This window comes from Leptodactylus fuscus, chromosome 9 (genome assembly GCF_031893055.1).
Source record: "Leptodactylus fuscus isolate aLepFus1 chromosome 9, aLepFus1.hap2, whole genome shotgun sequence".
Lineage (NCBI taxonomy): Eukaryota > Metazoa > Chordata > Amphibia > Anura > Leptodactylidae > Leptodactylus > Leptodactylus fuscus.
In genome coordinates this window covers 43,541,523-43,600,229 of record NC_134273.1, presented here as the reverse complement: position 1 = coordinate 43,600,229, position 58,707 = coordinate 43,541,523, and the positions used below count along the sequence as shown (strand labels likewise).

Sequence of the window (58,707 nt, the reverse complement as noted above, 5' to 3'; positions counted from 1 at the left end):
CCATTCAAGAACAATAGAAATTTCCCTGGAGTCAGTTTCATATTCCACATGTTTTGAAACTGGTTTTGTCTACAGATAACAAAATACAGTTTATAGTAGTCTGTATTCTGAAAATGTTATATATGTACTGCTTGATCAGCCATAACCCGTGAAATTATTAAATGCCTCCATTTGCACGGTTTAATGTAAAGTGAGTGGGATAGCTGTATTGATTATTGGCAGTAAATACATAAGAGGTGACATGCAGCAGATAATCTGCATCTTTTATCTGGAATAGTCATAATCTGCAGCAAACTGGCCAATGAGTGTTTGTTCATTGGTCTGTTGATCATCAGACAGGGCAATTTTTGATTATCTCTAATTATTACCCTTAATATTGGGCAATCTAATAAAGCCTTAAGCATATAAACATGTTTTACATTTACCGCACAGTAAGTGGGCCTATGTACTCACCAACATTCACAAAATGTCAAGGAGGCTCCCGAATAAGGCGGAAACCTCCCAGACTCCAAGATCTTCAAAATGTCCTCATTTTATAAGTGATTTGGGCACTTTGTGTGCAGCATCCCATAAATTCTGCTGCTTTAAGTGTTTGTTTTCTGTGTCTCTGGGTTGTGTTTGTATGCCCTATGTTCTATGTCACTGTTATGCAGCTTTCCTGTTGTTTTCCCTGTCTTTTTCTCAAACCTTTCCTTTGGTTCAGCCCTGGCCAATCACAGGCCACTGGGCAGGGTTGTAGGAGATCTAGGTCTCGTTGAGAAGTCAGTCTGCTGTGAGTTCAGTAGTAGCAGTCATCCTGTGCAGTTCATGCTGGACTGTACAGTGAGAACACCAGCACTGGAGCTCTCATACACTCTCTAGGAGGAGAGGTTACCTACCCCAGGCTCATCTAGAGACAGCCCCGACAAGGGAGATCAGCTGTCTGGACATATGGAATCTGTGCCAGGAGGAGCAGTGGAGGACACTAACAGGAGGTGTTCACTCGGGCCTAAGTAAAGGATACAGATCACTGTCAGGATTCCTTGCATCACCATCCTCAGTATCCATAGCTGGGAGTGGCACGAGAGGAGGCGTAGATGGAGAAGTTTGCCATTGGTCCTGTATTATCCCTGTATTATCCCTGGGCTCCAAGGCTGGGAGATTGGACATTATGAGCTGCTGTTGTATCTGTTCCCAGTTGCTGTAACAAAGTTAGCACCCTGTTCAACTGCAACCATTGGATTCCTGAGCCGTGCCTGCTATAACAGCAGGGCTTTTCCGAGCACCATCACACTGGCTCAGAGAGGAGAGGTCCCCTCTCCAACTGGAAACACCCTGGGGAAAACTACTACTATTCAGATAGTGCTGCAGGACCCTGCTCAGCAGTGTCCAGCCCAGGAGCAGGGCCAGGGTGCTTGGTTGAGTGCGCTCAGCCTAACAGGTGGCACATCATCCGCCACTACTACTGCCATCCTCCGGTTCCCTCCATCTGGGTTGTGACATGTGTACCAATCATGCCTGGAAAAGGGACATGGTCAACACATTTTGTATCCGCATCATAAGTAAGGGGAACATGGCGATATACTGTATATAGGGTTGTAGTGATGTCTAGAGTTGGTGTGGCCACAACTAGAGGAGCATGACCTCGTCCACATCCTCCCTTGAAAATGTTGGCAAGTACTTGTACAACTTACTCCTATGAATCCCATGCTCCTGAATAATTCATATTGGCTCACTAGGATGTGTATGGCCTCCAACCTTCTATTCTCCAGCTGTATTGTGTGTTGTAAGGCTATTGGGATTATTGTCTGTTTCATTGTCTCATCTTTCGATATTATTATTTTTACAACTATTCAGACCAATTTCAATAAAATAGAAACTCTCCAAACCAAGGTAAACAAACACAACTCCATCTTTATTTCCAACACTGATATTTTACAAAAGAAACACAATTCAGTTCACAAATGTACCAAAAGAGCAAGCCAGAGGAAAGTTTTGCAAGAAGATTTTATGATGAGAAACTGAAAGAAGGTAAAGCAGCAGAAAAGTAAGCAACAGACAGATTTCTGCTCAAGAACCGAAGTGAAAGGGAAAACCTTTAAGGCTAAAATAATGCATATAGAATAGGTGAGAAAACAAAGGAACGAAGCTAGATGGCAGTGATATCTGATGTCACAGTGTGTCATAGTAGTGATTGCACAATATAGAACCACAGGAACTGCAAGATGAGAGCCCCCTGAACCCCATCCCTAAAGGGGTCTTTCCATGAAAAGTATTTATCGCCTGTCCACAGGGAAGGTAATAAGGTCTGAACACTGGGACTTCCAGCAATCGTGAGAATGGCATCCCCTGTGTAAATGAAGCAGTCTAGCATTCAGATCCATTTACTTCAATGGGACTGACAGAGAGCTGTGTTCACAGATGCACACTACCACTCCATACACTGTCCAGCAGTCAGGTCCCCAGTGACAACCTCTGGACAGGTGATATATGCTTTTCATGGGATCACCCTTTGATAACTTTATATATAACTTTACAGCATGCCTCCAATCAATCTCCCCTCTGCCTCATGTACCACCACTTCTATAGCCCATAGACTGGGACTGTCCTGCTTACTGAAGGAAGATCGAGAGGAATGTTAAATGTTTCAATCTCATATCAACAATCTTAAAAAATAAAAAGAACAATATTAATTCTGTTTTGTTGTAAAATACTCCAGGATACAGAAATATTCATCTATGTAATATAAATAAACCATATAGCTTTATCACAGTGACTTGTATTTTCACTTTCTATAGCTGACACTAAGGCTCAAGTAAAAGATGGCTTCACGTAAGAGAGCTAATAATAACAATCACAATGTCTACAGCAGAGGTCTCTAACCTGTGGCTCACCTGCTGTTGTAACATTACAAGTCTCAGCATGCACCAGGTTAGAGGCCACTGAGTATATGTAAAAGTTCTGTCCGTTACACCCACTGAAGGACCCTGCAGAGCCCCCATCACCTGCAATACATGATATAAAGTACAGTCATTTGTGTTCATACATACAGAAAATTATTAATACAGGAAAATATGAAATATTCCAGTTCAGTTGATAAAGCGGAGCTTTTACATACAGTATATCTATGAATGCTATTAGTAGCTTCTTGAACTAAGACAAGTTGCCCTTGGAATTGGAACGCAATTCTGAATAAGGGTTATACAGTTTGGGGCAGCTTTTGTGCTATTAGTCTCTATGAAGGGATATAAAGAATAAATGCATAGAGGAAATGGGGGAAACGGAATTTATACTCAGCCAACTTGCAGCATCAAATCAATCTCCAACATGTAGTTTTTTTCCACCCAATTCAGAAGCTCAGCTCGGAATACACTCCCTCGGCTCGGAGCTTGACAATGAGGAAATCCAAAATAGAAGTTGATTCCAGCCAGGTTTCGTGGAAAATTGAAAGATTCTTCTTTATTATTTAAAATAACATAACATGTATGACAGCACACATCTCAACAGGAGCATGGGCGTCAGACTGACGCGTTTCGGATTAGTACCTTTGTCGAAGTCTGACTTCGACAAAGGTACTAATCCGAAACGCGTCAGTCTGACGCCCATGCTCCTGTTGAGATGTGTGCTGTCATACATGTTATGTTATTTTAAATAATAAAGAAGAATCTTTCAATTTTCCACGAAACCTGGCTGGAATCAACTTCTATTTTGGATTTCCTCATATAAAGAATAAAGCTATGACCCCTGACCCCTTCATGCAGGTTTGGCTTGTCTAGGCACACATTTCTTAAATGGAGCAGAAAAAAAGCTCATCCAGGAAGAAAACCATCACAGTAGCATGAAGTAAGCAAAAGTTGTATTTGCCACCTATGCGTACTTCTACTTTGGATAGCTATCAGCCAAACATTCGGCCTAGAACCATTTCTTCTGACACCCCCATGAATATACATGCTTGAATTCTATGACCATGCATGTCTTGTGAATGGGTACAGGGGAATAAGCTAAGGCTAGATATTTCTAACAGAGGCTTATCTCCTCCGAACACAAAAGTATTGGACGAGTTGAAATCCAGCCGACCAATCCTTTCCAGGAAAGAGTCTGGGGGCGCTCATGCACAACAGGTGGTCAACTGGTCCACGTAAAGGTTTGGTCAATATTAATATGTATGAGCAGCTTTCTGTGACTTTTCATTTACAATGCAGTACCCTATCCTTAATGCTGACAGACCACTTGAATTAAGGAGTCTGTTCTATTAGAAGCTAATAAAGCCTTTGTCACATGAGTGGCCTGACATTCTTGATCTGTTACACAGATTGTGTATATGATGCTAAACAAGGGGGCCCAAAAGCAGAATATAGCAAGGGAGTAAGTTTTACAGTGTCTGCAACAGAGACATATCCAATGCTAAAGTGGTTGTCCATGTGCAGTAGTTTATTGGGCATTCAAGTGGCTGTGTCACATAGCCCTTAAAGTTTTGTTATACATGTAAGATGTAGTATGTTGTAGTATTAGTTCCCCTTTATGTGAGATGTTATAAAAGTCTACAAAATGTCAAAATTTGTTCAAATTTATTTCTTAAAATTGTAACACTTAAGTACATTTATATCACTGTTGTGCTTTACTTTTCCATATAGTACTAACTACATAACCACAGGTTTCCCTATTTTAAGTATTGACATAAAATGCGTACATTTCTGAAAATAAACTCAATTCCAAAACCTGTAAAATGACCCCAAACACAGACACAGGTTTTGTATTTATCTTGTGATGAATAACACAAGCTGGTGCTGTTTTATACACAGATTTTGGGAAGCTGTGAAATCCTGCAGTGGTGAAACTGTGGGGCAAATAAGGGAGAAGTGGATGCGGATGCTGGTAAAGGTTTCAGTGACCCAAACGCTCTTCACAGGTTTCAAATGGACTTTTTGTTGCTCCACCAAAAACATCAACCTGACGGTCATCCCACTGGATTAGGTTACCGGACAAAGGCATTGTGCAATTGGCAATTCCCTCAATTTCACTGACAGTCAGAACTCGATCCCACATATTGAACTGTGCCACCTCTCCGACAAATGCTTGTGTTGCATCAAAACGCCCACCTACAGCATCCTGCGAAAAGAGAAACCAACATTTAATGGCAGAGAAGGGAATATGTTGCTACATCTCTGGACCATTAGGTCAGGAGCTTCATAGATGAGCGAAGCACAGTGAGCTTTGCTGTTTCCTTAATGACTGGAGTTATGTAAACAGCTTAGCTCGTTGCAGTGTCAGGAGACATTAGTTGAAGGTATACATCAGAAAATCCTGGGAACGAGTGTTTTATGATATGAACTAAAAAAAAACAACCTCTAAGAAGAGTTAGTATGTGATAGATTACCAACCAAAACCTACCTGTTCTTGACCAAAGATGATGACACCATTGGGCTTGATTGGGTGCCAGGCAGATAGGTTATCCTTTGATCCTTTCTTTTTTCCATCCTGGAAGGCTGTCCACATTCCATCCCTCGTGGTCCAGGCCACACATATGTGATGCCACATCCCATCTTTAAGGCTAATTGGCAGTTGAGTAACCTGGCAAGAGAACATTCAGTTTAAGGAGTTTTCCAGGCCCACCAGTCATTTTCATACCGATGACATGTTCACAGAAAAGGTCATCAGTATTTGTTCAGTGAGGTCATGGCAACCCATACCAGAAGCTGTATAGAAGAATAGAGCCAGAAGCACCACTGTTTCTAGTCTAATAATAGGAGCAGACGTGCAGTACTCCAGTACAGCAGACATGGCTGCATATTTGTGCCTATTAATACATCTCTATAGCTTCCAGTTCTTGAATGAGCCAAATCAGCTGATCGGTGTAGGGTCTGATCAGATACTAATGACCTATTCTGTGGAGCCACCCCCAGCATATAAAAAACAGTGGTATGTTTGGAAAACCCCAGGGAGTCTATCATTAGATTTCAGCATTTTTAAATAAGCACATTTTGGAATAGCCTTTAGAGAGGTTATTCTAGTCCTACCTTCCTTGCTCTGTTCCTGTCAGGCATTTTTGTATAAAATGCTTTTTACCGATATGCAAATTCATCTCACAGTGCAACGGGGACATTACCCCTGTGCTCTGAGCACTGCATCGTCATGGCCTGCATTTCTCCTTGTCTCAGGTACGCCCCCTTCTTTGAAAATGAATCCTATTCACTGTACTTTCTTCACAAACAAGTATACTACGCAGATTCAGTATGCTGGTATAGTTCTAAGGAGCACAGAGTATCCTGAGCATGCTCCTTAGAACTACTGGAGTGTACTGCACCTGCACACTAAACTCGTTCATGAAGAAAGGGCAGCAAAGAAGATTCATTTTGAAAGAAGGGGGCGTACCTGAGATGAGGAGGAGGCGCAATGCAGGCCATGACGATGCTGTGCTCAGAGTCCCCTGGTGCTCCATGAGCTGAATTTACATATCGGTAAAAAGCATTTTACTCAAAAACAGCGGACAGGGAGGTAGGACTAGAATAGCCTTTCTAAAGGCTATTCCAACATGTGCTTATTGAAAAATACATACATCTAATGATAGACTCCCATTAAGGAAAGTACCATAGGAACCGACCAACAGTGAAGTGTAGAAAAACACTCACATGATAAAAGCGTTTGCAAAGTTATACTGTAAGTGCTACTGGCTAACAGGATGCTAAGCATAAGCGTAAGGAAAAAGGATAGAATATATGACTACAAATCCCATAAGAAATTACATACCAAATACTTTGTTCTATTACAGCCGCTAGTTTTTCTAACTTATATTCTTACTGTACAATAGTAAAACCTGAACAGTATCTGCAATTGTATCTAACAGTGACTCCAGAATATAGGTGGGCTAGCTGGTAGAAGCCAGGCTAATAAAACCTCAGCAGGGTCTCTGTGTGGTGACCAGAAAGTAGAAGCCTAAATGCAAGAGAACTATTATTAGTATAATACTATTTTTCTTTCTTTTTTTTTTTCCCTTAGAAAATAATGTTCACTAATGTGTGACAAAAATCCATGACAAAGGAATGAATCATATTTCTCATAAAACACAATCACATTTGTTCTGCATCTTGCTGCAACTCTAGGTGAACATTTCAGGTTCTCGCAGATTATCTATGACCCCACACAGGCTGTATATAAAAAGCATACAATAGTCATACAATACCTGTATAAAATTATGTTTTTTTTTGTAGAACAATGTACCATATAATCCTGTATTTACCAGCCTGAACAGTATGCCAGGGTACAGACTCCAAACCTTATAGTTATATATGAGTCCCTATTAGGAGTCCCTGCTTCTCTGCTACATATTGTCTTGTACAGGAAAGTATTTCACTAGGGTGCAGGGACTCCTCACATCACAGATAACTATACTGCTAGGAGTCTGCGCACCGGCATAGTGTTCAAGCCAGTAAATACGGCTTACACAAGTTTCATTACTTGGTCCTGTCAAAGTAGTTTTAGTCTGTGACAGTCTGTACAGACTCAGGTGTCACTCATTTGTCTATATCCTGGTTCAGCGTCAGCTGGCACCATAGGGAAAGAGGTTTTACAAACCTTACAGTAGTAGATTGAAAAGCCCACTTATTCTTTATGAATAAGAGACCTTAATAATATACATATTCCAACTTATTTCATACTTCTCTTGAGGTGTTGTGTCCCACTGACAGCTCAGGTAAAGCTGCTATCTATGCAGGAGGTCTGTGGAGGTCACTGGGCAAGGATAGCAAAGAGTTTATGATGAGTTATACTCCATACACATCTCTTCTATGTGGAGAGGCCTCAAGATTACAGGACACTAACAAGTCAGCGACCCAACTCCTTATTGACTCACTGACCTCTACTGACAACAGCTTGAAATCCTGACTAAGCTCTTCAGAAAAAATGTTCTGGAGAAAGTATAAATTATACCATAAGCGTGACTTATACATGAGATTAGAAGGCATGCCAGATGGCACAATGTGTGATCAACAGGAACTGCCCATTGGGAATCTTCTTGGTAAATTATATGGCCAGTCTGTCCCTTCTTCTACCACTGTACAGAATGAAGCAATTACTAGTAGTCTGCAGCAACCTCCTTCTCCCCCCTCCCATCTCCTTAGATGTCTATATGTAAGGCTGGATATCGATATGAGTGCTGTTAGAGATAAGAGTCTGAGTGAAGCGAAGGAGGAGGAAAACATCCTAAGGGTGAATTCACACTGAGTAAACGCTAGCTTATTCTGAACGTAAAACACGTTCAGAATAAGCGGCGTCTAAAGCAGCTCCATTCATTTCTATGGGAGCGGGGATACGAACGCTCCCCATAGAAATGAATGGGCTGCTTCTTTCACTCCGTGCAGTCCCATTGAAGTGAATGGGGAGTGCCGGCGTATACGGCAAGCTCTGCTCATGCCGGAGCGTACACGCCGGCACTCCCCATTCACTTCAATGGGACTGCACGGAGTGAAAGAAGCAGCCCATTCATTTCTATGGGGAGCGCTCGTATCCCCGCTCCCATAGAAATGAATGGAGCTGCTTTAGACGCCGCTTATTCTGAACGTGTTTTACGTTCAGAATAAGCTAGCGTTTACTCAGTGTGAATGCACCCTAATAAGTGGGGAAGGAAATATTATTCTGTAATAAGATATATTACTGAGTTTATTAAAATCACCTGTATTTATTTAATAAAAATTTGTTTTTAAAATGGGGTACGCTTTAAGTAAATTGCTTCTTGTTCCACTGACAGATAACTCAGGTGTTTGGTCAGTCTTAGATACTAGTATGATCTGTATATAGGAACCTGTTATCAGGACTGGATTACCCTGTTCTTGTTCCAGTCTGCAGTTTTGTATCTGCATATACTTTTGCCTAGCCCTTTGGATTGTTCTCCTGCCCTCATTACACCTGGATTTCATTTCTATCTCCTAAAACCTTCTTTCTCATCACCTGGCCTGATATATCCAGACCATCCTCTTGGCCTGGTGCATGTTGTTCTGCTCCTGGTTTTTACTTCTTATTATCTACTAAGACCTTCTTTCTGATCACCTGGCATGATGTATCCAGACCACCCTCTTGGCCTGGTACCTTGCCTGATGTATCCAGACCATCCTCTTGGCCTGGTACCTGGCCTGATGTATCCAGACCACCCTCTTGGCCTGGTACCTGGCCTGATGTATCCAGACCACCCTCTTGGCCTGGTACCTGGCCTGATGTATCCAGAACAACCGTCTTGGCCTGGTACATGGCCTGATGTATTCAGACCACCCTCTTGGCCTGGTACCTGGCCTGATGTATCCAGACCATCCTCTTGGCCTGGTACCTGGCCTGATGTATCCAAACCACCCTCTTGGCCTGGTACCTGGCCTGATGTATCCAGACCATCCTCTTGGCCTGGTACCTGGCCTGATGTATCCAGACCATCCTCTTGGCCTGGTACCTGGCCTGATGTATCCAGACCATCCTCTTGCTCTGGTACCTGGCCTGATGTATCCAGACCATCCTCTTGGCCTGGTACCTGGCCTGATGTATCCAAACCACCCTCTTGGCCTGGTACCTGGCCTGATGTATCCAGACCATCCTCTTGGCCTGGTGCCTGTTGTTCTGCTCCTGGTTTTTACTTCTTATTATCTACTAAGACCTTCTTTCTGATCACCTGGCATGATGTATCCAGACCACCCTCTTGGCCTGGTACCTTGCCTGATGTATCCAGACCATCCTCTTGGCCTGGTACCTGGCCTGATGTATCCAGACCACCCTCTTGGCCTGGTACCTGGCCTGATGTATCCAGAACAACCGTCTTGGCCTGGTACCTGGCCTGATGTATTCAGACCACCCTCTTGGCCTGGTACCTGGCCTGATGTATCCAGACCATCCTCTTGGCCTGGTGCCTGTTGTTCTGCTCCTGGTTTTTACTTCTTATTATCTACTAAGACCTTCTTTCTGATCACCTGGCATGATGTATCCAGACCACCCTCTTGGCCTGGTACCTGGCCTGATGTATCCAGACCATCCTATTGGCCTGGTACCTGGCCTGATGTATCCAGACCATCCTCTTGGCCTGGTACCTGGCCTGATGTATCCAGACCATCCTCTTGGCCTGGTACCTGGCCTGATGTATCCAGACCACCCTCTTGGCCTGGTACCTGGCCTGATGTATCCAGACCATCCTCTTGGCCTGGTACCTGGCCTGATGTATCCAGACCACCCTCTTGGCCTGGTACCTGGCCTGATGTATCCAGATCATCCTCTTGGCCTGGTACCTGGCCTGATGTATCCAGACCACCTTCCTGTTGAGGACCCTTGACTTAGTTCCTGACTGCATTATTTCTCCATCTGAGTTATTGTCATTGTCATACTAGATATCATTCATTTTTGATACTGCATAAACATTTTATAAACTAACTGGCTTAAAATGAGCATCTTTGGTAGTATTAGATGGAGTCCATGTAGTTATGGTCATTACACAGATGGGCATCTGGAAAGATAGGTGGCTTTGATAGATGAGCTAAAATAAGAGAATGTATATCCTTGCCCTGGTTTTTTTTTTATAAGGCTTTCTAACTTAATCCCTAGTGTCTCACCTTATCATTGATAAGAAGTTCCATTGGATTGTGACCCCACTCAAGGAGGACAATCTCATTAGGTTGTCCATGGACAGAATAAGAGAAAGGAGTCCCAGATCCTGAAGTTGTTTTTGATTTCAGCCACAAACATATGGTGAAGACATAGAGTTCTGGTAAAGTCTTCTTCATCCGTCCATACATGTAGTTGGTGCGAACTGAAAAACTAAGCTTGAAGTTCTCAGGGTGGTATCCAGGGTGTCCTGGAAAACAGAATTGTTATATAGTTAATAACAGTGAAAAAAGACACAGGTCCATCAAGTCCAATCTATAACCTTTATGTTATTGATACAGACAAAGGCAAAAACCGCTAAGAGGAAGATGCCAATTACTCTATATTAGGAAAAAAATATGATAATAAATCCCTGGATTAACCTCTCATCTGTAATAATCAAATTCCCATAATTTGTAGTTTTATGTTAGATAAACCCATCTAACCCTTTTTAAAATGCTGATATAGTCCCTGCCATAACTAGCTGGGTTACAATTTCCATAGGTTGACTACTTGAACTGTAAAGAATCCTTTTCTATATACATGCCAAACCACCTTTCCTTCACCCCTGATCCCTTATAAGACCTTTGTGGTTTTATAAGGGATTTATAATAATATTTAATATTGTGGTTTTTATCTCTTTTTATACCTAAATATTATTAGCCTTTTCAGCTTGACTTTGAGTACAGCTGCTTAGTTTACCATTACTGCGGCTTAGGTGTATTACGTTACAGTTCTCATTATTGAAATGTATTTGCCATGTTCTTGCCCATGCTGACAGCCTACCAAGGTGATTTATGTTCGTCTATGGTACACTGATGACATCTCTTTCTTAAGGATACCATTGTGTGCATTGGAAATGACCCCTTGTCTACATAGACTCTAGTGGTAACTTTATATTCTAACATATTTTTCTTGTTTTCCTTATTGACCTAATTACTTTTGATATACAAATGAAGCCGGGGAGTTGGAATTAATTAGGAATATTTAATTAACAATACACAATAATCAGTTCTAGCAAATAATTATTTTTTTTGTATAATGAAAAGTTTTTTGATATGCTTAGTGTATTAAATTCTCATAGTTAGCTCTGTTAGTTGTCTGTGTCTGGAATCTTTCATTGGTTACTTTCAGATTATGGAAATGGTGCGCGGCTCATTACAGGTTAGGGACAGTTCACATGACATTTTACTCTCTGCTAAGCATTCTACCGAGAACACATAAAAACAGTGCTCAAACATATCTCCAGATGGATCCATTAAATTAAAATTTGGATTCCATCTGATCTGCTATCCATTGGTTTATGGTTTTTTTTTTCCTGATAGACACAAAAGCCTGCTATGGTATACTGTTCTGTTGTGTATGGCAAATAAAACATGGAAATGCACAGAAAGTAGGTCAAATGGAATCCAAAGTTTAATCTTTTTTGACTCCATTTGTCTCATTAGGGTCCATACACATACACATTGAAATCAATGGGAGGCTTTGTAACTAGAGATGAGCGAACACCAAAATGTTCGAAGTTCGAAATCCGATTCGAACAGTCGCTCAATGTTCGACTGTTCGAACGGGTTTCGAACCCCATTATAGTCTATGGGGAACATATACTCGTTAAGGGGGAAACCCAAATCCGTGTCTGGAGGGTCACCAAGTCCACTATGACACCCCAGGAAATGATGCCAACACCCTGGAATGACACTGGGACAGCAGGGGAAGCATGTCTGGGGGCATATAAATCACTTTATTACATGGAAATCCCTGTCAGCTTGCGATTTTCGCAAGCTAACTTTTTCCAATAGGAATGCATTGGCCAGCGCTGATTGGCCAGTTTACAGAATTCGGCCAATCAACGCTGGCTCTGCCGGTGGAGGCGGAGTCTAAGATCGCTCTACACCAGCCTCCATTCAGTTCCGATATTAGACTCCGCCTCCTCCTCCGACAGAGCCAGCGTTGATCGGCCGAATTCTGTAAACTGGCCAATCAGCGCTGGCCAATGCTTTCTATTGGCGTGATGAAGCAGAGCTGAATGTGTGTGCTGAGCTCAACTACGCCGGTGGCGTAGCCGGGAGTTCAGTGCACGGCCAGCTCTGCTATGCCGGAGATTGAACTCTCAACTACGCTGGTGGCGTAGCCAAGAGTTCAGTGCACGGCCAGCTCTGTGCGCTCCGGAGGTGTAGCAGAGCCGAGGGTGCAGAAGGGTTCAAGTGCACCCTCGGCTCTGATGTAGCAGAGCCGAGGGTGCAGAAGGGTTCAAGTGCACCCTCGGCTCTGATGTAGCAGAGCCGAGGGTGCAGAAGGTTTAAAGCGCACACTCGGCTCTGATATAGCAGAGCCAAGTGTGCACAAGGGTTCAAGCGCACTCTCGGCTCTGCTACATCAGAGCCGAGGGTGCACTTGAACCCTTCTGCACCCTCGGCTCTGCTACACCACCGGAGCGCACAGAGCTGGCCGTGCACTGAACTCTTGGCTACGCCACCAGCGTAGTTGAGAGTTCAATCTCCGGCATAGCAGAGCTGGCCGTGCACTGAACTCTCGGCTACGCCACCAGCGTAGTTGAGCTCAGCACACACATTCAGCTCTGCTTCATTATGCCAATAGAATGCATTGGCCAGCGCTGATTGGCCAGTTTACAGAATTCGGGCAATCAACGCTGGCTCTGTCGGAGGAGGCGGAGTCTAAGGTCGGACCTGAATGGAGACTGGTGTGGAGCGATCTTAGACTCCGCCTCCTCTGGCAGAGCCAGCGCTGATTGGCCGAATTCCGTAGACTGGCCAATCAACGCTGCTCAATGCAATCCTATGGGAAAAAGTTTATCTCACAAAAATCACAATTACACACTAGATAGAGCCCCAAAAAGTTATTTTTAATAACATTCCCACACAAATAAAGGTTATCCCTAGCTATCCCTGCCTGTACAGCTATCCCTGTCTCATAGTCACAAAGTTCACATTCTCATATGACCCGGATCTGAAATCCACTATTCGTCTAAAATTGGGGTCACCTGATTTCGGCAGCCAATGACTTTTTCCGATTTTTTTCGATGCCTCCGGTGTCATAGTTCCTGTCCCACCTCCCCTGCGCTGTTATTGGTGCAAAAAAAGCGCCAGGGAAGGTGGGAGGGGTATCGAATTTTTTTGGAGTTTGCCACGTGATGTTCGATTCGAATCGAACACATTGAAAAGCCTGATATCCGATCGAACATGTTGAAACTGACTCAAATTCCTACTCCAAAAAATGCCACACCATGCAGTCTAAGGGTCCATTCACACAGAGGAAAATGGTGAAGAATTTGGTGTGGAATCCGCCTCAGATTCAGCGCTGAAAAAAAAGCCTCCCAATGACTTCAATGGGTTCCTTTTTCTGCTAGCAGAAATGTAAGAAATGCGTCAGCTTTAATACGCCAAATCTCCTTTGTGGCTTTAGTTAAAACATAAAAATGGAACTTGTTAACCTAACAGTTTTGTTAATAATCAATCCTGCCATATGAATCTTACCTTGTTCCAACTCTGCAATGCGGTTTTGCAAGATACTCAGCTCCTTTTCAATGTCCTGCTTGTCCCTCTCCCCTGAAGCTGTTGTCTGCTCTTTCTCCAGCTCCAATAGTTTGGCCAGAAGTTGGGCCTCTAGCTCAAGTAGCTTAGACTGTAAGGAGTCCCGTCCATGAAGTGGTGAAGGAGAAGTGGATGTTGGAGTGGTCATGTTGTTCACTCGCTGCTGAATTTCCAACTACAAAAACAAAACAACAGATATGTTTCTAAAAAAATATTTGCCTCAATCCAGATGCCACTGGTTAACATTAGATATTATCAGGCCGGTACCCCAAATGGTCTAGTGAATCCCATCCACACATTGCAGAAAAATACACTCAACGGAAAGGCTGCGATTTGTGTTTTTGGAAATCGCTGCATGTCAACTATACCTACAGAAATGTTGGCGGTTTCCCTATGGGTATAACGGAAGCAGAATGTCTGCAGAGGAAAACTGTGTGGAGTTTCTGTGAAAAGTGCATTGTGTTTTTGGCGTAGTTTTTCCTGCATTGCTTTTTGGATGCAGTCCGCTATTTAGGGAATAATGCTGTACAGAACCAATATCACCAATTAAAAAAGTATGTACCCCCTTAAAATGAACAACTTGTTGCACTAATCAGAAATAAATGTTTCTACAGAATAATCTCAGTCTTTCACATTGATGTTGAGTTAGTAGACCTCACAATGCACAGAACTGAGGCCTCACGTTGTGGAAACGCAGCTTTTTTTTTGCAGATTTTGCTGCAGTTTTTTTAAGCCAAAGCCAAGAATGTCTACAAAAAGAATGGGAAATATTGAGAAAGTTGTTAGGGTAAGTTCACACAGGGTTTTTTGGATATCCAAAAACCAGGTAGCCGCGTTTGAAAGCCGGTGCACTACACCGGCATCCAGCCGCGCACTCTGTTCCGGATTAGGCCCAATGAATGGGCCTAGTCCAGAGGAGGGAGTTTCTTCAGGTCGAATCGCGAGGTGACTCGGCCTAAAGAATGAGCACCTCGCTTCTTCAGGCCGAGGCACCAACTTACTAGGGATACCCTAACCTACATGGCCCCTCTGCCACAGGCAGTCTAAACCATTGCTTCTCAACCTTTTCAAGCCAAGTATCTCTTTGTGAACAAAGTTCAAGACAAGTACCCCAATGGACACTGTTGTGTCCATCAGGTGATGGATCCTGCTCTCAAGTAGGTAAGAAAGACTGGCATAGATAGTGTGACAAGCACATCTTTTTGCTTTGAGGGGGCATCTATGGCAGACACACTGCTTGGTGTATCTCCTTGGGTACACATACTACAAGTTGAGAACCACTGGTCTAAACAAGCAAAAGTCACATTGATTTGCTTCTCTGTGTACGTCTGGAAGAAATGGCCCATGTATGTAACAGAGGGGAAGCGCTTCTCACCTCAAAACGCTGACTCGGAAGGAGGAGAAAGTTCGGGTGATGTCATTCTTGCTCGGAGGGGGAACGAGGGAAGAGAAGAAATATTGGTGGTGCTCTGCCACTGAAATACATCCCCCAATGGACTCACCTACTTATCATAACTAGGAAAAGCAAACTTACAGCAAAATGAAGCAGTGATTCAGAAAAGTAACTCCAGCAGTGTGCTGTGGGCCATGAGCACTGCTAGTTTGGTAATGTTTTTCCTGCTGATAGACTCCCTTTAAGTGCACTCCTATAGCTATTAACAATGTGGCTTCTTCTGGCCTATTCTAGACATGTGCTAATGTGTTGCATGCTTGATAGAGATCTAAGTAAGTGATTTTTTTCGTAGTAACTTTCAACACTAGAAGAATATATCACAAGGAGAATTGTCTGCTTTGTTCTCCTGCCCGGCTCAGCTTGACTGACAGGTCACTTTCTGTGTGCAGATAGGCAGAAATCTATCACTCAAGCCAAGCCGGGTAGGGAGAAGCTGAAAAGGCCTTTTCCTAAAGTCCTGGTATTTATTAAGTTATCTTTCTCTGTATCAAACTAAAGCATAGATATTTGTAGTTATGCTGAAAAGTCGCTTTAAGAAATTGATTTATTTGTTGTGTTTGCCTTCCGTTTACGGGTAAATATCTCTGACTAAAGGGACAAGGCTGATGTCATTTATATAAATGTAGGATATTTCTCCACCAACACCATTAATTGATTTTCTGGTAAGCTTTTCTGATCTTATGCTTTCCTGAGAATTTGCTGCCTACACCGAGAACGTAACATCTATACCAATCTGAAAGTGAGTCAATAGCAGCATGTGTGGTAAATGACTAAGCTGTTTAGCAGGGCCTGAAGTGAATATGTCTCTGGCTAAAGCAACGAAAATATCAAACCCTTCCTGTAAAAGGCTTGTTCTGTCTGGGTTTGTGCGCACCTATCCCAGTAGACTCGAGTTATTGACTAATGGAAAAGCCTCTCTGGCATAAATGCTGACATTTAAAGTAATTATAATTCCTTAAAGGGGTATTCTGGGATTTTTTTTATATCCTGGGATAAGTCATCAGTATCAGATTGGTGGGGGGTCGAGGTGTCGAGACAGCACCTGGATGACATCCATTTGCCACCCGTGTCTCCATGGCCCAGTTCATAGAGTTCGGTGAGCATAGGCCACAAAACAGACAAAATAAAGTTCTATTGGGAGGCTTTTTTTGGAGGCTGATTTTGAGGCGGATTCAGCGTCAAAATCAGTGCCAAAAATCTCCCTGTGCACTGACCCTCACAGGATTGCGATAGGGATGTGGATTGTTAGTGCCATATATACACCAGACTTATCTCTGTCTAACAACAGTGGAGCGCGACAAGTCAAGTGCTGGAGCCTGTTCTATAACACCTTGTAGTATTAAAGACATTTATCATGCAGCATTATAGAATGCATCCAGGGGTGAACCATGGGTTTCTGCCGCCTGAGGCGGACGTCAGAAAGCCGCCCCCCCCCCCCAGAGGAGGGGGCGGGGCCGAGCGGAGGGGGCAGGGCCAAGCGGAGCGAGCGTCTTTAGCAGGCAGAGAGCAGGTAGGGAGAGGACCTGCTCTCTGCCTGAGCGTGAGGAGCGGCCGCTGGAGGAGCGCTGCTCCAGCGGCCTCCCCAATCCACCGCTCAGTGACGGTGACCCTAAGCCAGTCCAGGACAGCTTGTCCTGGACTGGCTTAGGTCAGCAAAAATGCTGCCCTGCCCGGGGTCCTGGCATAGCGCCGCCTGAAGCGGTCGCTTTAGGTCGCCTCATGGGAGGTGCGGCGCTGAATACATCACAGACATTGCTCAACCCAATGACCATATTTATATAGTTAATTTTAGAATCCTACTTCTTGTGCCTTAGCCCTGCTTTATATCGCTCACATATCTGCTGAAGACAAATATCAATTCAGTGGTGTGTTATTCCTTCCCTGCCACTTAGAAATGATGAAAGGAACAGGCGCAGTCTTCGTATTGCCATAGCAGTCACCACAAGTGTTCTTTGGAAAGCTGCAGCCATTACATTATTCATTGGCTCTTTAATAGCAAATCCCAGATTTCATGGCTACAGTGTACAAATATATCAATGGACGGTACAAAGATCTCTAGACTCTGGATCCCATATATCTAGAGAATCCTTCACTATAGACAGGAATCCTTTTCTGTAAGAGTAGTACAAGACAATAGAAGTCTCTGCCACACAATGTTATAATGGCTGATTCATTGTACAAGTTCCACAAGGGCCTGGATGCTTTTCTTGAATATAATAATAGTCACAATATATAAATGTTATATTTCAGGAGATGGGATGTTGATCCAGATTCTGATTTGCGATATTTGGTGTTGGAAAGGATTTTTCTTCCTAACATTAGGGAATAGGTACCCACGTCATGAGGATTTTTCACCTTGCTCTGGGTCACCACATTTGGATTATGGGTTGGATACAATGGACCTATTTCTTTTTTTTCAAACTTATCAACTACGCTGCTCTGTTATATAGATACATAGTATGGTGGAAAAAAGACATATGTTCATCAAGTTCAACCAGGGGATGGGGAAGGGCATGACATTATTGCTATGTTGCTCTAAGGCCTTTGCAGGCGACCATGGTGTGGTTCAGTGTTCTATACGTTTCTGGAATACACAGTCCCTTGTGCGGGCTGACAGTCCTGGACACAAAACTCAGGACAGGTCCTATTCCTGTCCTGTTTTGCAGCCGTGCTTCAAGGGCTCCTATTCATTGAATGGGGCTACAGAAGCACATTCGCTATGATCGAGTGGCATGGCTGGTCGACTAGTACATGGCCATGTGCAATCCGCCTTAAAAGGCATCTAATCCATTATTGAAGCTGGCAGCTGTGATTGCTGTGACCAGTTCCTAGGATAGCCCATTCCACAGATTCACAGTCCATATAGTAAAGATGATGTGTCAGTTCTTGAGATTAAATCTTTTTAGTCAAAACTGAGGGAGCGCCCCACGGTGATTATATATCCCTTTCATATGGGTCCATACTGCTTTTAATAGATGACAGTATCCCGCTGGCCTTAGAAACAGCTGATTGACATTGCATGCTGTAATTTAATGTTAGGTTCACCCTAATGTTTGGTTTCTGTTTTTCGGATCTGCTTGGAGACCCGAAAAAACCGAAACCCTATCCACTGAAAAAAGCAGTTACTTGCAGAAACCATAGCCTATAATGGGATCCGCTGGACTTTTTGCATATTTTTCACTTGAAATCTGCAGAGAGAAAAGTCCTTTGCATATTTTAACCAGAATGGGGAGGGAGTCCCCGAACAGTCACACAATGCTAGTGTGACCGCAGCCTAACCTATGATCTACACCCAGGTCTTTCTCCACCAGTGACTTTCACAGCTATACTCTCCCTATGACATATGTTGCTTGCAGATTATTTTTGTACCCACATGAATAACTTTACATTTATCGACATTGAATTTCATTTGCCATGTGGACGCCCAAACACTCAAGTCTGCTTGTAACCTACGTACTTAATCTATAAACTACACTATGCTACGGTACATAGCTTGATATTATCTGCAAAAATAGAGACAGTACTATTAATCCCAACCTCTGTATCATTAATAAATAGGTAAAATAATGGTGGACCCAGAACTGAACCCTGGGGTACACCATTTATAACAGAGGACTGGTCTGACCTGCAGTCATTAACCACAACTTTCTGGATACGATTCTCCTACCAGTCTTCAATCCGATTACAATTGATATTTTCCAAGCCAATGGACCTGATTTTACCCATTAAACGTCTATGAGGGACAGTGTCAAACACCGTTGGAAAGTCCAGGAAAATGTAATGTTAACCCCTTAAGGACCAGGCCATTTTTTGGTTTCGCATTTTCGTTTTTCCCTCCTCACATTTCAAGAGCCATAACTTTTTCATTTTTCAGTTCACAGAGTCACATGATGGCTTATTGTTTGCGGGACAAATTGTACTTTGTAATGGCACCATTCAATATGCTGTGCAATGTACTGGGAAGCTGGAAAAAAATTCAGAATGAGGTGCAATTGGAGAAAAAATGCATTTGCGCCATTTTCTTATGGGTTTAATTTTTACAGCGTTCACTGTTTGGTACAAATGACATGTTACCTGTGTTCTACGTGTCAGTACGAACGCGGTGATACCAAATTTATATAGTATTTGAAATGTTTTGATACTTTTAAAAAAATGATAAACTTTGCAAAATAGAAAAAAAAAATTGTGTCATCATGTTCTAACACCTGTAACTTTTCATATTTCCATGTATGGAGCTGGTTGTGGTGTCTTTTTATGCGGGACAAGATGACGTTTCTATTGATACTGTTTGGGGAAAGATCTGATGGTTTGATCACTTTTTATTCAATTTTTTATAGGAGGCAAAGTGTTGAAAAAAACGCTTTTTGGCTGTTTTTATTTTTTTTGCCGCTACGCCGTTCGCAGTACGGGATAAATGTTTTAATATTCTAATAGTTCGGGCATTTTGGAGCGCGGGGATACCTAATATGTTTATGTTTAATGTTCTTTAATTACTTTTATAGCTAATCTAGGGAAAGGGGGGTGATTTGAACTTTTAAATTTTTTTTATTTTTTTAATACTTTTAAAAACTTTTTTTTTTTTCTGTTACATTTATGATCAGACCCCTTAGGTACCTTGAAACCTAGGGGGTCTGATCGCTCATACTATTCACTGCAATACTACAGTATTGCAGTGAATAGGAAAATCGCAGCACTTCTATTAGACGCTGCCTCTGGCATCGTCTAATAGATCTAGTGCAGAGACAAGCCTGGAAGCCTTCAATAGGCTTCCGGCTGTCATAGCAACCGATCACCGCCCTCATGTGACGTTCAGGAGGGCGGCGATCGGCAAAACATGGCGGCGCCCATGCCGCCGGCGCCGTTTACACACTGCGGTCACGTTTGACCGCAGTGTGTAAAGGGTTAACAGCAGCGATCGGCTCGGGCACCGACCGCTGCTATTATTGGCAGGTCCTGGCTGTATTATACAGCCGGCATCTGCCGTGTATGGAGCGAGCTCAGCGTGTGAGCTCGCTCCATACATCCCCATGCGACCCATGACGTACAGTTACGTCAAGGGTCGCTAAGGGGTTAATGTTTTACTGGATACTCAATGAGGGGAATTTCAGAAACCTGGCACTGGCCTCTTAATTTGGCAAATTATCATCCGGCAGTTAGTTTGCCGGTACACAGCTGGTGTAGATTGGTGCTATAATTTACAGGTGCAGAATGGAAAAAGTTGCACATTTTTGGAGCAAAATCAGACTTGTGCAACAGTTTGCAACTTTTCTTTTTACCCTGCAATATACTGGCATAAACACTTTAATAAATTCCCCAATATGTTTGAGCATTAGCCGATCCCGAATACAAACAAGCTAGCTCCCAATTTGAAGGACTTTCTATATCACTGCGTCTTTGTAAAGTTTTTCTAGCCATAATAAATTAGAATAGTTGTACGAATAGAGTACCTTTGTATTAGACTAATACTGCGATTAAATGTGACAATAACAACTTGTAGTGTGTCTAAGTATTGGTGCACAGATGACGACCAATGTTATCATTATTATAGGGTGAAAGGGTGGTGAAAAGCAATGGACATGATTTATGACACATTTACATTACTTTTTTTTTTCAATGTACCGTATATACTTGAGTATAAGCCGAAATTTTCAGCACAGTTTTTGTGCTGAAAAAGCCCCCCTCGACTTATACTCGAGTCAAGCAAAAAAAAAAAATAATTTTTTTTTTTGGGAGGGGGGTCTATGACCAGCCACAACAGTAATGTATAGAATTTCCCATAAAATAGTGAAAAAAAAGAAGCTTTAAAAAAAATTTAATAAAAAAATAAAGTAAATAAAAGTTCTAAATCCCTCCTTTCCCTAGAATACATATAAAAGTAGAAAATAACTGTGAAACACATACACATTAGGGTTCCCTGTGTCTGAAAGTGCCCGGTCTGCTGAATATAGGGTATCTGCAGTGCTCCTGTTCTGTCAGGAAGGGGTTAATAAGAGCAATGCAGATACCCTATATTCAGCCAGGCTGAATTCCAATGGGGGAAAAAAAACAGTCCTCAAGCTCAGGGAATGGGCAGACAGACAACCAAAACACCCCCTCCCCTTCCCCAGCATCTACTGCACCCAAAAACTCCGACCTTTTTAATTTTTGAAATTTTCCAGTAGCTGCTGCATTTCCCCCATAGGCTTATACTCGAGTCAATACGTTTTTACAGTTTTTTGTGGTAAAATTAGGGGCCTTGGCTTATATTCGGGTCGGCTTATACTTGAGTATATACGGTACCTTTACAAATAAAAAAATTAAAAATGATTTATAGAAATATATCTAGAACAGACTTTACTGACAGTATAAATGTGGGTTATACACTATAACCATATGGATACAGAGAACAACCTGTTCAAATGTAAGAGCTGGGGTAGTGAGCACTGTATGAGTTATACTGCTGCCACAGGCTCTAATGGGATTCCTTTATCTGCACTGCTACATGTCCTGCAAAAAATGGCTACATTTCATCAACAGTTAGAAAATACGCTATGAATCAAGATGGATGGAATAGTAGTATTGCTCTAAAACCCATTCACAACTGAGCTGTTGCCTGCTTCAGCAATGACCTCAGTTTATTACTCTGAAGAAAGTGGAGCCTCCTATAACTAAGCCCACTACTCATCTGGTCTCCAGTGGAAGGAGCAGAAAAGGAGAAGGCCCCTTTATTTACAGACCTCGCAGACTGACAAACACGTGTTCTGGTTAATTTTCTATGAAAGATTTGTCTGGGTCTATTTGTAACCAGATACAGAGCCATTCCTGTGCGCTGACTGTGTCTGATATCACATTTGAGTCCTATTCACATGAGTCAGGTTGTGTAGTAATAGCAGACGCATCCCAAGGACAAAAGTAGCGCTGTTTCCGAGAATACAAAGAAGACTCCATGTTATCATGGCCAACCTCTTCAGACCATATTCACATTTCTTTTTTTAACAGATGTGTACTGTCTGTGTTGATCAGGACATGATCCTCTGGATTGCATTTTCATGTACATTCTGTGGCTGATCTTTTTTTTTTCTGGATCAACCACTTTTTCAAAGCATTTTTATCTTTATCATTGTCTTTAATAATGCTTTGTGTGCTGTCCATTATTTTCACGGATCCATAAACTTTAATGGGTATCTTTTATCCATAAAATGAACCAAAATAAAAGTTGTCTCTGACCTTTTCCACAGACAAATGGTCTGTAATAAAAATAAAATCTGTATTGGCCATTAAAAATCAATGGTTGGGATGAACATGGACAACGCGCATCCATTAAAAAGGGAAATGTGAATAAGTCATATATCACAGCACTGGGTTCCAAAAACGTAAAACGTAACTTTTACTTCCACAATTAAAAATGCAGCTAAGACCTAAATAGAATATATATATTTTAAAATAAGAATAAAATCTTAATGCACTGCCTTATGTAATATCACCAACAGTCTTTCTGTCGGGGGACCTGAATGATGGAGACCCGGGCCACTAAAATAGTGGTTTCATGCAGAGCCCCATGGACCCCATTGACTGCAATGTCCTCTGTGTAGGACATTTTTCTCAGTTGAGTTTCGTCAGTCTCTGCGACAGAACTCAGCCTTATACCACCAGGTTCATATACAGTATATACAGTATGCTGTCATGCAAGTAAGCATAATATAGGAAATTACACAGAAGGGGTCATAATTTCAACTAATTTTAGTAGGCTGCAGCAGGCAGAGCAACTTTACAGTAAGAGTGTTGAGATTATGAAGCTCACTGCCACAAGATGTAGTGATGTCTGAGAACTACAAGTTCAAGACGATAAGAATATCATAGGTTATGGAAGCTAGAAAGGTTTGGGATAGGATGTTGATCCAGGGACTTAGTTCAAGTGCCATATGTGAAGTTTTTTTCTGATGGGGCAATTGGCATGAGCCATGTGAGATATTTTTGCCTCCTCTGGATCAACTTGGTGGGTATAAAGGTTGGACTTGATGGACTTGTGTCTTTTGTGGAATACATGATAGTAAAATAGTAGATATGGTTGGATACAACTATGTTACTATTAGAGATGAGCGAACACTATTCGAAACAGCCGTTTCGAATAGCACGCTCCCATAGAAATGAATGGAAGCGGCTATGTCCATTCATTTCTATGGGAGCGTGCTATTCGAAATGGCTGTTTCGAATAGTGTTCGCTCATCTGTAGTTACTATCATGTGTTCCACAAATTAATGCGTAGATCTTACCAGACAATCAATAGATTGGTGGAACCATAAGATAGGGGTGTGATCCTCTTTCCCGAAGAAAAACTTCTATCTTTTCAAAGTCAGTGCCTAATGCTGAAGTCCCACATTGCAGAAACACAGCTTTTTTTTGTTGCAGATTTTGCGCTGGTTTTTGAGCCAAAGCCAGGAGTGGTCTGAGCAAAAGTGACAATAAGTAATTCCTATATAATTCCCATTCCTTTTGTAGCCATTTTTGGCTTTGGCTCAAAAAAACCCCAACAAAATCTGCAACAAAAAAGCTGTGTTTATGCGATGTGGGGCCTCAGCCTAAAGCAGCTTTCTATAAACTTTATTAGGAGTTCTTATACATTTTGTCACTCTCTGAAATCACTTCTTAGGAGACCTAGACTCATGGGGTGAAAAAACAATATGGGCACTGTACAGAACGTAAACCTAAACTATGGGACTCAATCCACAGTAATGGGGAGTCACATTCACATGGCATACCCCTAACCCTGTGTGTGGTGAGTGTATAGAGTTGCACCTTGAAATATGAATAAGGCTTTAATCTCATTGTGTAATTTAAGAGAACCTTTTACCACCACCAACTACAGATCTTTGCATCCTTTAAAAGATCCTGCTACACTGATTCCAGCGTAGTTTGAGTTTTGTCTTTCTGTAGCTCCCACCATTCCTGAGCAATCAGTACTGTTAGCTTAAACACTCAATATGCTAATTAGGCTTTTTACCGTCAGATGGGCGGTTCCAAAGTATCTGCTCCAGCTCATGACCGCCCACCTGACAGTAGAAATCCTCATTAGCATATTGGGGGCTGAAACTAACATTCACAAATGGTGCTGGTTAGAGAAAAAAGTCCAACTGCATCCAAATCAGTAAAGAAACACTATTTAAGGATGCAAAGAGTTGGAGTAGGTGGTGAAAGGTCCTCTTTAACCTTTAAGTACTATCATGGTGTCTATCATAATGATATGTGTATGATAGCGGTGTATGATAGACACCATGATAGTACTTAAGGGTTAAGCACAGTATACTGTGACAGTATATGTGTCTGAACTCATGTTATTGTGCTCTTCTCCTACAGGTCAGGGATAAGTGAACTTCTCAGATGATGCTATAGTATGGAGAGGCTTTATGAGAACTGTTGCAGCAATGTAGTCTTATCTCTCTTTTGTTCCATTGTTTTCCATTGTTTCCATTATATATCATGCTTCCCCAGATGGTAAAGTGCCATAGAATATCTTCTCTCTATACCTATTGAAGGGATAGGTAGAATAATGACTAAATATATAAATTAAAGAGCCCATGCATCAACGTGATCTTGCATACAACCCCTCCCGAATAAATCTGTGCTGATAAATCTATGTGAATAAATCCATCTGTCTGCACATAATGTCTGTCAAATACATGAGAAAACTAGAACAGTAGAATACACAATATAATTGTTAAGAAGGAAAACATTTTTCTATGGTATTTTCCATTTTAATGTATCAGATGGTCAGGAAACATTGGCTCAACCCTTGCTTTTATAGCAAAGAAAATGGTTTTCTATGAATTCCTTCAATAAATGATTCAACATCACAGAGGCTCCCAAATCTCCTAGCTGGTTTCCTCTATAGTTAGTATTTGGTTCTCTGCGCTCTTAAACCATGATATGGACATATAAGGTCTATTCACACATACACCAACTCATGCTAATGAGACAGGGCTGGCAGCTCAGCCGAGCGTTACACGCCAGTAATAAACCGCACACAAGAAAGATGGGACTTGTGACTCCAGCGATGCTTAATTATTCATCGGAGGCAGAGGGGAGAGCCAAGTGGTGCGAGATGTACAACGTATGGCTGGAAAATGTTCTGAATCATAGAATACTCACTTATATATATTTATATTGTCACATAGATGAATCAGGTGCTTCCAGAGATTTTAAGCCAAGGTATAAGCTCTCTAAGACCTAATATTCTCAATATCTTCACAAAATATAATACCACTGGCTTCCACATCAAGAAATGGTCAGACTTTCTATATTAATATTAGGTCATCAATATCAGATTGATGAAGGTCTGACAATTAGCACACTCCTTGATCCACTAACAGAGAATAGAGTTGGGTGCTGGAGGCTCTGTTCTCTATGTTAGTGGCCAGGCCAGGTTAATGCAGATCATCTTCTAGTCATGCAGCTGTGTGAACAGCTGATCTGTGGAAGTGCTGGGTGTTGGACCTCTTTTGATCTGATATTGACGACCTATCCTAAGAACAGAAATAAGGGGCTAGCCCATTATGGATACTCATCCCCTATCCACAGGATGGGGTATAAGTGTCCGATCACTGGGAGCCCAATTGCTGGTTCCCCAGTTATCAGAAGGATGGGAGACTTACAGTTCCCCTAAGGCATCCTTGTGAGCTTGTGAGACGAGTGCTCCATTCACTTCTATGGGGTTGCCAGAACTGTAATCTCTGAAGTGAATGGAGTACCAGTCACACAAGCACTCCATTATCAAGGTGGCCTTAGTGGGACCTTCATTACCTTGTCCGCCTGATAATTTAGGGACCTAGCAATCGGGCTCCTGTAGATAGGGGATAAGTGCCCATAACAGGAGATCTCCTTTAAGGATAGTATATAGTTGCATACTTAAGTTTATTCAGTTACTCTATAAAGGGTTGATGTGGATACTGTACATTCAGGTCATGACTGGAGGCCTGAAACCCAAAAGTCTTCGTTGATTTAGGTTGGTGAAGGGTTTAATGGTATTACCTACAGTTGTAAATGGCCATAGAGGGTGAAAGAGTAGATATTTGATTTATTCTAGTTACATACAAAATTATATAATTTCATGTTTCTTTTCACACAGGCTTAAAGGAACACCTAACTTAGAAAATACACAAAAAATAAAAAAAAATTTCAGATGTTCCTCACTTCAGCTCCATTAAATATTATGATATTACAATATTCATGGCATATAGGGTTAAGTCTATCCTGCTGACGACAGTCTCCTATCTTATGGTGCATGGGGGTTAGGGTAAACTATTTACATAATGTCCAAATATAGAAGCAAAGAAACTTTAGGATGATGGGGAATACCCTCTCTCATGAACATAAATGAGTGACAGACACACATGTCAGGGGGATCCATGGGGGGTTCTGTCTGCTGTCTTTTCTCTCTGTCTCCTGAAGATGTTGTGACCATCCCACGAGAGTCTAAGAACCAAGCTGGAACTACAACCAGATTGAAGAAACCTAACTATGAGCTTCTCTGATGATGTAAGCTAATAAGACATTGACTGATATGTCTGTCATTGTGGAAGTTTTCCCAGTAACTATTTTTTCCTTGAAGACTTTAATAAATCCCCATGTTTTTATAAGAAGCCTAGTCCTCTAATCATGTTACCTTATCAGGGGTTAACACGTGAGTAAGGATTTCACCAAAATTGTATATTTTACAAGCTCCCTGTTCCTTTGATCCTTTTTTGTCTCATAATTAGAACTGAGAAATATATAAAACAATATTTTCTGTGTGTCACTGAAGCTCAGCCATGTCCCCACTCTTCCTCCTTTTGTATGACTGTAAGGACTCATTCATACTCAATGCTTAAATTGGGAAAAAATTTTAGGGGGAACTCTGGAATAATTAATGGGAGAACCCGGGGAGAATACAAACATGAAAAACAATGTTACTTACCTCTCGTGGGCTCTGGCGCACTCTCTGCTGTTGTCAGACATCTTCAATGATGGAAGAGACATCATTTGAGCCAGGCTTGTGTCATGACACATAAGGATGTAAGCCTGGCCCATGTGAAGTCCGTGACGTCACCAAGTAGGTCTGAAGCCTTCTGGAGCCAGGAGAGGTAAGTAAGTGGTTCTTATGTTACCTCACCTCTCCTAGCCCTCCTATCATTATACCCCGGGTATAATAATAGCGGTGTTTGTGGGGTTCTTTATACCAGAACGCAGAAAGACAGTTTGTCTTTACACCAAAACTGAGTTCTGTCGCGTTCTGACACAATTTAAGCACTGTTCATACTACAGAAAATGAAGTGCAATTTGAGGTGGACATCAGCCTCAGATTCCTCTTCATTTTCTGCCCCCCTTTGCTCTTGACTCTTCTTCAGTAATCAATGGGTTTAATCAGCGGGCTGTCTCAAGCCGTGGACTCTGCGACTGATTCCGCTACAGAATCTGCTGCAAGATCGAGTAAGACTGATCAGTGTCCTGTATCGGTCTCTGCCTCCTATTGAACACAATGGGAAGAGAAATCAGGGAAGAATCTGCCAGTCATTTTAGATCAGAATCCGCCCTAAAATTAGCAGCAAGTTCCGCCGTGTGAACAGGTCCTTAGGGAATGTATACATGGAAGAATTTGGCCAGGAGCAAAAAAATCTGCTTCAATAATTCACTACAAAATTTACCTTCTATTCTTTTTAATGGAAGTTTCAGGCAAAATCCGCCTGAAGAACAAGCAAGATGTTTTATTTTCCTGTTAACTGGAAAAATCAGCAGAATAAATCTGACTCTGCTTGCCATTGAAATAAATGTGAGACAGATTTCTGCTTTAGGATAGATTCACATGAAAAAGGTGCAGAACGGCCATGTAAAACATCCATTGACAATGTAACAGTTATGTGAATAGACCCCTGTCGCTGACAGTGAAATTATTGCTGCTGTGTGACATCCCTTGAGAAAACGGTATTCAGTATTCACTGTAGTGTGAATGTAGCCTTAGAATGAGCTCTAAATTCCTCTAAGTGAATATGCACAAAGACAACTGTCTGGAGCAGGAGCCGCTATCTTCTGCCCTGCCTGCCCCATAAGGGGGAAAGCAATCAAAAGTGAAACAGATCAGAAGAAGATTAACCCATGAGTTCTCTGCAGGATTTTCTACAAGACTATGTCAGGATCATGCATACTGACAAACTGTGAAGACAATCATATTCTTTGCTTACTTTTATGATTCATGTTTAGCTTCATTGTTTCTTTAAATAATACAATTCTGACAACCTGTAGCCATCACTTGAACCAGCATATAATATATGAACTATGTAGCTTTCATTGAAATCAGTACCAAAATATAACCTGACATATCAGAAATTCCCCCAGTGGCTCTGTGGTTCCTGTGGTTAGAAGACAACAAACTCAAAATGGAGCTACAATCCTGAATATGGTTTCCTATGAGAATATATTGCCACAGGAACTTGTGGCAATGTAAAGTGCTGATAATGGAGCTGCATAATTTTGCAAGTAGTAAAAATTTTGCCAAAATTTCCATCTTGAAAATATAATTTCACTGGTTGCCTTCCTGGATATTGAGATCCAGATTCTGTAATGTAGTATTGACCCCCAGAGAACCTGTCTAATGATGTGCTTACCATGACATATACTAATCTGACAACCATGATGGATAAACACATCACTCTGTCCGCGCCTTTGGGTGACCATGGGATTTATGGCAGTACTAAGTGGATTTTGTCAAGCGAGTGAACACATTAATAATACCAAGCATATTAGACATTCCTTGATGATTGACTTATATCAGACAGCTGAACAATTTTCATTCAGTACAGTCCTATAAATAAAGAGAGCCGCATGTGTAAATCCGTTGCATAAACACTTCATGCATCACAACCTGATTTTCTCCCATCTACGTTACACAACCTGCCATTCATTTTTCATAGGCGCAAGTCACTGCCTATTAGAAAGGCTGTGTTCAGCATCATTTCACTCAATTGATTCTCCAGGTTGTAATGGGAAGACTATTGGGTGTCTGTGACAAAGGAAGTCTTCTCTGTAGGAGAATCGAGGCTGAGGAGAGGTGCTAATGAGACGACATAGGGAGTGCGCTGGAGGGAGGCCGGAAAAGGATGTGGAATTCATTATATTGATTCAGGAATAATGTTCAGATGTCCAACAGATAATGCTGGCTAAGAATTGTCAGAAAGTAAACCCAGCGGGTGCTAATACAATTGTAGGCTCTTAGCTATACAGAAATGGGACATGATATGAATGAGAGAAGCATCCAGTAAATACTAGCCAGATTGTACTCACTGGAAATGTATCACACATCAATAGTAATACATTGTCTCTCTTTCTCTTTCTATCTGTCTATCTAATATATTTGATATTCTGTCTTGTAGTCAATCTATATATCTATATCTAGTATCTATTTTGTATTTATATCGCTAATATACTTTGTCTTGTATAATCTATCTATCTATCTATCTATCTATCTATCTATCTATCTATCTATCTATCTATCTATCATATATTTATATTGCATTATCTATGTTATATAATCCATCATCTACCTATCTATCTCCTATCTATCTATCTATCTATCTATCTATCTATCTATTTATCTATCATTTATTTATATTGCATTATCTGTGTTATATAATCCATCATCTACCTATCTATCTCCTATCTATCTATCTATCTATCTATCTCCTATCTATCTATCTATCTATCTATCTATCATATATTTATATTGCATTGTCTATGTTATATAATCTATCATCCATCCATCTATCTATCTATCTGTCTATCTTACCTTAGTAATGTAACAACACAATGCTACCTTAATATCTGTTGCATCTTGTCACAGTAGAATACTTACTACATTCTCTCTTCTGTGTCTTTTGAGATTCGCATCCCTGTGACTGAAGTCCCTTAACTTATTATCACTAAATGTGCTGAATTATTCATCTGTCTACATACATTGCCTGTATTAGAGATGATAATTATATTTCACTTCTAGCCCTGGTGATACCTAATATGTGTGGATGGTACTTAGGACTTTAATCTATTCTTTAATCTATGCTATATGTGTGTGTATGTGTGTATATATATATATATATATATATATATATATATATATATAGATATATATATATATATATATATATATATATATATATATACACACAATATTTATTCAGACATACACTATATATACTTAAACACATGTGACTAGCCTCAGCTAGATTGACACATGAAAGTCAGTGTTGCTGATGAATATGTATGTACAGATGTCATCACTGACTCACATATATAGATACCTAGTAGAACTGATTTGTCAATGTGTAGAGCTGAGTGTGACATTTGGCACAATATATTGTGGTATCATTACCTACCATTTGCACTAATGAATCATTTACATAAAGTTAATTCATGTTACGTCAGAAAATATAGAAAAACACTACATATAACTAAGTGGGTCCAGTTTATGTAGCATCAGGTTATGGATTTTTATAAATATTAATATATTTTTCAGTGTACTAAATGACTGCACCATTAACATCAGTTTCTACAAGTTACTACCCAATTCAGGCCAATTCCACAGTCATTGAGAAATGTGTGAGTAGTATTGCTTCAGCAGCTTTGATCCCTCCCTGTGCAATGTGGAAGAGTAATAAAGCAGCTAGATAAAATCTGTATACAACAAATATATACATCAGCCCTGTCACAGCAAGCGAGAAGCCAGGATAATCTTTAGTAGACTCTAATATTTTGAGTGATGTTAGCCGTCTAGCCTTAGAAATATAGAGATTTGGTGTGATATAAATTCAGTACTGACTCCTCTATGGATGATATATATGGGCTATTATTAAATACAGTAGCTATATTATTACGTGTAGCACCTATGGAGTGTAGACACTGTCCAGTGATCAATAACTCTGTCTACATGGTCTTTGTGTCTTCCTGTCTGGCTGAATGCTTAGTTCTTACTTTAGAGAGATGGATGGATACATAGATAGATAGATAGATAGATAGATAGATAGATAGATAGATAGATAACAACTTCCATTTGCCCTGCAATCTAAATACTGTCCTGGAGTAATACACCGTCTTCTCCTTTAAGTACAGTCTTTATAAATGAAATTGCATCTGTCCACAAGTCTCAGGAGTCTGCCAGGTACCTGTAGATGAATATGCATTTATTCCTCCTTACCTCAATCTTTTCAATGCGATCTTTCAGGGTCCTGACTGCCTCCTCCAGTTCCTGCACTGCTTGGGGGGAATCAAGGGGCAGGTCACCCATGGCTCCTTCCTTGTGCCCCCATCCATCAGCGCCTTCTTGGTAGCCCTTCTCCAGTCCATTCTCACAACGATTTAGCTTCCCTGTGAGCTCTCGGATGGCCTCCTGATCAGTAAGGATCTGCTTCTTCTGCTGCAGCACTGTCTGCCTCAGCTGTTCTGCTGTGTTCTGCAAGGATAGCAGCTCTTCTCCTGCAGACTGTGGGGCATCTCTCTGCACATCAGAGGGGCACTCCATGGCCAGAGGTGTACAGATCAGCCTGCTGAAGCTTGGGGCACCCTGAGACTTGGATCCGGAGAGCTCAAGAAACGCATCCTTTGATCCATACAGTGTCTTAACACCATGGAGAGCTCCTAGGCTCTTCTCCATTGGAGCAGCTGGAGCAGACTCATTTTCAGCACCAAGGACAGGTCCCTTGGCTGCTGGGTGGACACTGGCTATGATGCATATGATGGCACCAAGGAATGCTAGCATTCCTGCCACCAGTAATACAGCCAGAAACTTCAGGGTGACAGCTAAAGTGGGACCCCTATGCAGAGAAAATACACCACCACCCCTGGAGTTAGTAGAGCTGCCTGTGCAAAGATAAAGCCTTGGTTGTGGCTGCAGAGAGTCTGTCTAAACAGATGGATGGAGAGCAAGCCCTACTCTCTCTAGTGCACAGTCGTTGCTTGGTCTGTGACTTAGGAAGGGAGGAGATAGCATGCACGTCACACCTCCCTCCTCCTCTTCATTTTTTATTCCCCCAGTGAGTTAGCTTGGCTCTATTTAACTCTTTCCTACCCAGCACAATATCAGTTTAACAATTGAATACAAATCTTTGATGTGCTGAAAATTCCAGCTTATATTCTTGTTTCATTTCAGTAATATGCCACATAAGAAATACACAGAGATGTATCCAGAGGCATCAGAATTGTGTCATATAGCATTATGCTGTCAGCCATTTAAGACAACAGTTACTTCCTCCATGGCTCTATCTATGACGAAACATGGGTTTCAGTGTCAGGTGATCGGAACCAGCACCCAGCCCCTGAGTCGATCCGTCTCCTCCCTTTTCTCCTGTGTTCAACAATAGTTACCTGTACTATGGACGCTGACTTTACTATTATAATGATCTATTTTACCATCCCCACTGTACAGGTGACTAACAGTACACATGGGAGAAGAGATGGAGTGAATTTGGTTTTTGGTTCTGATCACGTGATATAGGGTCAGAACCAGCTTAGGAACCCATGGTTCATCACAAATAGGACCAAGGAGGAAGTAACTCTTGAAAAACGCTTTGGAGAATCCCTTTAAATCAATCGGGCAGATTAACTAATACTGTCTAAGTTTTAGAAAGTGCAATCTTGATTTTTTTTTTCGTAGTGTCTAATGTTGTTCAAGCAATATTACAGAGAACAGCAGGATTAGGAGTTTTTGCTTATGTAGAAATTGTCTCTATCACTATGTGTTCACTGTATGGTGGTATTAATTGTCTTTCTATAGCAGTGATGGCGAACCTTTTTGAGACAGAGTGCCCAAACTGCAACCCAAAACCCAATATACTATCGCGGAGTGCCAACACAGCAATTTAATCTTTAGACTCTGTGGATCCACAATTGCGGACCCACAAATTACAGTCGTGTGACTGGGGCTTTACAGACCTTGTACTGAAAGGTAAAGGTCTCTGCATTTGGTACTTTTGAACAATTAATGGATCTGTTTTAGCCCCCTTCCCCAACAGTACATACACAAATATACTTACCTGAAGAGCTGCCGGGTGTCCTCTCTCCTGTTCACTGCGGGCACTGATGACTTACATCATCACGCCCGCACTAGTGCAGAGGTCACACTCTGTAGTCAGTGTAGGTTGCGCGTAACTCGCGGCCTACACAAACAGCTTTCAGCTGGATATACATATGCACAACCAGCTGAAGGCAGCGATCGTTCACTAACGGGGAATCCTGTACCGTATTCCCCGTTAGTGAGCGATCCGGGCAACTGCACACATGCGTAGAACGTGAGCCCCATATAGGGATCACAATGTACATTTATTTTCCTAGCAGTATGTTTTTTTTGTAGAATGGGAGGAAATCCACGCAAACACTATGAGAAGATACAAACTCCTTGCAGATGTTGTTCCTGGCAGGATTTGAACCCAGGACTCCACCATTGCAAAGCTGCAGTACTAACCACTGAGCCACCGTGTTGCCCGATGATGATGATGATGATGATGATGATGATGATGATGATGATGATTATTATTATTATTATTATTATTATTGTGTATTTTTTTATTTGGATTTTGAAATATAAACCATTTAACAAAGGAAGAAGCATATACAAATAAACTAATATAATACAATAAGAAGACTTGTTACAAGAAAATAACGCACCATCCCCACCATCCATCCTTCCTTCTGTCGCTACCTACATTGTGAGCTAAGTCAGTTACTCTAGTGTGATAGGAAGTCAGCCATATAATACTTCTATAGAGAACCACACTGTGTACTTAAAGTAAATCATAAAGTTGTTGTCTAATGTGTAGGGATTTCATTTTTATGAGTTGGCAGCATGATTGGAAGAACAGGATAGCGTAGAGTGGAGCTGATTCACAGAGGAACTGAATAACCAGCGTCGAGACGGAGCCAGAGTCAAACTTAAATCAGCTCTGGCTCGCCGTCTGACCCCCTGACCTTGGAAGTTCACACTCTGGTCCTAGCAACCCCCAAACTACCATGGAGGTTCTCTTCCTCCCCCTGAAGGTCTCAGAAATGCCGGACCAGGCGCCGACAGAGAAGAGGGCCAGCAACCTCCATCGCGGAGGTTCCGACCCAACTCCTAACACTATATGAACCTCCTAATGCTTCAGCAGGGTCACGTAGGACATTATATGGGAACAAGTTTTCTCTACTTTCAGTTTGCAGTGTATGGGAGACATCATAGCAGCAAGTCTTCCAGCTCTGAGACATCTGAATATTAAAGATAGATCCCATAGAGGGAACAACTGCTAAAAATGCTGAATATTAGTCATAGAATGTCCAGAAGTATTGTTATTCCTTATGTACACACATTATGCTATTGATTTATGCAAAGTTTCTTGAAAGGTTAGGTACACTTCATGTGAAACCACATCCCTATAATGGTCTAATAAATATTCATTTCTTCCCAGAGCTCAGGAGATTTATAGGACCAGGACATTACAACTCAATAACAGATGTAAATCTTTATCAATCCAACTCCCCCACCTCCTTCCCCATAAAAAAACAATTAAAGAAAAATAATAAAGTAAACCAGTGATTTTCAGATATTAAATGTAGATCTTTTTCTCATGTTTGGTTTAATATCAAAGGTCATGTTTTTAAGAACTTTATTTTTAATACATTGTATCATTTAACATTTCCACCCCTGTAAAAGAAACCGTGTTAGATGAACTAACCATTGATTGATATTTCAGTGGTGTTATAAGGGGTAAGGATGCGTTGGCCAGGAGGTGGGACCTGCATCTTTAAGGAATGTATGGGATAGCCATAAATATCAAGATGGAAATACCACTTTAGAATAAGGCCCCACGTAGTGAAACAGCAAATAAAATATGTGGCAGAAACACATTATGTTTTTTTTCTGCAGCATTTTTTAATAGTTTTTCTCTGTGGACTTTCTGCCTCTATTAAACCTATATGGAAAAAAACGGCATTTCGGCAGATATATTTGACATTGGTCAATTTACCTATAGGACTGAACAACACCCATATCTATGAATTACCACTGACGTTCTATGTGAAGAGCCTTTAAAATATCCTGAATATACTGCGGTGGAGCGTTCGTTTTCACTATTGCTGCCAAAGCCCGATTTCACTATTAATTCCCTTGTTTCTTAATCCCCTCTTCCTTCCAGGCATATTCCCTGAGGTGAACAAGATCTTGATTCCACCTTGACCCCACCTCAAAAAATTGATTGTTGCACATCCATTAGCAAGGGCAATTGGCAGGTCACCCTTATGGAATCTTCTTTGAAGGTCCTTCATAGGACCTATCTGCACAAACATCAATTATATAGCTTTTATCCTGCAGTTTTGCCTCTCTGCTTTCAAGGCTGTAATGCCTTAGGTCAGGGGTAGGGAACGTACGGCTCTCCAGCTGTTGCAAAACTACAACTCCCAGCATGCATACTTGCTCTGCTGTTCTTGGAACTCCCATGGAAGTGAATGGAGCATGCTGGGAGTTGTAGTTTCACAGCAGCTGGAGAGCCGAAGGTTCCCTACCCCTGCCTTAGGTGGTCCTACCCTCTTTGGTGATCCTGCCCTCATGTCCATCATTTCTTTGTGGCTATTCTCAGAATGACACAACAGCTTTTTGACTTGTCATTCTCATTATCAGCCCCTACTTTTCTCCTTAGTCTCAAAGCAGCTAATTTCAAATATGCTCATTATAAACTATTCCAATACATCCTGATGGCTGCATGTATCCATGTCATCTTCAACTGGAGGAGACCATCTCTTTTCGTGACAGATGTTACTCGGTGAGTTGATTATATAATGTTTCACGAAAAAATGAATGGCATGATCTCTGATACTCACCCAAGTTTGGACAACATGGATTACTAGATCCAGTATCCCAGGCCTGCCATACTGTCTTCCATTGTGATTGAGAATTAGGATTGAGCATGGTACCCCCTTCCCTTTCCTTAGATCAGGTCCCCTTCCCATTGACCCCCTGATCTTAATATTGTGGTGTTACTTCCCACTATCCCACTCCCTTTGTATCAAGATGTTTGTTTTTGGTTGTTACACCTTTTTACTTACAGAACATTTCTCTTTACTAGGTCGCCACAATAACTCTGGATATGTCTCTATTTCCTAGTTCTGTGTTGCTTCGGTTTTATACATTATTTTTCTAAATATTTTATTTGTTCTATTTTGGATTTGTAATTCAATACATACCATAGAAACTAAAACATTCTGAATATAAAAGCAGGTCATTGACATATAGAAATAATTTATGATTTTTGTTGCTGCTAAAACCAATAAAGTTAAGGACAAATCTAATAGATTCTGACATCCAACATTTCTATGAAGAAGGCATGCATTATGTTTGCCATATATTCTTACTATGTTTTAATTTAGGGCTTTTCGGAATGAAGAGTTTGTATCACTTTTTCACTTTTTTGATAATACAGAAGCACAAATTATGTCTATTTCTCAAATTTTATATGTCTTTTAAATTTAAAGAAGACCTTTCATGTTCTCATACATATCTGGTTTTATATACCGCTAGAAAGCTGACAGTGCACTGAATTCAGTCGGCTTTCCTGGTATGTGCCCCAGTGGTGGAGGTATCAGTACTGTTAGTTTTGGCAACGATATCTCCCCACTGTCAGAAGTGCATTCCTTATAGCTCAGTGTCATCACTGGACTATAAGGGACACCACCCCTCATAGTACTCGTCCATAGCCCTGTACTGTCAGAAGCGAAGCCATGACGTTGAGCTGTGTAACCCCCCCAGTACATGTCTAGTACATGTCTATGGATGAGTACAGTCAGGGAGGGGACCTTTCTCTTAGCCCAGCAATAATGCTAGGCTGTGAGGAACACCCTTCTGACAGTGGGGAGATATCGGTGCCGATAACAGCACCGATATCTCCAACCCCAGGACACATACTGGGAAAGCCGTCAAGTGCGCTGAATTCAGCTTTCTAGTGGTATATAAAGCCACATATGCATGAGGAAATGAAAGGCCCTCTTTAACTTTTATTTGATTTTTTGTGAATTCTCACACTTTTTTCTCTAAATTCTTTAATCCAATTATGCTGGGTTCACACTAGCGTTTGGCAGTCCATTCTCAGGTTTCCGTCTTCTGCATGCAGAAGACGGAAACATGTCATGCCGAGTCCAGCTGTGAGCGCCGGTGAGCGTTTTATGCTCTCCATGGCGAAACTGTTTTTTTTTAAACCGGACACAGAGTACTGCATGTCCGACTCTGTGTCCGTTTAAAAAAAAAAACGGTTTCGCCGCGGAGAGCATAAAACGCTTTCTGGCGCTCACGGCCGGACAGCTTTCAAATCCATTGAAATGAATGGGTGAGAAAGAGTCCCGCTGTGTTTTATGCAGGAAACGGAAACCTGCAAAACGGACTCCCGGGCGCAGATGTGAACAAGCCCTTACCTACATAGACAATTCTGGCTTCATATTTCAAACTTCTAACTTACTATATAGTGTTTTAGTTTGTTTATGTATTTATTTATGGATTTGTTATTATTATTATTATTATTATTATTATTATTATTATTTTAGTATACATGCTCATACTAATGCTTATAGATTCTTATTCTATATGGCTTTACTACGTAGCAGAAGTCATCAGTATCTTTGACCTCCCAGCACCGCCATCTGTTTTAATGGGCCATGGAACTCAGAAAAGCACTGTGGCTTTCTCATTACTAAGCACAGTTCCCCCTACGCCCAACAGCAGCACAAGATGGGGTATTCCTGCCCCTGTGTGCTGTTAGGACAGGTGGAATTTTTAATTAGCTAACAGATTTTCCCCCTAGAAGAGGCCGGAGAGACTTTCTCCTCCCCCTGTGTTTTTTTCTGTCCTTTGTGACTGTACAGGTGGAGAAGGCTGTGGCCTCCTCTATGGTTTAGAATAAGGTGTCTTAGATCCTTTTTTTCTCTTTCCCTTCTTTCTGAGTGAAAGATCTAGGTTTATACTGCAGTCTCTTGTCTTACCTGCTTTGTGCAGGTTACTGACTTTTTCAGCTGCAGTTCATTGACTGCCCTGCAGTAAGGTAAGCCGTGTCCTCTTTCAGCTTTCCCTCTGTGTTCACTGCAGAGACTAAAAGCACTCATTTCTATTGCTATGGGCACTCTGTCAAATTCACAACATGGAAGTCGAGTAACCGCCATTATGGTAAGATCCATCCAAATTTTTTTTATGTCTTGCGGTTTTTCAATGTGCATTTAATTCCTAAGCGGGGACTATATGCTGTGAACCTGAAAGAAGGGTTCATATACCTATGTACTATCATTATTTATTAGGTGCATATTTGCTTATTGCTCACATGATGGTGTATGCTCTAAGGCATTTTGTTGCAAGGTTATGTATATCTGCACTGTCATCAGTACGGGGTCCTCCAGCTAGGAGCCCTCCATTTATGGTGTCATCTCCTGGGTAAAGGAGTGCATGCAGATTTCTGGTAAGATTCCCTCTCCCAGTTTTCATAGACGTCTTACTTAGAAAGAGAAGCCCTAGTGGCTCAGTCTGTAGTAGAGATGAGCGAACACTAAAATGTTCGAGGTTCGAAATTCGATTCGAACAGCCGCTCAATGTTCGTGTGTTCGAACGGGTTTCGAACCCCATTATAGTCTATGGGGAACAGATACTCGTTAAGGGGGAAACCCAAATCCGTGTCTGGAGGGTCACCAAGTCCACTATGACACCCCAGGAAATGATGCCAACACCTCTGGAATGACACTGGGACAGCAGGGGAAGCATGTCTGGGGGCATCTAACACACCAAAGACCCTCTATTACCCCAACATCACAGCCTAACAACTACACACTTTACACACTCAATACCACCTCTCTGACAGTAGGAAAACACCTTGAAACATGTGTATTTGGCACTTGCAGTGAGGAGAGCTTGTCACCAGCAGTGAATTTGGCCCTTGTAGTAAGTTGAGGTTGGCACCAACATTTGTTTTGAAAATCAGGGTGGATTGAGCCTCTAACCAGCAGAGTTTGGGCAAATTCATGGTGGAGGGAGCCTCTAAAAACCCCAGTTTGGACCAATTCATGGTGGAGGGAGACTCTAAAAACCCCAGTTTGGACCAATTCATGGTGGAGGGAGCCTCTAAAAACCCCAGTTTGGACCAATTCATGGTGGAGGGAGCCTCTAACCAGCCCAGTTTGGGCAAATTCATGGTGGAGGGAGCCTCTAACCAGCCCAGTTTGGACCAATTAATGGTGGAGGGAGCCTCTAACCAGCCCAGTTTGGACCAATTAATGGTGGAGGGAGCCTCTAACCACCCCAGTTTGGACCAATTCATGGTGGAGGGAGCCTCTAACCAGCCCAGTTTGGACCAATTCATGGTGGAGGGAGCCTCTAAAAAACCCAGTTTGGACCAATTCATGGTGGAGGGAGCCTCTAAACAGCCCAGTTTGGGCAAATTCATGGTGGAGGGAGCCTCTAACCACCCCAGTTTGGACCAATTCATGGTGGAGGGAGCCTCTAAACAGCCAAGTTTGGACCAATTCATGGTGAAGGGAGCCTCTAAAAACCCGTTTGGACCAATTCATGGTGGAGGGAGCCTCTAACCAGCCCAGTTTGGGCAAATTCATGGTGGAGGGAGCCTCTAAACAGCCCAGTTTGGGCAAATTCATGGTGGAGGGAGCCTCTAACCAGCCCAGTTTGGACCAATTCATGGTGGAGGGAGCCTCTAACCAGCCCAGTTTGGGCAAATTCATGGTGGAGGGAGCCTCTAAACAGCCCAGTTTGGGCAAATTCATGGTGGAGGGAGCCTCTAAACAGCCAAGTTTGGACCAATTCATGGTGAAGGGAGCCTCTAAAAACCCGTTTGGACCAATTCATGGTGGAGGGAGCCTCTAACCAGCCCAGTTTGGGCAAATTCATGGTGGAGGGAGCCTCTAAACAGCCCAGTTTGGGCAAATTCATGGTGGAGGGAGCCTCTAACCAGCCCAGTTTGGACCAATTCATGGTGGAGGGAGCCTCTAACCAGCCCAGTTTGGGCAAATTCATGGTGGAGGGAGCCTCTAAACAGCCCAGTTTGGGCAAATTCATGGTGGAGGGAGCCTCTAACCAGCCCAGTTTGGACCAATTAATGGTGGAGGGAGCCTCTAAACAGCCAAGTTTTGGGAAATTCATGGTGGAGGGAGCCTCTAACCAGCCCAGTTTGGACCAATTCATGGTGGAGGGAGCCTCTAACCAGCCCAGTTTGGACCAATTCATGGTGGAGGGAGCCTCTAAACAGCCCAGTTTGGGCAAATTCATGGTGGAGGGAGCCTCTAAAAAACCCAGTTTGGACCAATTCATGGTGGAGGGAGCCTCTAATTAGCCCAGTTTGGACCAATTAATTGTGGAGGGAGCCTCTAACCAGCCCAGTTTGGACCAATTAATGGTGGAGGGAGCCTCTAACCACCCCAGTTTGGGCAAATTCATGGTGGAGGGAGCCTCTAACCAGCCCAGTTTGGACCAATTAATGGTGGAGGGAGCCTCTAAACAGCCAAGTTTTGGGAAATTCATGGTGGAGGGAGCCTCTAACCAGCCCAGTTTGGACCAATTCATGGTGGAGGGAGCCTCTAAACAGCCCAGTTTGGGCAAATTCATGGTGGAGGGAGCCTCTAACCAGCCAAGTTTGGACCAATTCATGGTGAAGGGAGCCTCTAAAAACCCGTTTGGACCAATTCATGGTGGAGGGAGCCTCTAACCAGCCCAGTTTGGGCAAATTCATGGTGGAGGGAGCCTCTAAACAGCCCAGTTTGGGCAAATTCATGGTGGAGGGAGCCTCTAACCAGCCCAGTTTGGACCAATTCATGGTGGAGGGAGCCTCTAACCAGCCCAGTTTGGGCAAATTCATGGTGGAGGGAGCCTCTAAACAGCCCAGTTTGGGCAAATTCATGGTGGAGGGAGCCTCTAACCAGCCCAGTTTGGACCAATTAATGGTGGAGGGAGCCTCTAACCAGCCCAGTTTGGGCAAATTCATGGTGGAGGGAGCCTCTAAACAGCCCAGTTTGGGCAAATTCATGGTGGAGGGAGCCTCTAACCAGCCCAGTTTGGACCAATTCATGGTGGAGGGAGCCTCTAACCAGCCCAGTTTGGGCAAATTCATGGTGGAGGGAGCCTCTAAACAGCCCAGTTTGGGCAAATTCATGGTGGAGGGAGCCTCTAACCAGCCCAGTTTGGACCAATTCATGGTGGAGGGAGCCTCTAACCAGCCCAGTTTGGGCAAATTCATGGTGGAGGGAGCCTCTAAACAGCCCAGTTTGGGCAAATTCATGGTGGAGGGAGCCTCTAACCAGCCCAGTTTGGACCAATTAATGGTGGAGGGAGCCTCTAAACAGCCAAGTTTTGGGAAATTCATGGTGGAGGGAGCCTCTAACCAGCCCAGTTTGGACCAATTCATGGTGGAGGGAGCCTCTAAACAGCCCAGTTTGGGCAAATTCATGGTGGAGGGAGCCTCTAAACAGCCAAGTTTGGACCAATTCATGGTGAAGGGAGCCTCTAAAAACCCGTTTGGACCAATTCATGGTGGAGGGAGCCTCTAACCAGCCCAGTTTGGGCAAATTCATGGTGGAGGGAGCCTCTAAACAGCCCAGTTTGGGCAAATTCATGGTGGAGGGAGCCTCTAACCAGCCCAGTTTGGACCAATTCATGGTGGAGGGAGCCTCTAACCAGCCCAGTTTGGACCAATTCATGGTGGAGGGAGCCTCTAAACAGCCCAGTTTGGGCAAATTCATGGTGGAGGGAGCCTCTAAAAAACCCAGTTTGGACCAATTCATGGTGGAGGGAGCCTCTAATTAGCCCAGTTTGGACCAATTAATTGTGGAGGGAGCCTCTAACCAGCCCAGTTTGGACCAATTAATGGTGGAGGGAGCCTCTAACCACCCCAGTTTGGGCAAATTCATGGTGGAGGGAGCCTCTAACCAGCCCAGTTTGGACCAATTAATGGTGGAGGGAGCCTCTAAACAGCCAAGTTTTGGGAAATTCATGGTGGAGGGAGCCTCTAACCAGCCCAGTTTGGACCAATTCATGGTGGAGGGAGCCTCTAAACAGCCCAGTTTGGGCAAATTCATGGTGGAGGGAGCCTCTAAAAAACCCAGTTTGGACCAATTCATGGTGGAGGGAGCCTCTAATTAGCCCAGTTTGGACCAATTAATTGTGGAGGGAGCCTCTAACCAGCCCAGTTTGGACCAATTCATGGTGGAGGGAGCCTCTAACCAGCCCAGTTTGGACCAATTCATGGTGGAGGGAGCCTCTAACCAGCCCAGTTTGGACCAATTCATGGTGGAGGGAGCCTCTAAAAAACCCAGTTTGGACCAATTCATGGTGGAGGGAGCCTCTAAACAGCCCAGTTTGGGCAAATTCATGGTGGAAGGAGCCTCTAACCAGCAGAGTTGTGGGAAAGCAGGGTGGAGGGAGCCTCTAACCAGCAGAGTTGGTGGAAATCAGGGTGGAGGGAGCCTCTAACCAGCAGAGTTGGGGGAAATCATGTTGGAGGGAGCCTAGTATTAGCAGAATTGTGCAACGCTTATGGTGGATGAGTATGAGGATGCGGAGGAATTGGAGAGGTTGAGTACAGACATGGAGTTTCATGTTGGGGTGCTTTACACAGGTGGGCACAAAAATGAAGGCTCTATCCAGTGGTGGTTCATTTTTATCAAAGTGAGCCGGTCGGCACTCTCAGCTGACAGACGGGTGCGCTTGTCAGTGATGATGCCACCGGCTGCACTGAACACCCTCTCAGATAGGACGCTGGCGGCAGGACAGGACAGCACCTCCAAGGCATATAGGGCAAGTTCAAGCCACAGGTCCAACTTCGACACCCAATACGTGTAGGGCGCAGAGGGGTCGGAGAGGACAGGGCTGTGGTCGGAAAGGTATTCCCGCAACATGCGCCTATACTTCTCACGCCTGGTGACACTAGGACCCTCCGTGGCGGCACTTTGGCGAGGGGGTGCCATCAAGGTGTCCCAGACCTTAGACAGTGTGCCCCTCGTTTGTGTGGACCGGTGAGAACTTGGTTGCCTACTGGAGGAACTGCCCTCCCTGCCGCCAACGTCACATGCTGGAAACATCTCCATCATATTCTGCACCAATTGCCTGTGGCAAGCATTGATGCGATTGGCCCTCCCCTCTACCGGAATAAAAGACGAGATGTTGTTTTTATACCGGGGGTCAAGGATAGCAAAGATCCAGTACTGGTTGTCCTCCATGATTTTGACAATACGCTTGTCGGTTGTAAAGCACCCCAACATGAACTCAGCCATGTCTGCCACAGTGTTAGTTGGCATGACTCCTCTGGCCCCACCGGAAAGTTCAATCTCCATTTCCTCCTCATCCTCCATGTCTACCCATCCGCGCTGCAACAATGGGACGATTCGAAGTTGCCCGGAAGCCTCCTGTATCACCATCACATCATCGGACAACTCTTCTTCCTCCTCCTCCTCCTCCTCCTCCTCCATTAAACGCAGTGAAGCGGACAGATGTGTGGACCTACTCTCCAGCTGTGACGGATCGGATGCTATCCCTAACTCCTCTGTGTGATCTGAGTTATCCCTGATGTCAATCAGGGATTCTCTCAGAACACACAAGAGCGGGATTGTAAGGCTCACCATCGCATCCTCAGAGCTCACCCTCCTTGTGGACTCCTCAAAGACCCGTAGGATGTCACAAAGGTCTCTCATCCATGGCCACTCATGGATGTGAAACTGAGGCAGCTGACTTTGTGGCACCCTAGGGTTTTGTAGCTGGTATTCCATCAAAGGTCTCTGCTGCTCAACCACTCTATTCAACATCTGAAACGTTGAGTTCCAGCGTGTGGGGACGTCGCACAAAAGCCGGTGTTGTGGCACATGCAGGCGTTGCTGGAGAGATTTTAAGCTAGCAGCGGCTACTGTCGACTTGCGAAAGTGGGCGCACATGCGCCGCACTTTCACCAGTAGCTCTGGAACATTGGGGTAGCTCTTTAGGAAACGTTGCACCACTAGGTTGAAGACGTGGGCCAGGCATGGAACATGTTGGAGTCCGGCAAGCTCCAGAGCTGCTACCAGGTTCCGGCCGTTATCACAAACGACCATGCCTGGGCCCAGGTGCAGCGGCTCAAACCATATTGCCGTCTCATCGAGGAGGGCATCCCTCACCTCGGAGGCAGTGTGCTGTCTGTCCCCCAAGCTGATCAGCTTCAGCACAGCCTGCTGACGTCTACCAACGCCAGTGCTGCAACGTTTCCAACTCGTAGCTGGGGTCAATCTAACAGCGGAGGAGGAGGCGGTGGCGGAGGAGGAGGCGGTGGCGGAGGAGGAGGCGGTAGAGGAGGAGGAGGAGGGGGGTGTTCTTCTCGTGTCCCTGCCAGGAATGTTAGGCGGGGAGACGAGGTACACCGGGCCAGTTTGGGAAGCAGTCCCAGCCTCAACTACATTCACCCAGTGTGCCGTCAGTGAAATGTAGCGTCCCTGTCCGCATGCACTTGTCCACGCGTCGGTGGTCAAGTGGACCTTTGTGCAAAGCGCGGAACTAAGGGCCCGCCTGATGTTGAGTGACACGTGCTGGTGCAAGGCGGGGACGGCACACCGGGAGAAGTAGTGACGGCTAGGGACGGCATAGCGAGGTGCCGCAGTTGCCATCAGGTCCAGGAAGGCGGGAGTTTCAACAAGCCGGAACGCCAACATCTCCTGGGCCAGCAGTTTAGCGATGTTGGCGTTCAAGGCTTGCGCGTGTGGGTGGTTAGCAGTGTATTTCTGCCGCCGCTCCAATGTCTGAGAGATGGTGGGTTGTTGTAAAGAAACGCCTGATGGTGCCTTTGATGGTGCAGGAGAAGGAGATAAGACAGGACCAGGGGAGGATGAGGTAGAAGTCAACAAAGTGGCGGAGGCAGATGAAGTGGTGTCCTGGCTCGTCCTCTGGAGTGCATCGCCAGCACAGTCAGCAGTGGCAGTGGCAGAGGCAGAGGCAGAGGCAGTGGCAGTGGCGTGAACGGCAGGCGGCCTTTGTCCTGCCGTTGCTGCCTGCCACTGATTCCAGTGCTTGGATTCCAAATGACGGCGCATTGAAGTGGTGGACAGGTTGCTCTTCTCAGAGCCCCTAATCAATTTCGAGAGGCAAATTGTGCAGACAACACTATATCTGTCCTCGGCGCATTCCTTGAAAAAACTCCACACCTTCGAGAAACGTGCCCTCGAGGTGGGAGTTTTTCGGGGCTGGGTACGAACTGGAACATCTTGGGAGATTCCGGGTGTGGCCTGGCTTCGCCTAAGCTGCTGACCTCTGCCTCTGCCTCTAGCTACCCTTTTTGGTGCTGCACCTGCCTCAACATCCACACTACTTTCCCCGCTTGACATCCCCCCTGTCCAGGTCGGGTCAGTGTCCTCATCATCCACCACTTCCTCTTCCAACTCCTGTCTCATCTCCTCCTCCCGCACAATGCGCCGGTCAACTGGATGCCCTGACGGCAACTGCGTCACATCATCGTCGATGAGGGTGGGTTGCTGGTCATCCACCACCAAATCGAACGGAGATGGAGGAGACTCTAGTGTTTGAGCATCTGGACACAGATGCTCCTCTGTTAGGTTCGTGGAATCGTGACGTGGAGAGGCAGGTTGAGGGACAATGAAAGGAGCGGAGAACAGCTCTGGGGAGCAGGGACAGTTTGGGTTATTGTTCTGTAAAGCTTCGGAATTTTGGGAGGAAGGAAGACAAGACTGTTGGGTAATAGGAGGAGAGGAGGCAGAGTCTGACTGGCTGCTGGACAATGTGCTGTAAGCGTTCTCTGACAGCCATTGCAAGACCTGTTCCTGGTTCTCGGGCCTACTAAGGTTTGTACCCTGCAGTTTAGTTAATGTGGCAAGCAACCCTGGCACTGTGGAGTGGCGCAATGCTTGCTGCCCCACAGGAGTAGGCACGGGACGCCCTGTGGCTTCACTGCTACCTTGCTCCCCAGAACCATTCCCCCGACCTCGCCCACGGCCTCGTCCACGTCCCTTTCCGGGAGCCTTGCGCATTTTGAATTCCTAGTTAGAAATTGGCACTGTATACCAGTAGTAAAAATTGTGGGTGCACGTAACCCCAATATATTCTTTGAATTCCCAGTCAGACAATGGCACTGTATACCAGTAGTAAAAATTGTGGGTGCACGTAACCCCAATATATTCTTTGAATTCCCAGTCAGAAACTGGCACTATATGGCAGTAGCAAGAAATGAGGGTATTTGTATTCCCAATATACTCTTTGAATTCCCAGTCAGACAATGGCACTGTATACCAGTAGTAAAAATTGTGGGTGCACGTAACCCCAATATATTCTTTGAATTCCCAGTCAGAAACTGGCACTATATGGCAGTAGCAAGAAATGAGGGTATTTGTATTCCCAATATACTCTTTGAATTCCCAGTCAGACAATGGCACTGTATACCAGTAGTAAAAATTGTGGGTGCACGTAACCCCAATATATTCTTTGAATTCCCAGTCAGAAACTGGCACTATATGGCAGTAGCAAGAAATGAGGGTATTTGTATTCCCAATATACTCTTTGAATTCCCAGTCAGACAATGGCACTGTATACCAGTAGTAAAAATTGTGGGTGCACGTAACCCCAATATATTCTTTGAATTACCAGTCAGAAACTGGCACTATATGGCAGTAGCAAGAAATGAGGGTATTTATAACCCCAATATATTCTTTGAATTCCCAGTCAGACAATGGCACTGTATACCAGTAGTAAAAATTGTGGGTGCACGTAACCCCAATATATTCTTTGAATTCCCAGTCAGAAACTGGCACTATATGGCAGTAGCAAGAAATGAGGGTATTTGTATTCCCAATATACTCTTTGAATTCCCAGTCAGACAATGGCACTGTATACCAGTAGTAAAAATTGTGGGTGCACGTAACCCCAATATATTCTTTGAATTCCCAGTCAGAAACTGGCACTATATGGCAGTAGCAAGAAATGAGGGTATTTGTATTCCCAATATACTCTTTGAATTCCCAGTCAGACAATGGCACTGTATACCAGTAGTAAAAATTGTGGGTGCACGTAACCCCAATATATTCTTTGAATTCCCAGTCAGAAACTGGCACTATATGGCAGTAGCAAGAAATGAGGGTATTTGTATTCCCAATATACTCTTTGAATTCCCAGTCAGACAATGGCACTGTATACCAGTAGTAAAAATTGTGGGTGCACGTAACCCCAATATATTCTTTGAATTCCCAGTCAGAAACTGGCACTATATGGCAGTAGCAAGAAATGAGGGTATTTGTATTCCCAAAATACTCTTTGAATTCCCAGTCAGACAATGGCACTGTATACCAGTAGTAAAAATTGTGGGTGCACGTAACCCCAATATATTCTTTGAATTCCCAGTCAGAAACTGGCACTATATGGCAGTAGCAAGAAATGAGGGTATTTGTATTCCCAATATACTCTTTGAATTCCCAGTCAGACAATGGCACTGTATACCAGTAGTAAAAATTGTGGGTGCACGTAACCCCAATATATTCTTTGAATTCCCAGTCAGAAACTGGCACTATATGGCAGTAGCAAGAAATGAGGGTATTTGTATTCCCAATATACTCTTTGAATTCCCAGTCAGACAATGGCACTGTATACCAGTAGTAAAAATTGTGGGTGCACGTAACCCCAATATATTCTTTGAATTACCAGTCAGAAACTGGCACTATATGGCAGTAGCAAGAAATGAGGGTATTTGTATTCCCAATATACTCTTTGAATTCCCAGTCAGACAATGGCACTGTATACCAGTAGTAAAAATTGTGGGTGCACGTAACCCCAATATATTCTTTGAATTCCCAGTCAGAAACTGGCACTATATGGCAGTAGCAAGAAATGAGGGTATTTGTATTCCCAATATACTCTTTGAATTCCCAGTCAGACAATGGCACTGTATACCAGTAGTAAAAATTGTGGGTGCACGTAACCCCAATATATTCTTTGAATTACCAGTCAGAAACTGGCACTATATGGCAGTAGCAAGAAATGAGGGTATTTATAACCCCAATATATTCTTTGAATTCCCAGTCAGACAATGGCACTGTATACCAGTAGTAAAAATTGTGGGTGCACGTAACCCCAATATATTCTTTGAATTCCCAGTCAGAAACTGGCACTATATGGCAGTAGCAAGAAATGAGGGTATTTGTATTCCCAATATACTCTTTGAATTCCCAGTCAGACAATGGCACTGTATACCAGTAGTAAAAATTGTGGGTGCACGTAACCCCAATATATTCTTTGAATTACCAGTCAGAAACTGGCACTATATGGCAGTAGCAAGAAATGAGGGTATTTATAACCCCAATATATTCTTTGAATTCCCAGTCAGACAATGGCACTGTATACCAGTAGTAAAAATTGTGGGTGCACGTAACCCCAATATATTCTTTGAATTCCCAGTCAGAAACTGGCACTATATGGCAGTAGCAAGAAATGAGGGTATTTGTATTCCCAATATACTCTTTGAATTCCCAGTCAGACAATGGCACTGTATACCAGTAGTAAAAATTGTGGGTGCACGTAACCCCAATATATTCTTTGAATTCCCAGTCAGACACTGGCACTATATGGCAGTAGCAAGAAATGAGGGTATTTGTATTCCCAATATATTCTTTGAATTCCCAGTCAGACAATGGCACTGTATACCAGTAGTAAAAATTGTGGGTGCACGTAACCCCAATATATTCTTTGAATTACCAGTCAGAAACTGGCACTATATGGCAGTAGCAAGAAATGAGGGTATTTGTATTCCCAATATATTCTTTGAATTCCCAGTCAGACAATGGCACTGTATACCAGTAGTAAAAATTGTGGGTGTATATAGCCCCAATTCTATTGCTAGGGGACTTGCAGGGTATTTCTGGGGTGAAGGTGGGGGGGCACACCGTTGGAACGGGTATCGGGGTATATATCGGGTATACGGGAATACACTGACAGTGTATTCCATTCAGGATCCTGGGAAAGCTGGGTTGCGGCGATTGAGCCCGTCAGTGCCACGTTACACTGACAAGCTTCTCCCTGGAATTTAGCTCTTACAAGAGCTGTTGGTTGTCTTCTCCTTCCTATCCTAGCCTGTCCCTGCCTACCCAGAATCTAAGCCCTAGCTAGCTGGACGGAAACCTCCGTCCTCGGTGAATTGCAAGCTCAGAATGACGCGAAGCTGGGCGTCGCTGTTCTTTTAAATTAGAGGTCACATGTTTTCGGCAGCCAATGGGTTTTGCCTACTTTTTTCAACGTCACCGGTGTCGTAGTTCCTGTCCCACCTACCCTGCACTGTTATTGGAGCAAAAAAGGCGCCAGGGAAGGTGGGAGGGGAATCGAGTAATGGCGCACTTTACCACGCGGTGTTCGATTCGATTCGAACATGCCGAACAGCCTAATATCCGATCGAACATGAGTTCGATAGAACACTGTTCGCTCATCTCTAGTCTGTAGGGTTACAGACTTGTATGCCTGAATCCACAGTATCCTGAGTTCGATCCCAGTTGCACTTTTGCATTTGTGATATGATCAAAAAAAAAAAAAAAAAGTTAATAAGGTGCTTCTCATGGTCCATCCACATGGAAAAAGTTTCTAAACTTCATCCTGGTCTGCTTGAAAATCTCTTTCCTCTAGGTGGGAAAAGATCATATCAGCAGGCCATTATCTATAGGTGACACAGCAGGTTTCCATCCTAACTGCCAAAGGTTACTGGGTCTTATGTCAGAATCTGCAGTTGCAGTCCCTTGGGCCATATAGCACATGCGGCCTGCAGAAGTTAAGACTGAGGCCTGGAATCACAACCCACGGGGCCTGGAGGGGCTTCATCCCAAGGGCTGGATGTCCATGGTCCAGATAGTCTGGACCCTGTTAACCACAGATACAGCCCTCTCTGGTAGAGAGCTCTTCTACAGGAGATTCCCAGAAGGGCAATGAGAAATTAGACGGAGGAAGCTGTGTCATCCGGCTGACAAAAAACTCAGCAGTCTGGGTCGAGACAATTTAGTTATTCCTCAAAATCCGCCTTTCATCCAGGTGGTGTTCCATCTTAACCCCTTCCTGCCGATGGCATTTTTTGATTTTCGTTTTTAACTCCCCTCCTTCTAAACCCCATAACTTTTTTTTATTTCTCCGCTCCCAGAGCCATATGATGTCTTAATCTTTGCAGGACAAATTTTTCTTCATGATGCAACCATTAATTATTCTGTATAATGTACTGGGAAGCTGGAAAAAAAATTCAGAATGGGAGGATTTGAAGTAAAAAATGCATTTCTGTGAAATTTTTACGGCGTCACTGTGCAGCCAAAATGACATGTCCCCTGTATTCTGTGTTTCGTTACGATTCCGGGGACACCAAATTTATATGGTTTTATTTACATTTTGACCCTTTAAAAAAAAAATCCAAAACTGTGTTAAACATTTTTTTTTCTAAAAGTCGCCATATTCTGACAGCCATAACTTTTTTATACGTCTGTGTACGGGGATGCATAGGGCGTCTTTTTTTTGTGGGGCCCGGTGTACTTTTTAGTTCTACCATTTTCAGGAAATATTATTCCTTTGATCACTTTTTATTAAAATTTTTATCAGAATCAAATCGGTGAAAAAACGGGGGTTTGGCACTTTTGACTATTTTTCCCACTACGGCGTTTACCGAACAGGAAAAATATTTTTATAGATTTGTAGAGCGGCCGATTTCGGACACAGGGATACCTAACATGTATGTGTTTCACAAAATTTAACTACTTTTATATGTGTTCTAGGGAAAGGGGGGTGATTTGAATTTTTAATACTTTTAAAATTTTTTTTTTTTTTTTTTGCATTTATTAGACCTCTAGGGGTGCTGAACCCCAAGGGGTCTGATCACTAATGCAATGCATTACAATGCTAATGCATTGCAAAAAAATCATCATTTCTTTTGCAGGCTGCATAGACCAGCCTGCAAAAGAAAGAGATTGCAGACCGGCCGGGAGCCTTTAACAAGGCTCCCAGCTGTCATGGCAAAGTGACGTCGGCCCTGGAGCTTGCTCCAGGCACCACTGATCACCGGCAAAATGGCGCCTCTGACCATGGTGCCGGAGGGGTTAATGCCTCCGATCGGTCCGGGGACCGACTGGAGACATTAGCGCCGGTTGTCTACTGTTTAAAGCAGTAGACACCCGGCGGCTATGGCGGCCGCCTGGCTCCCGGGCGGTCACCATAGTTACGCACCCGGCATGTGCCGTACTATTACGGCGGATGTCGGGAAGGGGTTAAGGACGGGATGTCCACGGTCCAGCTAGCGCCGGACCCTGTTGACTATCAATGCCTCTCTCTAGTGGGAGCGAATCTAGAGAACTTCCAATGAAATAATGTGGAATCGGATGAAGAGTCCATGGTCCAGTTTACCTGGACCCTGTTGACCATTGATAAATCCCTCTCTGGTGGAGAGTGTCCATGGTCCAGCTAATACCAGACCCTGTTTACTATCAATGCCTCTCTCTCCCTCTCTCCCCAGTGGAGAGCGCATCTAGAGAGGAGTTTCATATGAGGAACGTGAAATTGGATGAAGGGTCCACAGTCCAGTTCTCCTGGACCCTGTTAACCACTGATGCATCCTTCTCTGGTGGAGAGTGTCCACGGTCCAGCTAAGGCCGGAACCTGTTGACTACCTATGCCTCCCTCTCTGGTGGAGAGCACATCTAGAGAAGTCTTCCATAGGAGGAACATGAAATTGAATGTAGAGTCCATGGTCCAGTTTACCTGGACCCTGTTGACCACTGATGCATCCCTCTCTGGTGGAGAGTGGCCACGGGCCAGCTAACGCCAGACCCTGTTGACTACCTATGCCTCCCTCTCTGAGGAGAGCACATCTAGATGAGCCGGGTAGGCTATTTGGGAGAACCTCCCCCAGTCTTCCGGTGGGAGACAGAGGTCGTCTTTTTGTGGCCGGGTGTTTGCAAGAGAAGGCCCTAGAGGGCAAAGGCACCCTGGTGCACAGTACAGGGGTGGGGGTTGCGGGTCCTCCCGTGACCCTGAAAAGAAAAGGCCCTTCTGACTATTTATACCCTCCCCCCCGTAACATTGCGGTGGTACGTGGTCGCCTCTCTCATCATATGTCCGCCTGGTCACAGCTTATCCAAGATCCATGGGTCCTTCAACTTGTTCAAGCTGGCTACAGAATATGCTTCTCCTCTCTTTCACCAGACAAATACGTAAGGACCCACCCTGTTTAGGGAATTAAGCAACTTTATCTAGAGAGATCCGTTCAGGAGTACATGGACAAAGCCGCATTGGAACCAGTTCTCTTTGCAGAACGAGATCAAGGCATCTACAATCCGGTATTTTTAGTACCAAAGTCATCAGGCGGATGGCGTATGATCATCAATCTCAGATACCTGAATCGATTTGTTCACAGGGTACGGTTCCGCATGGAGACCATCAAATCGTAGTGGTTCCATCTACCCGGATTCAATTTCTGGGGTTTATCCTGGATTCTCTCAGCATGACGATCTCCCTGCCTCCTCCTCCTCCGAAGGAGAATATTGGTCAAGCGGCTCATCACCTGTCCATAGCCTGGAAGGTTACTATCAGGACCGCCATGAAGGTCCTAGGTCTCATGTCCGCAGCCATCAAGGCAGTTCCGTGGGCCCTTTGGCACATGCGCCCCTTACAGTGCGAGATCCTGAGAGACTGGAACCACAGTCCTTCGGGGCTGCAGAAGCCTATCCAGTTATCCATCAGAACCCGTCGATCACTGGCTTGGTGTTCCCAGCTCAGAGACGGGAAATCCACGGTCCAGACATCCTGGACCCTGTTGACCACAGATGCCTCCCTCACAGGATGGGGAGCGCTTCTGGGGGAGACCCCGGTACGTGGGACCTGGAACCAGCTAGAGAAGGCTTATTCGTCCAACTGGCGAGAGCTCACTGCGGTGCACCATGCGCTTCTAATGTTTGCACCCCACCTGCAAGGGAAAGCTGTGAGAACAGACAACTTAACAGCAGTCCGATATATCAACAAACAAGAGGGGAACCAGATCCCTCTTGCTTCTGCAGGTGACGAATCTAATATTCTCCTGGGTGGAGAGAAATCTTTCACAACTATCAGCGGTTCATATTCGAGGTCGGCTGAATATCCTTGCGGATCAGCTAAGCAGAGGCCTGGTGACGGCAGGCGAATGGTACCTAAATCCAGACATCTTTCATCATCTCCCCGAGATGTGGGGTCTCCTCGAGGTGAATCTGATGGCCACGCAGTACAACGCCAAAGTGAGGAAGTTTTGCTCCCTCTACCGGGAAGACAATCCTTTGGTGGTAGATGCCCTGTCAATACCTTGGAGGTTCAAACTGGCATACGTTTTTCCTCCGATTCCGAAGGTATTGGCGAAACTCAGGCACGACCAGACTTCGGCAATAGTGATCTTGCCGTTCTGGCCAAAGAGGGCATGGTTTACCCACCTCATTCTGATGAGTCGAGGGACCTACTGGAGGCTTCCACAAGTCCAAAACCTGGTAACTCTAAACAGACAGCTCTTCCAGGACCTGGACAGGTTCAACCTCACTGCCTGGAGGTTGACCGCGCCATATGCGGAGATAGAGGATTGTCCCAGGCGTTCTAAGAATGTTGGCCCATTCAAGAGTGGATTCAACTATCAGGAGTTACCAAAGGATCTCACGGATATTTCAAGATTGGTGTGTGGATAGGCAGCTTAACAACTCTGTTATTGAATTGGTCTTGGAGTTCCTACAGAGTGGCCTGGATAAGGGGCTAACTCCAGCTACCCTGAAGATTCATGTTTCAGCACTTTCCACTCTTCTAGGGACCCGCTTATCACAAGATTCTCTAATAAAGCAATTGCTTAGATGGGCCTCTAGGCCTCCGCCCTTTGAACCCTTAACAGAAGTGGACTGGAGATATATCTCCTACAAGGTAACCTTCTTGTTGGCAATTAACTCTGCCGAAAGGGTTGGAGAATTACAAGCTTTGGCTGCCTCAGAGACATTCATTACTTTTTTTTTTTCCCTGATAGGGTTCAACTTAGGTTTGTCCAGGGATTTTTACCTAAGGTCCCTACCTTTGGTAATATAAATCAAGTGGTATCCCTGCCACTTCTGAGTTGGAGGAGAGGATGCACAAGTTGGACTTGGTCAAAGCATTGCGCATATATTTGGATCATACAGCTTCCTTTCGAAGAACCTGCTCATCAATACCTATTGCCATAACAAAGGTGTTAAAGCCACTCTGTCAAGATGGATCAGGGAGGCCATCGCTTGCTCTCTTCGTGCTCAAGACCTACCAGTACTGGAATTCGCACGTGCCCACGCAACCAGAACTGGACCAACTTCCTGGGCAGAGAGACGCTCGCTCTCCTTAGAGCAGATATGTTCCGCTACTTCCTGGAGTTCTCATTTGATGTTCGCCAGACACTGCAGATTGGACTGGCGCAGCTCAGAGGCCATAGCCTTCGGACATTCTGTCTTGACATCTGCTTGTCAAGATCTCCTGCCCTAGTTGGGATTATACTTTCTAGTTCTCCATCTTGTGCTGCTGTTGGGCATAGGGGTAATGGAAGATTATAAGGATAATCTGTTTTCCCTTAGCCCAAACAGCAGCACGAGGCTCCCTCCCACTGTTTATGGTAATGTTTATATTGTTGCCTATTATACTTTTTAACTTAACATGGGGGGAGGAGGTCTCTCCTGCGACTTATAGGGGGAAAAACTGTTAGCTAATTAAAAGTTCCACCTGTCCTAACAGCGCAGAGGGGCAGGAATACCCCATTTTGTGCTGCTGTTTGGGCTAAGGGAAAACAGATTATCCTTATCTTCCATTCTGTACCTCTATAGTGACTGACCTGGTAGTACAATTGAGTCTGTTCCTTTTACATGAATAGGATGGAAATGTAGTAAACTGTAGTACCATGAACAGCTGCGGCTAAATGTACAGCCCTGCAATTGATAAACAATGGAGGAAATTATGGACCATTCTGGGGGCCACTATACACCTGCATGTAAGTGTTACCTGATATATGCAAATTCTTAAAATATCGCTAACATAATTTTTTGTTTCTATCCTGGTTCCTTGTCATTACTCTGCTCCCTGGCTTTTTTCCTTGGATTAGGGCCCTAGTACTCTGTGAGCAGACCTCAGACAGCAGAAAAATGCTGCAAGTTACTTGATGATTGAGAAGATGAGGCCCAGAGAGGATAATAATTGGCCTAACTCTGCACCTAGATGTAATCTCAGCAACCCAATACATCTACACAGCGCCGCACCTCTCATGAGGCGACCTGAAGTGACCACTACAGGTGGCGCTATGCCGGGGCCCTGGGGGGGGGCAGCATTTTTTTGACCTAAGCCAGTCCAGGACAAACTGTCCTGGACTGGCTTAGTGTCACCGTCTCGGCAGGGAAAGCGAGCGGCGAATTGGGGCGGCCCTGTGCAGCGCTGCTCCAGAGGCCGCCCCTCACGCTTCGCAGAGAGCAGGTCTCACTGCCCGCTCTCTGCCAACGAACGCCCGCTCGTCGGCCCCCTCCTGCCTTCGTCCCGCCTCCTCCTGCCTCCGTCCCACCCCCTCCTCCGCTCCGACTCCTCCCCACACGCCGGGTGACGTGGCCACGCAATCAGGCCCGCACCCGACGTGTGCCTGCATCCTACGCGGTCTCACAAGACCACTGCGCAGGCTGAAGAGCAGAAGCAGGTAAGCTTCTGCAGAAGAAATAATGATTTTTCAAGTATTAAATACTAGATTTATGATGATGGGGAGGTTGGAGTGCTGGGGAAGGGTTGGGGGGGTGCTGGGGGAGGGGGGATTTTGGATGTCTGTCTGCCCCTTCCTTGGGCCTGAGGACTTTTTTTTTTTTTTCCCACCCACTTTGTAATTCTTTCACTTGGGGGTTAATTGGAGCATTACAGTCTGTAGTGCTCCTATTAACCCCCAAGTTAATAACGCGGCGTATACGATCCAGGCTCCCGTTGAAAGTGCGCTCAAAGTCTCACACGCTGTATACGTGCCACATCACGCGGCACGTTACTCCGTGTGAACTCCCCCCTAATGGTGTCTGCCAGCTTTGACTGAGGTGCCATTTTACCGGCAATCGCAGGCACCCAGAGTGTGCATTTTTATGGCAGCCGGGAGCCTTGTGAGGCTCCAGCCTGTCATTCTATACTTTCTATTGTAGGCAACTCTATGTAGCCTGCAATAGAAATGCTGGATTTTTGTGATGCATTGTATTAGTGATCAGACCCCTAGAGGGTCTAATAAGTACAAAAATAAAATAAATAAAAAATAAAAATATTAAAAAAATAAAAAGTATTAACAATTCAAATCACCCCCCTGTCCCTAGAATACATATAAAAGAACTAAAATACTGTGAAACACATACACATTAGGTCTCCCTGTGTTCTAAATAGCCCGCTCTACAAATCTATAACAATATTTTTACTGTACAGTAATCGCTGTAGCAGGAAAAAAAATCAAGTGTCAAACTGATGTGTTTTTTTATTTTTTTATTTTTACTGTTTTGCCTCTAATAAAAATTTGAATAAAAAGTGATCAAAGCAATAAACAGTCCCCAAAGTGGTAGAACTGAAAAGTACACCGGCCCCGCAAAAAAAAGATGCCCTATTCATCCCCGTATAAGGAAGTATAAAAAAGTTATAGGTGTCAGAATATGGCGACTTTTAGACAAAAAATTTATTAGCACAGTTTTGCATTTTTGTCAAGGGGTTATTTTGCTGATAGAGCCCCTTTAAAAGGGTTGTCCCTTTTTGCCTGGACAATGCTTTAAGCCGTAATCTGACTCTGTGAACAGAAAAATAAAAAAAGTTCTGAAATTGAAAAATTTCACTGGCAGGAAGGTGTTAAAGGAATTGTAAGAGATGTTTTAAAAAAGCTGTGAACAGGAAATATTATAAAATAATTAAAATAAGTTCTAGTCAACTATACATGTGCGGCTCCAGCACCGCCATCTGGAAATGGTGACCTCCCATTCTTCTTCATGTGAGCACTTCCGCCAATTACTGGCCTCAGCAGTCATGTATGCATGAACAGCATATATAGCAGGTGACGTGACGTATAGGTGACTGGTGAGGCTAATGATTGACAGCAGTGGCCATGTGAAGAAGAATTGGATGTCATCGTCTCTGGTTTGTGGAGATTGATCTGACTGCAAACAGGAATCGAACCAGCATTTTTGGTGTTGCATAGGGGGCATTTAAAAGCGTATGGCTTATTTCATTATTTAATAAGGTTTCATTGATTCATTGGCTTTTTTTAGGGAACACATCAGGGCAAATTTATTGCTGCCTAAAAGCAAAACAGTCATAGTTGCCCATAGCAACCAATCACAGTACAGCTTTAATTTTTTAAAAGCAGAATACAAACTAAAGTTGTGCTGTGATTGGCTGCTAAGGGCAACTATGACTGTTGATTTTAGACAGCTTAGTAAATCTGTCACAATGTGTATTATTGGCGAATATGGACTTATCTTAACTATTATTTGTATTTTCAGAATATCATCTACTATTCTTTTGTACTGTTAGTACAGAAAATCATCGACCTTCCAGTTCAGATATCGTGTGCCTATGTAAGTGATTATTGTTCTTATACATTTTATGGGGAGGTTTAAAGACTATGTACACATTGGTAGGACATTTGTTTTTATTATTGATTCGTATGAATTTTGGGCTGAAAAATTATTTTTTTTAAAGAGGACCTTTCACCACTTTTGGGCACATGCAGTGTTATATACTGCTGGAAAGCTGACAGTGCGCTGAATTCAGCGCACTGTCGGTTTTCCCGATCTGTGCCCGGTGTAAAGAGCTTACGGTGCCGGTACTGTAGTGTTCTATGGTCAGAAGGTCGTTTCTGACCATTAGCCAGAGACGTCCTTCTGCCTCGCGGCGCCAATCACGCTGTGCTGTGGAGCAGGGAGGAACTCCCCCCTCCCGCTCCTGATAATACTCGTCTATGGACGAGCTGTGTGAGCAGAGGGAGGGGGCGTTCCTCCCCGCTCCACAGCACAGCGCGATAGGCGCCGCGAGGCAGAAGGACGTCTCTGGCTAATGGTCAGAAACGCCCTTCTGACCATAGAGCACTACGGTACCGGCACCGTAAGCTCTTTACACCGGGCACAGATCAGGAAAGC

General features: G+C 43.7%; 1 protein-coding gene across 1 annotated transcript; it reads right to left on the bottom strand.

The window, feature by feature from the left end:
• Positions 1-4,298: 4,298 nt before the first annotated feature.
• NPTXR (neuronal pentraxin receptor) lies at positions 4,299-32,536 on the bottom strand. Its single transcript, XM_075287262.1, has 5 exons — positions 31,784-32,536; positions 14,082-14,313; positions 10,557-10,798; positions 5,371-5,550; positions 4,299-5,088 (listed from the first exon to the last, which is right to left on the bottom strand). The coding sequence occupies exons 1-5, from the start codon at positions 32,342-32,344 to the stop codon at positions 4,864-4,866; spliced, it is 1,440 nt and encodes a 479-aa protein (XP_075143363.1). The 5' UTR covers positions 32,345-32,536; the 3' UTR covers positions 4,299-4,863.
• Positions 32,537-58,707: the final 26,171 nt, after the last annotated feature.

What these genes read in the sequence shown, in the direction of transcription:
- NPTXR (XM_075287262.1), bottom strand. Translation starts at nt 32,344, where the DNA reads ATGCTAGCATTCCTTGGTGCCATCATATGCATCATAGCCAGTGTCCAC. An exon ending in AACTTCTTATCAATGATAAG is followed by an intron (nt 5,551 to 10,556) that starts GTGAGACACTAG and finishes TTCTCTTGCCAG; the next exon opens with GTTACTCAACTGCCAATTAG. An exon ending in TCATCTTTGGTCAAGAACAG is followed by an intron (nt 5,089 to 5,370) that starts GTAGGTTTTGGT and finishes CTCTTTTCGCAG; the next exon opens with GATGCTGTAGGTGGGCGTTT.